Source organism: Eucalyptus grandis, chromosome 3, assembly GCF_016545825.1.
Source record: "Eucalyptus grandis isolate ANBG69807.140 chromosome 3, ASM1654582v1, whole genome shotgun sequence".
NCBI lineage: Eukaryota > Viridiplantae > Streptophyta > Magnoliopsida > Myrtales > Myrtaceae > Eucalyptus > Eucalyptus grandis.
Genome location: NC_052614.1, coordinates 48,737,716 through 48,809,804, shown reverse-complemented (window position 1 = coordinate 48,809,804; position 72,089 = coordinate 48,737,716). Strand labels below are relative to the sequence as shown.

General features: G+C 39.1%; 2 protein-coding genes, 1 long non-coding RNA gene and 2 pseudogenes across 4 annotated transcripts; 3 read left to right on the top strand and 2 right to left on the bottom strand.

Moving 5' to 3' along the window:
• Positions 1 to 2,413: 2,413 nt before the first annotated feature.
• On the top strand, positions 2,414 to 3,490 carry LOC120292200 (FCS-Like Zinc finger 15-like). The gene is given in 4 exon segments (XM_039310351.1): positions 2,414 to 2,721; positions 2,723 to 2,749; positions 3,201 to 3,300; positions 3,302 to 3,490. Coding segments are annotated over 4 exon segments (456 nt in total). The 5' UTR covers positions 2,414 to 2,482; the 3' UTR covers positions 3,392 to 3,490.
• Positions 3,491 to 18,402: 14,912 nt separating this feature from the next.
• Positions 18,403 to 24,234, top strand: LOC120292183 (annotated as a pseudogene).
• Positions 24,235 to 33,068: 8,834 nt separating this feature from the next.
• Positions 33,069 to 36,444, top strand: LOC104448108 (annotated as a pseudogene).
• A 171-nt stretch (positions 36,445 to 36,615) lies between these two features.
• Positions 36,616 to 39,616, bottom strand: LOC104446224. Of its 2 annotated transcripts, XR_005549491.1 has the most exons (7): positions 39,459 to 39,616; positions 39,342 to 39,386; positions 39,088 to 39,228; positions 38,287 to 39,002; positions 38,123 to 38,196; positions 37,678 to 38,038; positions 36,616 to 37,324 (listed from the first exon to the last, which is right to left on the bottom strand). It is a non-coding gene; the product is annotated as an uncharacterized LOC104446224 (long non-coding RNA). The 2 variants fall into 2 exon arrangements; XR_005549490.1 differs by having other exon boundaries at positions 38,123 to 39,002.
• Positions 39,617 to 50,458: 10,842 nt separating this feature from the next.
• Positions 50,459 to 50,965, bottom strand: LOC120291907 (toll/interleukin-1 receptor-like protein). Its single transcript, XM_039309711.1, has one exon. It carries the CDS (start codon positions 50,963 to 50,965, stop codon positions 50,459 to 50,461), a length of 507 nt encoding a protein of 168 aa, XP_039165645.1.
• Positions 50,966 to 72,089: the final 21,124 nt, after the last annotated feature.

Genomic DNA, 72,089 nt, shown 5'->3' with positions numbered 1-72,089 from the left:
AAAGAACCTGAAAAAGCTAACCACCAATTAAGGGGATAATATTAATCCTCATTTTTTTGTATCAAAGAAAAACAACGTGCATTTGATGTACCTAAGTTTTTTTAACATAAGATGTACCAGAAGCAAAGTATAGGTTCAATTTCTCTCTTAAAATTTGAGAAATACGAAAAAGATTTGGTGACAATTTAGGACCGACATTTCTTGTCTTTTCGTTCTCTTTTGTACCACGAGTATATGGTAGCTTTGTCGTTTGTTTTTTTCCCTTGGCCTGTTTTGTGTATGGCCTGAGGGGCCAAAGCTCTGGGCATCTTTCTACATTTCGACGTACACTTGGTTTGCAATAACCCTTCCTTTTTCACCAAATGGTATCAAGCCAGCGCGATTAGAGGTTTCAATGCAAGCGGTGTCCGTACACCTCGTCCTGAGATAGACCCGCAGGCTCGGTGCGAGCTAATGGATTAATTTATTACCACGCTCCATGGCCCCGCAAGTGCATCCAAACCAAACTTTCTTCGTTTCTCCTGTCCCTTTCAATTCGGACCAGTTCCAGATCCATGAAGTGTTTGGGGGCAAAAAGAGAAAATTGACCCAAGAAAATCCCAAGAAAGATCAAGCCAATGCATTTTGACACTTTATTCCTGCAGCTGGGGCTAACCTAGATTGGATAATCTACTGTTATTATGACTTCATTGAAGAGAGGAGTTTCAAAACAAAGTGGTGGATGGGGTAGAATCACAGCATGGAACGAATCCATGATGCACTATGAATCCATCTGTATTGTTGAAATACAATATAGTTATGAGTGAACTTAATAGATTCCGTCGAATGAAGCACGCCTTAAGTGTTAAACCTAAGACATGGAAGTAATCGATTTTAAAATCTTTTGAATTGATGCAATAGTGTACTAAACCTTTGTCAAAAAGTGAAGTTGAGTTCTAAATATTTTCAATGATTCACCTTAAGTATTGTCTTTAAAGAACAATACAATTAATGCTTGAAATTTATGTTGCCACGCGCAGCTTTAAGGATGCCACATGGGCAACTTTAATGTGATAATTAGGCCATTTTAAGTACCATTCATCAAGATGACTCATTATATATATATATATATATATAATTTAAAAAGAGGTTTTAGGATTTAAATTGCTTTCCGCAGACAAGGTTTAGTACTTTGTTGTAACTTTTCTCAAACTTTCTTAGTGGTCACTAAATCGCACCTCAGGTTTTAAAACCCTATGCATGGAAGCAATTGATTGCAAAACCTCTAGACTCATACAATAATGTCCTAAACCTTTGTAGAAAACCAAAGTTGAGTTATAAAAAATTTTTATTGATTCAATTAAATCTTTAGTCTTTATAGAAAAAAATTAATGCTTGAAATTTATGTTGATACATGTGCAATTTAAAGATGCCACATGGGCAACTTTAATGTGATAGTTAGGCAATTTTAAGTATCGTTTATTAAGATGGCTGACATACTTTTAAAAGGTTAGAATTTAGGATTTGATTGCTTTCCGTATACAAGGTTTAGTATATGTGGTGTATTTCTCTCGAACTTTCTTACTAGTCACTAAAATCGATTGCAAAACCCCAAGTTTGGTACAATAATGTCCTAAATGAAGTTGAGTTCTAAATATTTTCATTGATTAAATTAAATCTTTAGTTTTTATAGATAAACACACCAATGCTTGAAATTTATGTTGACATGTGGGATTTAAGGATATGTGATAGTTAAGAAAATTCAAGTACTCACCGAGATGGCTCGATATACTTTAGAAAAAAATAAAAATATTTAAGATTTAGACTTGATTGTTTTCCGCAAACAAGGTTTGGTACTTGTAGTGTATTTTTCTGAAACTTTCTTAGTGGTCACTAAATTTAAATTAATTTTTGCTGAAATTGACTTTTAATCAACTCTATGTAATGAATGATGCGCTTTGACTAGAATTCGATTCATTTTTTGAGAAAAATACTAATGTGAAAAGTCACATTGTAATGACATAACACAATATTGCCACGTCACCATTTCTTACAAAATTTGGTTTGGTTTCAATTAAAATATGCTATTTTGATGGGGAAAAAGGAAAGTTCAATATACTTAATGATTTGAGAGCACGATGTTTATAAAATTCCGCAACCGCGTACGAAAAATTTACCCCCACAATGACTTAACGACAAATGGACGAAGGATAAAGGCAAAAACAAAAGTCTTTGGAAAAAAATTTGAAAATTGAAATGGAAACTGAAAAGCAGAGCTACGTGGCAGTTGAGCAGCACTAGAAGTTAATCCGCCCTTGTCACTGCTCTCCCATTGCTCTTCAGACCCACCACTGCCTCTCGCTCTCTCTCGCTCTCTCTTCTTCCTCTTATTCTCTATTTATGTCTCTCGTTTCACATCAAAGTGAAGCCCCTCCCTCTCTCTCTCTCTCTCTCCCCGTCTCTCTCCATCTTCTTCTTCATTAGAGCATCTGGAGGATGAGAGATGGTGGGTTTGAGTGTTGTTTTAGAGGGTCAAAACAGTGGGAGCAGTAGTGTCCATAGCAAGAAAAGCCCACAAGTCATCAACAAAGCCACCATGTCCATGGTGATTAACGGCGCAGCCCCTCCTTCTCCAACACCCACATCTTCAACATCATCATTCTCTCGTAGAAGTTCTCTGCCTTCTAGTGCTTTCCCAGCACTTGCTTTCTTGGACCAGTGTTTTCTCTGCAAGAAAAAGCTCGCAAGGAAAAGACATCTACATGTATAAGTAAGTTAGAAAAAAAAATCAGCCTTTTTTCTGCTAACCTTTCACGCGAAGTTCTCTTGATATTAATTTCACACGCCTTTAAGTGACTGTTCTATTGGTTGTTATGCAAGGTTGACCTGACTGAGTTTCCTGGGGTTGAGAGACTTTCTAGTTTCTGGTTGACCGTCAGATCTTGCAAAAATGGTTCATATCCACCGAACTACCAAAGTGATAGGACTTGCATTCATTCCTCACTTACATAATCAAATGAACATGAGATGGTTTAAGATCATTTTTAACTTCTACATCTTGCTGTGTGTACACACACCATGACTTTGATAAAAGACAGTTCTTTTTTAGGGATTTTATTTCCTGTCCTGGCTATGATTTGCCTGAATCGTTTGAAATGTTGTTTTTGGCAACGAACCGGTTTTGACAATTTTATTTTTTCTTTTCTGTGGGTTCTTGCCAGAGGAGACAGGGCATTTTGTAGTGCGGAGTGTAGGTGCAGGCAAATCTTCATGGACGAGGAAGAGACGCTGAGGAAAGACAACTGCTCAATGGCTGCCATAAAAACCCACTTCCTCGACATCATCTTCCTCTCCATCATCCACTAGGCACAGCAAAGGAACCAGAAACAAACCAGGTGGTTTTGCTTATTGAGTCTCTGCGAGGGAGAGAGAGAAAGAGAGAGAGCACTTGTAAGATAAACAAGAAAGAACCCAAAAGAGAAATTTCTTTTGCTTTTTTCTTTTTTTTTTTTGGGGGTTTCTTAAGTGCACTAGTTTTTACTTTTTTTCTCCTTTTTTTTACCCTTTCGCCTTTAATCTGTAGTGAAGTTCACATCCTCCAGTTCCTTGTCATTTTGCTTCCTGGTATGAAGCCAAAAGTGCCTTCTAACTTTTTCTGCCCCCACATACCTGTAGTTCTTTGTGCGAGCCCATGGTTTGTAATTGGTCTGACTTGGTGCAATTGAGTGAATGTGCTCTGCTCTGGTATTTCTATGACAGCAATTTGAAAAAAAGAAGAAAATAAAAAGAGTAAGATTAGGGTTTTGACGGAGTAGTTTATAATATTCAGAAAATGGCATGCACGAGACCTATTAACTTCACTTCACTCCATGCAAACTTAAATGCTGCCAAGCCCTTAAATTTAAAAATTAATTGCCTTCATTAAACATGCATTAAAGTTGGGGAGGATTTTTTTAAAGTTGAACTTACATGAAAGTTTACGTTTCCTTGGGGACGACCCAATGGTGGGGGTGTGTACTTCACACAAGATGTCAAATTTAAATTATTGCAGCTTCAATCTGATTTGAAGCATCTTTAGTGGGGTTGGCGAATTCTTGGCAAGATTACCCACTTAGGACTTAGGAGCGATGCTTTTATAATTGAAGACCGGAAAGAGATTCCCTTAAATACCAAATAAATTAGAAAGAGAAAAGGAAAAAAAGTCATTTAAAATTATTCTCGGGGCTCGGTTGTTTGATAACAACAATTTTTTAGAAGGTGATTCCTTTTTACGATATGTGTAGTTACTAGTTTGAAGGAATATGATCTTTTGAAGGAATACGATCTTTTTAATTTAATATGATTAACAAGTTTCTCAACGAAGATGACTTTAATAAAAGATATAAATGTATAAATTTAGTATCTATATATAAAAGTGAATAAACAAATTAAGCAAGAGATTTAAGAAAGTAGGGAATTAGCACTTGGGAATCAATGTAATGTGTTGTGTTCTCCAATGAGAATAGTATCGCCACGAGGGATCCACTGAGATTCGAGTATTAAATTGCTGAAAACCCCTGAGCTGCTGTTTATCTGCATCTGTAAGGACTTCTTTGTCTGTATTTTACAATTCAGGCAGGAAATGATTTGATCTTTCTCCATTGTTTGTCGGTCACTCTTGAAGTGACAAAAGATCCTTACCTAATTTAAGTCTTGAGGAATTCCACAACTCGCATTTTGAAAATGGTCTTCTTGACAAGTATTTTAAAGACAATTTAAAAGGTATGCTTATAATAATAGAAAGAGTAAGCTTTGCATACTTTTGGAATGCATCTCTTAAGTGAAATTTAATAAATTTGATTAACTGCAGTGCTCTTTTTTATAAAGGTTGATACGAAAAGAATCGAAGGGTACTAGTGAAGATTTCACTGGCAATTAAAATCTATACTCATTTAGGAAGGGACACGTTAACATTTGGATATAGTAGAAGCAAACTATAGAAGCAAGTGTAGAAGCAACGAACAATGAATCACAACGATCCAAACTCTCTATTGGTAGATTTCGTGACCATTGGATTGTTAAATCAGAAGACCTAGTGCATCTACATAATATATATTCCAAACATATTGCAGCCAAAGTCTTGGAGTAACTCTTTTGGGGATTGATGGTCAGATGTGCTCAAATTTGCCATAGGTACCAATTTTGTCTCAATGGCCAGATTGATAGAAGGTTCTACCCATGATTTAGGTGGGATTCCAATCAAAGTTTTTCCTAGTAGATAGGATCATAGGAGCACATAATTGCTAGTGGATCCAGACTTAAAGTTCGAATTTAGAGACCTATAAGAAGACCAAAACGAACTGTCTTGAAACAAGAGAATTTGAAGCATGTTGGGTGTTTTTGAGGTCTATCTCTTCTTTGTTGGATTGTACTCACTTGAGTGTTGATCCTAAGAGTTAACAAGGGCAGCAAATCCATTTATAAACACACGACGGAAGTGGTTGTAGTTAGATGGATGGCATTTATCTAAGTGACTGACAAAGTGTGTGCAAGGATCTTTGTAAAAGCTTAAATGAGTGGTTTATCGTCTGGACAAAGTAAAATAAGTGGTTTATCGTCTGGATAGAGTAAGTCTATACATTATAACATTGTGTGCATAAAGTATGAGAACGACTATCGGAGGATTCAACAGCTACTTAGACTATAGTGGGGCAGCTGCAGAGGGAGTCGACTCCTCATGGTGGAAGAATCTGCACTTGTCACAAGGCAATATCTGCACTCTCGGCTAAACTATTGATTTTAGCCTGATTGGGATGCAAGAGTTGGAAGAGAGAAGTAGGCACACTCAAGTCGAACCTTTGTAAATCTCATTTCCAATTTCTCTTATTCTAAAATGATTTAATTTCCGCATCATACTCACTAGTCCATTTGTGTTGTTGAAGCAAACTCTTGAAAAAAAAAAAAACCAATTCAGCCCCTCCGGTTGCATATTTGGACCTAACACCTACTTTAATCTCTAATGACATGCAAAATCGCCATATTTTTATTCATTATGATATCTTCAGGACCTAATCTTTAAGACTTACTGATGCGTAAGAGGTGAGAAAACTTTTAAGAATAAACTTAAACTTATAGAGGCGAGTTTGAACTTAGGAAGTCAGCTATTCTTCCTCAGCCAAATACATGAAACCTAATATTTAACACTTCACCTTTCCATCAGCGCGGAGCTCACCATAAAAACCAGTCGGATGAGTTTTTGCCATGTAAGAACCGCAGAATCACTTCTATCTCTGGCATGTGCTCGATGCATGAGAACGCTCCTAGAGCGTTTCATCACAAGCCCTACCTTTCCTTACTTTTCTCAGCATTTTTTTTGTTTAACTTTCGCTTGCTCAGGTTCGAGTTTTGCATAGGTTGCAAGAGGCCAGTGCTTTCATAAGAGAGCTAGATCGATACGGACAAGCACCGACTGACAGCAACTCCCTAGCGTTCCGTGCAAAGCCCGACATTTCGCACTGTCACTTGCTGGGAGCCACATAAGAGTTCAGTTCGCATTTTCTTCCATCAAAACTGCAAAACCAGTCAAATCAGGCAACCAAAGAAATATTATATATTCAACATCCTCTCCATCCTCTATCTCCAATACCCACTATCGCCTTTCTAACTAGGTAAGTCAAAAGTAATTATGGACTTACCTAACTCGAATAGTCTTTGTGAAATGTGAGTTTCCTAAGTGGAAAACATGACCCATCATTAAAGTTAGCAAATAGCAAAGAACTGCCTAAATAAACTCTTTATTAGCTAAAGCAAAGATAATAACACGTCCACCCAAAATCTAAACTACATTTTGCATACTCTACCTATAGAACACAGCATCATGAGTCTCGAGTAATTTGTGATTGGCACTTTGATTTTTAAGGAACTATAAGGCAATGCACAAGTGTAAATCGTAAGTGCACTCCCCGTAAAGTGTCGAATTTGAAATTAGAAAGTTCGCTTTTGAGATTATTTATGAAATGGTAGAGCACCTCCTATGCCTCCCGCAACCTTGGTTTTCCTAAGACTTGAGATGCTTACTAACGGTTGTCCAACTACAAAGTTACTTGATCGTTTGTGAAAACTTTTGGATTTTGAAATTATGGAGTATGGCATCAAGGTTTTGTATTAGAGGATGCAAAGCAAACCGAAGAGAAAGTGGACGGTGTTTTTCTTCTTCATTTTTGTGGAATTTCGCATAACAAATTTACTTTACATAGGTTGATAATTGTGCATTAGGGGTCAAATATGGAGGTTGGTCGAGCTGGACTGTTGCAAGCAATATAAAAGGGAAACCAGGGAAACAGAAGATGAATGCCAAATGGTGAGTGGCTGTCAGTGCAAAAGGAAGAAAAATGAAGGAGTTAGAAAGTTGGAACGACATTTTCTGGTAGATATCACAAACTTCTTGTTAGAAAAGGTAGGCAATTAAAGTTACAGTTCAAAGGAACATTAAGAAAAAGAAAAGGAGGACCATGGAATCTAATGCTTTCCAAGTACGAGCCAATAAGGTTTTTTTCTCTCTTTTGTTGGCTTGAATTCCTTTTAGAGAGAGAGAGAGAGAGAGAGAGAGAGAGAGAGAAAGAGCACTAGGTGCTGAGATTTAAGGAGAAACTATGTTTTAGCAGGAATAAGAATAGGGGGTTGCCACTTAAACCGTCCTGATATGCTGCTACAGTCCATAAATTCTCCCTGGAAAGTGACTTCTTGTGTGCGTCCCTCTCTCTCTCATGCAGTGGAATGGAAGTTGGTGGTGGTGGTTTTCGAGGTGGGGATCTTATTTGAACTGAATATGTGCACCTCTCTGGCCACGGAAGAATTCATTCTCCTGGGATCAAAAGATGTCCTTTGATGAAGATTTCTCCATTTTGGCATAGGATTAATACTATGAAAAACTTCAAATTAATAAAATTGTGACAAATTTACCCTCCATTAATTTCCTTATAATTTATCATTAAATTGTTAAATTAGATGATATGTGGCAATTATTTAATATACCAGTTTGGAATTTTACCCTTTATTAATTTGTGATTTTTCGTTATATTAATTTAATTTAATAAAAACTAACAAAACATAAATTAATCATACATGTACCAGTTTTGAGTTATTAATTTACAATAAATTTATTATACATATACTAATTTGAGATTTTTCGATTTTAATCCTTTTATTTAAGGTGTCGAATATTCATCATGTTTCACACTTCTGGGATGATATGTATTTGTTGGGCACTTCTACCAAGTTTTTCGACACGCAATATCCATGAGAGAAGAACAAAGTGTAGCCGACATATTTCATTTTTCAGGTGTCGATAGCGGTGTTTTTGGGGGATTCAGCCTCCTAGCCTCATGGCTTCCTCGACCAAGAAAGGCGTCTTCACCTTTAGCTGGTTAAACCGTGGCTTCGACAGCACAAATGTACATCAAAGAATTTTCAGAAACATCAAACCTCAATAAGAAGTCCCTACACTTTCCTGAGATGCTTATTCCGCAATACCATGATTGCTTAATGCTGTTAAAAGTCTGGGTTTTCACTTTCTTCGGTACAATTTATAGTCTAAGTCAACCCAAAATGCACACATTTTCTTTTCCTGCGCTCAATTTCCATTACCAAGTGGATTTGGATTTGAAGTTATCTGCGATGTAGCAGCAAAAACTAGAAGTCATTCAGGAACCCTCTAGTCAGGGAAATGCTCAGACTGGACCAAGGACTAAGTGCGATCGCTGCCGTTAGAATTGCAGGACCCACTTGATCGACCGCTATGGGCGAACCGATCCAAGATGACCGAATCCAGGCAAGTTATTTGCGCGCCCTCATAAGTCACTAGCTAGTCGAAGAACCTATTATCCTGCTGAAAGGTTCATATAGACCACCTGACTCGCCAGTTAAAACTTACAAGGCAAATGAGATCCTTGGCAATAGACACGGATAATCTTTAAATTTTCTTCAACAGCTATGGAAAGCAAGAGACATAAATTTGGTAAAATTTGAGCAACAGCACGTGCAGAGGTGACAACACACTTTCACCTTGATGGCTCAACTAGATGATTCAAAGCCATGGATGCAGTTACTGGCCAAGCGCATTCAGCACTCAGCGCGGGGAGAGAGAGAGAGAGAGAGGACACCGTGATTACCTCCTTCATTAAAATGTTAAGACTTCGGAGGACATTAAGATGCCAGGCGAAGAGCAAAATAATAATATACAGCTTCTTGCACCAGAAGGTCCTTTCTTTTTTCTGGTCCAATGCAGCGTAATACACACGGATGCAAATTATAGCACCATAATTGCGTCGGATCATCATCGTCTGGTCAACATCTACCTCAGAAGGATAAAATCATCCAGATTTGAACAGCAAAATCGCCTTCTGATCCAAATAAAAGTAAACAAAGTGGGTTTGTTTCGGGGTCACATAGGAACCTACATCAAAACATAAACTGGTTGATTGAATTCAGTGAAGCATAAGAAATTGCATCTAGTAGAAGACAAGATAATTACCACAATCGCCTCGGTAAAAGAAATCATCACCATATGACCAAAAGTCACATATGGTGTAGATTGCCATAGATTAATAGATGTATTGATTGATAGATAACCAACTCATTTACGCAACTGAGTGTGGTCAGTTTAACATCACCCTCACACACCAACATGATGATGGTCTTAATTAACTGATTCAAGGTAGAACTTTAGGCAAATCAACCTAAGACTTGTATAATGCCCAGACAAAAGTCTATATTGCCTATCAATATCCTACGTACCTACCTACCTAATGGCAATGATTCCACCTAAGTAAAAGCGGAGTGAATAAATTTCACCTGTGTTTCTGGATGATCGGCTATGCATACGTGGCAATCGATTTGAGAATTCAAAAGCATAATCTATCACAACCATCATAATCCAGTTTACAATAAGTATATGCACTGTAAACAGAAATGGTCAACATGACAATTATTTGCTACATATAATGTTGTTCAAGTCATTCCATCAGAGATAACAGATGCACTTTTTCTTTATGTTCAATAGTACAGAGTACATGCACCTCCAAATACCTGGGACCATGACCTGTCTCACACAAATCGAAAGTAATGGCTCACCATTTGTAGTCAAAAGGTGAGCACTTATAGACATTTATGATAAAAAGTTTATAAAAATAAAAAATAAACATGTTGAAGAAGACAAGATTTGATATGTAGTTTGTACATGGAGGCTGCCAACCCATACATAGTCCATAAGATCAAGAAGTCTAAAAGAGAATATATGCCCATCACAAAGGTTCCTGACCCCAAATTCCAAATGAGTAGCACCTTACTACTGGCAAGAATACTTGTCATCCCAGTATTTAACACTTCTTCTAAGTTAGTTCAATGACAATAGCTAGAAAATGATAACTTTGTTACTTGCCCTATTGTGTCACTTGCTAGTCAAGTTGGCTTGCAATTGGCGCTTTCATATGAAACATTCAAATCGATGCCAAAATGTAAATCTCAAGAACTTTCTTGAGCAGCCAACTTAACATTGTTAGTATCCAGACAGAAGGAATATGACATTCGATGTACTTTTATCCTCTCAGACCAGAACGGCCACAAAGGGTCTAAAAGGCTAAAGGCATGAACTGCTGGTACTCTAAAAAAACTTAGTACTCGTGCTGCAAAGAAAGACCATATGGGCCATGCAGCAACAGAACCAGCAAGATCCTTCCACTAGTTGAAAGTTCTAAAAGTAACAATATCAGTGAGCATTCCAATAACACATATTTCAGATGTCAATCGTACAAGGATGACTATGATTAGTGATGGATACATAACCCAAAATGAAAAACAAAAATTACACGTGTGGAGATATAGGAAATGTGAAGGATTCAAATTCTGTACTCCACATGTTCCAACAGACATTTAATATGGGTCAACAATTTCTTCAAATTAGACAATGCCAAGACTGGAGACCTTACCTTCATTCACTATAGCAGCATGGTTTTCAAAAATTCAAGCCAATGATATCAGCTTTTGATAGACATTTGAAACAATGCGTGAAAGCAAGGTACATAAATGCCAAAGTGTTTGGGTTTCCCACCACTAACAATTTATCAGCCTACCATAAAATTTTCAAGAAACAAAGGCAAATAATCAGCCCTCAAGTTCAAGAATGACTGCACCTTAGCCATGCTGCCAACAGCTCCTTGACAGACCAAGGTGCTTGTGATCCAATCGATACAATGCAAAGGACAAACAAGTCAACCATGGATTCGATTCAAATCTAAGCCCCCCGCCTCGTATATAAAGACAAGGCGATTGAGAGTTTGATAAAGTCAAACAAGCTCCTAGACCAATTTTATCGAAGAATTAACCATGCAGAATTCAACTGAGAGAATTACATAGTCATTTCCTAACCTCACTGAATCCCTTCTTCAAAACACACTCTAAATACTTCTCACTCAGTGTCCCTTCCTTCTTCTAACAGAACTATGACATGTAATCCGTTCTAAGTAGATCACAGACTCTCAAGCTACCATTGATCTCCGAACCATCACCTACTGCTTAGTGGAATCCCGCTAGTACACAGAAAGGCAAGAATTTGTGCAGGCAATTTTACATTGAATCATCACTAGTCCGCTATCAGCAACAAAGCAAAAGCTTTTTCCCCGTGATTGATGAAGTATTGACGCACACAGATCAAAACAATTAAGTCAGTTAATTTAACCAAATTAAGAAATGTATCATTTGTTTACTGATGCTCCCAGTCATGGATGTCTCTTTCGTCCACTGAGAGTGAACCTTATATAAATCTTTTGACATCTATTCAATTTTTATTTCAAACTACCAGATATCAAAAGAACATCATTCACTATTATGACCGTCAACACCACCGTCGCTGATCATTAGAGAGCTTATATCAACAACCTGAGATCTGGGTTCTGTTTCGAAATACAAGGCGATTTATCCACCGGCAAAATAGAATGTCCCATCACTCCACTGTCACCAAAGAGGAATCGTTTCCACATATTCAAGACGTGGAGAAGGAGAAGAATAACCACACACCCATAAGAAACAAATTGCTTCCCAGTAAGTTATCAAGCAGCAGCGACCGCGAGAGGAAAGTCCGAGTCCCCCAAACTACGCGATGCGACGGTAGAGACCGCGCAAGAGACCAGATCTACCCCTACTCAGCGAATACCCCAGGACCATGCCTAACCCGCATCAAGAACTTGCTAGAATCACTCAAAACATCGCAAAGAAAGAAACCCAGGAGCAGCACAGGGATTTACTGAAGTTGCGACCGACGATGCAGTGCCAAGTGGGGCCGTGCTTCTTGTCGAACTCCTTCTTGATATGCTCGGCGACGTCCTTCTCCACACCGTGCTTCGAACGCCTATCAAAAGCACACCAATCAGCTTCAGAATCGCAGAACACAGGCACCCCGTGCCCAAATAACAGACACCCATTCAAGTGATCCGCCAAACGGACACGACGAATTAGAGAGAGAGAGAGAGAGAGAGAGAGGGGGGGAATACGGCGATGGCGATGTCGACGGCCTCCTTCTGCATGTCGTCCTTCATGTCGGCGCTCTTGACGACGATCTTGCGGGCCGGCGGCGGCGGAGGCCGAGGAGGGCTTCCGGTCGTCGGGGCCAGGGTCTGCCGCCGGGGCTCCGGCGACCGCTTCGGCTCGACGGCGCTCATCCTCCCGGAGCGCTCCGCGGGAGGGGGGGGACTTCTCGGGGTCGCGAATGAGCTCGGACTGATACTGCAAATGCCACAGAGAGAGAGAGAGAGATCCTTAATTTTCTGCGGCTTCTCTCCTTCGCTGGTTCAATTTCGAATTTCACAGGGTCGGAGACGGTCGCCGTAAAAAAACGATTTTGACTTGGGACGATTTTAAGCTTTTTACGGTACGAAATGGAGAGACGGCTTTTTCTACACTTTCAAATTCGTGTTGTGGGAGAGAGTCGTGTGTACTCCTCTCCGTGCTTTCGCTTTTCGCTTTTAGCGTGTGGGTTCATCAAGTCTCGTGTTAACGAGATGTATCATACAATTTTATTTGTGATAAATTTATCTTTGATTTCTGTTAAATTTTACTATCAAATTACCGGGTCAATACTCTAAGTGGATAACACGTAACATTCGGACCGACGCACCCGCCGATTTTACTCCGTTTATCACAAATAGACAATTTTGCGTATTCGTCGCAAACGTATCAATTTGTAGCTGACGATCAAAATATTAATTTACGTTAAATTTATTGTATACTAATTTGGGATTTTTAGTGATATTAATCATATTGTTTTTTTTTCGAAAGTGATGATCTAATGCACCCAAACAAAATATTCGAGAAGTATATAAATTAGTTAAACACATCGATTTTAATATAACTATCTTGAAAGATTTACGGCGTATTGAGAATGTGATCTACTCACGAGTATTTTATGAGCTCGATCACTCGATTTATAACACCTAGAAGAGTATAAATGCATCCACTTAGGAATTACGGATCACCAAATGTATGGCACCTAAGTTCCCAAATAAAGAGTTGTACGAAATGACAAAGATATCTTATCTAGAGTTTGCGGTAAGGCCGTTGCTCGCCACCACCAATAAGGCTTGCTCACCCCTCGAGTAATCATTGGTCAATGTCAATGTTGACTTTATGGATCCGTTTGATAATGTGGCAAATAGTTTCCGATTCTATTCTTTTATTTCTTATACCAAAAAAAGAACATAAATTTATTTAGTAACTTTTTTGTCCTCAAGAATAAATTTATTCACGAGAATATATTCGGAATAGAATCAAGAAAAAAAAAGAAGTTACTTTGGTCCGTTTGTTTTGATTTCTTTTTTTTCGTTTCTAAACAATTGTTTTTGTTTTTTTTGTTCCCGAAACAAAAAGAAACAGAAATGCGTTTGTTTGCGTTGCTCCAAAATTATTTTTTTTTCCCGTAAACACGGCTCCGGAATGTAAACAAGAAATTAAAAAAAAAAAAAAAAAAGTTTCTTCTTGTTTCTAGAACAAAATTTATGAACACTTTCTATTTTCTCTCTTTTTTTCTTCTTCTTTTTCTTTCTTTTTTCTTTGGCCGACTACCTCACCGGCGTCCGCCGGCCCCCTGCCGAGGCCAAGCAAGCTCGAGTCACCTAGCGGTGGCCCCGGCGACGCCGAGCCTTGGCCGTCCGCTGGGCGAGCTCGCCGCCTCGGGATCTAAGCGAGCCTCACAGGGTCGGGCGAGGCCGGGCCAAAAGAAGAAAAAAGAAAAAATGAAAATAAATAAGAAAGAAAATATTAAAAATATTAAAAAATAAAAGAAATAAAAAATTTATACAAATTTATCAAACGTGTTTCTGTTCATTTTTTATTCCCTAACAAGTTTACCAAATGCGTTTTTTTTTGTTCAAAAATTGTTCCCTGAACGTAAACACTTTTTCTATTTCGTTTTCTAGAACAATTAAAAATGTTACCAAACGTGCCCTTTGTTTTTTTTTTTTTTTTTTATACCCATGGAACCCCGTATGACTGGCAAATGGCGGTAAACCCCGAGAAACGCTAGCGAGACCCACCACACCGACGTCCGCGCTTAAGATCCCGTGCGCCCCGCGGGATTTGAACCCTCTATCCCTGCAGATGTCATAGTGCTCTTATCCAACTAGGCCACCGCAGATGCGGGTACCAAACGCGCCCTTTGTTATTCCTAGTGAACAACTCAAAAATCAAGTCAAATCATGTTATTTTTTCTTTTTCTTTTCTTCTTTTGATTTTCTTTTCTCTACTTCTTCCTTTAATAGGTTGCAAATATATAATAAAATAATTATTAAAAAATTAAAGAAATTTTGAAAAATGTAATAAAATTATAGCATAAAATTTTATTAAAAATATAATAAAATTAGATAATAAATATATATTACAAATATAATAATTTTATATAATAAATTTAAGTATATAAATAAATAATTTAAAATATAATGAAATTATTAAAATTTTAAAAATATAATAATATTAAACAAAGAAAATTATATTTAAAAATATAATAAAATTACATAATAAAATAATATTAAAAAATATGATAGAATTATATAAATAATAAGAATATATATAATAAAAATTAAAAATAAATTAAATTTATATAATAAATAAATTAAAATTATATATAATAAAAGTATTTAAAAAAAAATTAAGTCGTAAACAAATTTAAGAATCGTACCAAACGTATTTTTATTCATAAAATAGAAATTTTAGGTAGTTATTAAACGCTTTCAAATGCTCATAAACTTGTCTAGGGGACATAATAAAATTTTTTTATTATTGAGCAAAAATTGTTCTTAGAATGTAATAGTCGCTAAACACACTCTATAAACGATAATCACCGCATCTCTTTTGCTGATGATGAAAATGATTTTCATTCATACTTTCAATCTCGTGAATGATACATGTGATTACTTTTAGAGAAATACTTTCAACTTGTCAATTTTTTCACGAAATAAATGCATGATAGATATATTGCCAAAGCGAGGTTAAAAAGTGGCATGATTTTTGCAAATGGAGGGGAAAATGGGTTTATCCAAATTCTTGAAATTAACCAAGAAGAAATTCTCTTGCTACCGGCTCTTTCTCCTCGATCGGGGGAATATCATTACTTAAACCAAGTTCTATACTATATAACCTTGCGAGCTAAAGCAGCATATTCTATCACAGAAAGGGCTTAAACGATCGAAGTGATTTGCCATCATCAAGCAACGGTCACTGTTACTGTTAATTTTATAATATTTTCGCTAATTATGAAAATATTTTTTATTTATTCATTTAGTTCTTTCTATAAGCGATACAATTGATTACTTTTGAAAAAATATTTTTCAAATTGTTGATTTTTTTCTTTTTTTATGGAACAAATGCACCATAGATCTTTTATTGTGCTGGTAGGGTGTGCAAAACGGACCGTCCAAATTAGGAATGGTATTAACCAAACCGGGATTGGTCGGTTTGGTCTTCTTGGGATTGTCAATTTGGTTCCTAGTTCCTAAAAGTAGAATTGATGTCCAGGAAGTCCGCCCTCCCAATTCCAAAGGGGAATCGGACTCAGATCGAATCGACTATAAAATATATTTTTTAATTTCTTAAAAAAAAAAAGTGTTTCTCTTCCCTCCTCATTTCTCTCTCATTTCAAGTCGTTCATGTTCTTTCCTCAAAGGGAGTTAGTATGCTTCATTTCAAATAAAATTATGTTGTCGATTCTATTCACAATGGACGTTGATATGTTGGCTAACTTTGATGCGTGGCAACATTTGGGAAAGGATGATCAATATGAAGCTCAAGAACAATGGCCTGTGGTACTGCGCTGTGCATGCGTGGTTCTACTATGGACTTTGCGTAGGTTTGCCTCTTGTTTCTGTTGTTGATTGTAATACTAATATAAGCTCAAGCGTTTATTATTATTATTTTTTAATTTCTTCATAACATAAGATATTAAATAGTGAAAGAAAAAAAGTGACCGATTCCAATGGATCAAAAATAGGAACTAGACTGACCTAGACTGACCTATGGGACCAGCTTCCTGGTTCTAAGACTAATCGGTCCTGTCCACAGCTTCCCGATTCCACCTTAAAATCAGACTGATTAGGAGTTGATCACCCCTATGATCTTTGCATATGGGAGGAGGGAAACTGGGTTTGTCTAAATTCTTGGGCCTTGCAAGGCCCATCGCAAATTGGGTTAGGCCCATAAAGAACTGGTATTGCTCTATAATCTAGTCATCACCTGCTTGTGCTTAGAGTTTGATGTGTTAAGGCTTTTTCAGCCTTTTGTTTTCCTTTGCTGCCTTTTTTTTGGGTCGAAGTTCCTAATTTTTTTTTTTTTTTTGCAATTGAGTTGTTTTATTAGTAAATGGGCATGGAGGACGATCAGCATTACTGATCCCTTGCTCACCCAAATATTCAAATTGACTCATCTCGAGACCCAAAGTTATAAAATTGGCGAGCCCAATGAGGCTCACTAAAATTTTAATAGTCATGAAATCTCTTTGCATGAGGTAAACTGTTAGAAATTTACTCATAGCATGAATTGAAATTGTGATTTTATGAAGAATAGATGAACAATTAATTAATAGGTCTAAGAACCTTGATGGTAACTAACTTAATTGTAATACAGGTTAATAGTGGAGAACAAATAATAACACCAGTTGTGTCCAATAATAACAATCAAATCTAGTCTTAGCTTGCAATTGTCATGGAACTTGTTCAATGAGTATTGTCATAACAATGTAGGCATGTCGGCTTTCCACTTGCAACCGGCCTAATTCCACGATGATGAGACATAACAACTTGATAAAAATTTTGTAGTGGATGAGTGCCCAAGTGCAACGCATAATAACGATGACAATAAGTTGGCATAAAAACACATGTCGCATAAGTCGATCAATTCAATATGACGAGTTCCACACCACAAAACGAAGAGCACGCCCTCATCAAGTAATGCCTAGAAAACCTGTGAGGACTTAGTTTCATAAGAAGAAGAACACCGCACATCCTTTCGCTAGGTCTTTGTCTTCATCTACCGAAGAGTCTGGAGATGTTATCGGACTCGAAGTACATTTGATAGAGTCATGTAGACAACACTAATATTCTGAAATAATGAAGGAGGTGAGCCATCACTTTTTTGATCTCTTCATCATGGCTCTCTGACTTACACACCCACTGGCGTTTACGGCACCTTGAGAGCTCATCTTTTGTACAAGCAAACGTATCTCGAAATATAACAGGTCCCATTTGTTCGTTCAAAATTAAAAAAAAAAAAGACTATTTTATGGCATAATTAGCTTTTGTAGAAGTCAACTACACAAGAACGTGTTAACAAAGATAGTTATCATTTAAATAATGATGATGCAGTCATTTATGTTCATTTATGTTAATCATTTCTAAAACGGCGCTACTAAAAAGTGTATTGTTTTTCCAAATTACTTGAAATGCACTCGTATCGCAACTTGATTTGATTGAATAAGTATTTTCCAATAATTCTTTCTTTAAAAATTACCAGGCCGTCACCGTGGCCAAGTGCTAGGATGGGGGTATGGGCTTTATATAAACTCAAGAAAGGGCCCGTTCTGCGCCTCGTAGTGCGTGAACATTGGAAATGTCAAATCTCTTATCTTCCTATCAGAAAAAGCATTATCCATCTGATCTGAATACAATCATATATCTTTTTATTTATTAAAATATTAAATATTAAATTACATATTCACCCAACAATTTAAAATTGTCAAGAATGAATATCGTATCCAAATTAAAATCAAGGAGAGTTTTCATGAATTCAAATTATATTTAAAATCGACTTTTTCGTGTTATGAAAAAAGATCAATTTCCCAAATCCAAGGTTCATTAGACGTCGCAAGGATATTCGTCTTCTTTGATGCGTTTTTATCTCACCTGCGTCGATGATCCTGAGGAGTGCACGGCGGAATGGAGACCGTGCGGTGGGGTACCGACAAAAGCCAACGGACGAAGACTTTGTCAACGAAGGATAAAGATCTTATCTTTAAAGGAAAACGGGAATTGGTTTTAATTTAAATTGTACTTTCTCATGCTGAAATCAGATCCGGTGCAGCTTCTTGGAGTTTTTATCTTGCAAGCTGCGCAAAGCGTCGCTTTTCCCCAGGACGACACGACACCTCCATAAATACTGGGCACCACACCGATCCCGACCCAGGAAAGATCTGACGTTTTCTTTTACTCTCCAACTGTTTCCTTGAATTCTTGCATCGAAAGACCTCTCGCGGGGGAGAAGAAAAGGAAGAGAAAGGCCGTCTTTTTGGGGGAAGGGAGAAAAATGGGAAGCAGCCCGAAGGGAAGAACGACCCTCGATGTGGGAGCTGATGGGGTGGCTGTCATCACCATCATCAACCCTCCTGTCAACTCTCTCTCTCGATGGTAGCCTCACTCGTTTCTTGATCGCTTCTTGGGTTTTTCTTGCGAATGTTTGATTTAGCTGCTGGTCTTGCTTGAGCCCTCTTTGGGGATCCCTCTTTTTTTTTTTTGGGTTGCTTGACCCCGGATGGCATGATATGGTGTGGAGTGGGGATTCTGCAGCTGGGTTCTTTTCCTTTTTGAATTATGATCTGATGTTCGTTGCTGATATCACCATCAGCTTGATTGTTCGTGTTCTCTTTTATCCCCCCTCATTATTAGAGGCTTCTGTGGGTTTGATGAGTGAATTTGCTAGTGGCTTATTGCTTTCAGGAATTTGGTAGAATTTGAAAATTGTTCTTTTGAGTGTGTGCTCTGCTTCGCATAAACAGATATAGCAGATCACAGTGACCCATCTATGCCTTGAATATTTCATCTTCATGTTTAGATCAAAGTGTTGCCAGCCTGACGGTTACAGTTGTAGTGAGGATACCGGCAGGATTATGTGATAAGATGTCAACAAAAAATTTAGTGATTAAACTATTAGGCTTTGAGGATTGAAGCTTGGATGCCAGCATGGTTTAAATAGCAGATTTTGCAATAAGTGGCACTTTGGAGTCTGGATTCTCCCGTTTGTTCTTGCTTGTGTTATTGGAATAGGAGACACGTACCGAGAAAATTCTGCTGTGATCTCTGATTACTACTTGAAATGGGGTTGATTACTGACAGGAGGTTGTACCTTGGTCTGCAAGAGTGCTAGACTTTTTTTGTTTTCCGGAGTGGCTCTGGTTGATGACTATAATCTGACTGATCGTATTGCTTACGCATGGAAAGCCTTACTTTCTTTTGGTATTTTCCTCTGGTGCTTGCTTGTTGAGTGCTAAGCTCATGGAGGTGGATTCTTGGGTTCTATTGAACACAATAATGCTAGCCAAACTGGGTCACTTACTGACCTTGGACTTTAGCCATCACGCTTTCAAATATGTGCAGATATAATGACTCCAATGTTATTGAAGTAACCTTGAACTTATAGCTTTTGACACATATTTCTGTAACTTATGTTATATTCTGTTACCATCTGTAAGATTATAGCTTGAATCTCTTTATCCTCTCCAGTTTTGAACAGCTTAAAGCAGAGTTATGATGAGGCCTTGCGAAGAAATGATGTTAAAGCAATTGTCGTTACTGGTAAATGTTCAAGGAGGAATTTTTTCTGCCTAATAACTAATCAATGGGTAAAATGGAGACGGACCTAATAATTTTGTGCTCGACCAGGTGCAAATGGCAAGTTCTCTGGTGGCTTTGACATTACAGCCTTTGGTGGAATTCAAACTGGCAAGGGTATATATATGATCTGATGCTCTTAAATATGGTAAAAATTGTTGTCGATTTCAAATTCACGTGGGTTCTGTGTTGCTAGAGGAGCAACCAAAGCCTGGTTTCATAGCAGTCGAAATACTCACCAAGACTGTTGAAGGTATGCAGAAGATACTTCTCAAGATATTTGAGTTGAGCTGAGCTGTTTTTGGTATTTTGATTGGTCATGTTTCTTGTCAGCTGCTAGAAAGCCTTCAGTTGCTGCCATTGATGGCCTGGCCTTGGGTGGAGGTTTAGAAGTTGCTATGGTATGTATTCCCTTTCTTGGGGCACCTTTCATTTTCATGTAAAGAGCTTTCTTGTGTTATGTTCTGTCATTACCAATTATTTTTTCCCTCCATTTTGCTTTGTTAGGCATGCCATGCAAGAATTTGCACTTCTGTTGCACAATTAGGCCTTCCTGAACTGCAGCTTGGGGTTCTTCCTGGATTTGGAGGTATTTGATTGCTCAAGCAGAAGTGCTATTGCCTATGTGACTTTTCTCCTAATCTATTCAGTAAGCTTTACTGTTGGAAGTTTACGTATGCATCTTGATTCTAGATCGTATAGCAGTAGCATTGAAATTGCAAAAAAAAAAAGGGGTTTTCAAGAAAAGATGCTGGCATACATTGAGGTCAGAAACCCTGTGAGGTGTTGACATAGAAGCAGCATGGAAATTGTATATAAACTTTCAAATGCATAGTGGATGTAAGCGTTGAATGGTGTTCTCTGGCTGGTTTTTATTTTCCATCATATATGCGCATGACAACGTATCTTTGATTGTTAAGCGATGGACGGAAAAGGATAACCAATACTTTAAGGTAAAAATGTTCCTGCTTATACCTTCATCTCGATGGCCTGAGTTCAATCAGAAGTTTCTATTTTAGTGCAAGGACATTATGGCATCACCTATGTGTTCTTTGTAATTCTGTAGCTTCCTTTTCTTATGCATGTACACTGGTTCAGGAACACAGCGGCTTCCGCGTCTTGTTGGTCTATCCAAATCTCTTCAAATGATGCTGGTAGATCACCTACTTTAATCTTCAACTTATATTTTACCACATTTTGTGGGCCTGTAAAGTTTACTTGCATACTCATTCATCCTGACCTATTATCTGCTCTTTTGCAGACCTCAAAGCCAGTAAAGGAGGAAGCATTGGGCTTGGGTCTCGTGGATGCCGTTGTTTCACCAAATGAGTTGGCCAAGCCACCGCGCGGCGGTGGGCACTGGATATCTTGGAAGGTAGAAGACCATGGGTTGCCAGTCTTTACAAGACCGACAGTTAGAGCCTCTTGGAGAGGCCAGAGAGATTTTAAGTTTGCAAGAGCTCAAACAAAAACAAGCTCCTAATCTTACTCATCCGTTGGTTTGCATCGACGTTGTTGAAGAGGGTGTAGTCTCTGGTCCGCTTGCTGGACTTTGGAAGGTCACACCTTTATCATTTTGTTCTACGTTTATATTAGAGGATATGGATCTGTAAAACTGTGTATTCGGTGCTGCAGGAAGCTGAAGCTTTTCAAGAACTTCTACATGCTGACACGTGCAAGAGCTTGGTTCATATTTTTTTTGCTCAACGTGGAACTTCAAAGGTTTGAGTGGAGTCTATGTTCTTCCACATGATGTTGTTTGTTGTGAAATTATGGAGATTTAAATTGCAAGTCTTATGCCTGTAGAGTATGAAGCATCTGTTGTTCGTCTTTTATGGAAGTATTTGTAAGAGCAGGTTTAAAGCTGGTAAGGTAGAAAATAATCACCTAAAAAAGAGATTTTCTTATTATGAGTATTCAGGAATGGGAAACTGCTTTCTGATCCATTTCAAAAGCATTTTGTGTCTTCAACCTCTTAACAATTATATGCAAGTTTCTTTATACTGAACTACTTTTTTCACCTTAGTCTTTAATCCCACTTAAACAAAGGGAAGGTGAACCAAGTCATCCATGAAGTCATACTGAGGTGTAACCTGTGTAAATCCACTGACACAACCTTAAATATGGTCATTTTGAATGTAACAATGGGAATCCTGTCTGTCCAATTGCTTGGAGATAGTGAGTATTTGTATTTATTTTCAGTCCCTTTTGCAATGTAGGAGCCTCAAGTGCATATCTCAGTCGACTGATTTCTTTTAACTTTTTTTTTTTCCCTGATAATTCTCCATTTCCTATCTTTTGTCATGTAATCTGGCAACACTTCTTGTCTGAATTATGAACAGGTTCCAGGCATTACTGACAGAGGCTTGATGCCTAGGCAAGTGAGGAATGTTGCTGTTGTTGGTGGAGGATTGATGGGCTCAGGAATAGCGACAGCATTGGTACTCAGCAATTATTCCGTGATACTTAAAGAAGTGAATGATAAATTTTGCAGGCTGGCATAGGCAGAGTGAAAGGTCAGAGCTGTCGTCACTTTGTGTTTGCAGGCTTGATACGTTTTCCAGATTGCTTTAATTGTGTTTTGGAAAATGTTTAAGCTGAAAGTACTTGGCATCAGCTAATCTGCAGAGCCGTGTGAAGAAAGGCAACATGACGCAAGAGAAGTTTGAAAAAACAATGTCTCTTCTTAAGGGTGTGCTAGACTATGAGAGCTTCAAAGATGTGGACATGGTTATCGAGGTAGTATTGGTATGGGGCTGTAGACATATTTAAATGTGGAAAGGGTTAAGTATTTACTGTTACATGGTTGTGCTTTAAACAGGCTGTGATAGAGAATGTTTCGCTAAAGCAACAAATTTTTTGCGGATCTTGAGCGAAGTTGCCCACCTCATTGCATTCTTGCGACTAATACTTCCACAATTGACTTGAACCTCAAGGTGAGAAGACCAGGTCGCGGGACAGGATTATTGGTGCTCATTTCTTTAGGTAACATGATATGCACGGTTGTATTCATTGTTTTTTAGGTCATTGTCAATTTCTTCTTCTGCTCACCTCTGCTTTGGCTCAGTTGCTGACTAATATTTCCATTGCAGTCCTGCCCATATCATGCCCTTACTAGAAATTGTACGTACTCAGCATACATCTCCCCAGGCTATCGTTGACCTTTTAGATGTTGGGAAGAAGATAAAGAAGACCCCAGTTGTGGTTGGGAATTGCACGGGCTTTGCTGTAAACAGGATGTTCTTCCTTATACAATGGCAGCTATGCTGCTTGTCGAGCACGGGGCTGATCTCTATCAGATTGACAAAGTAATTACCAAATTTGGGATGCCAATGGGTCCATTCAGGTGGTTAACACATTTGGGTGTATCTTAAGCTGTTATTTTGAAAAAGAAACTCCCTATCATTCTGCCGAATGGTCTCATTTGTCTCACATTTTGGTTGTCTGCAGATTGGCTGACCTTGTCGGGTTTGGCGTGGCTATTGCAACTGGCACACAATTCGTCCCAGAATTTTCCTGAACGAACTTATAAGTCGATGCTCACTCCACTTCTACAGGAAGATAAGAGACTAGGTAAACAGAGTTAAAGCTTCAGGAGCTCAGGGACCTGTGATGCGCTGGCTGGCATCTTTTTCATCCTTTGACGTTTGACAACTTTGTTAATTTCTTATGGCACTCTGTGGCAGGTGAAGCAACCCGTAAAGGCTTCTACTTATATGATGATAGGCGAAAAGCTAGCCCTGATCCTGAGTTGAAAAAGTATGTTGAGAAAGCTAGGAGTATATCTGGTGTCTCTATTGACCCTAAGGTCTCTCTCTCTCTCTCTCTCTCTCTCTCCCTCACATGTTATGATAGACATCCTTAAATATAAGTTAGTGAAGAAGTTTTACATAAGTGAATGTGGAAACAGTTTGTGAAGTTGCCGGAGAAGGACATTGTGGAAATGACATTCTTACCTGTGGTGAATGAGGCATGCCGGGTTCTTGATGAAGGCATCGCTGTTAAGGCAGCCGACCTTGACATAGCTTCCGTAATGGGCATGGGTTTCCCACCTTACAGGTATGCATATTGGATTTATTTGTACATACCTTTATTTGTTTTACCAAAACTTCTGAGTATCTGTTGAATATTGTTTCTGACAGGGAGGCATAATGTTCTGGGCTGATTCTCTTGGATCCAAGTACATATATTCGAGATTGGAAGAATGGTCGAAGCTGTATGGAGGCTTCTTCAAGCCTTGCGCTTACTTGGCCAACAGGGCAGCCAGGGAATTCCCTGGTGAGAAATCTTATACTCTATACAACAGGGTTATGTACACATATTTTACTAATTTGAAGAGTTGCAAATTTGTAGCATATCAAATGTCATGCTTGGCATCTGAGATCCGCTAGTTTCTTGACTTGATGTGCTTCTTCTGGTTTACAATTTGAGCATCAATTTCCAATGGAGAGCTTGAATCCATGAATCAGTTTAATTAGGCATATATTTAGTGCCCATCCTGATATTAGTCATGCCAAAATAAGAGCATAACAATTTTGCTTACCTGTGACTAGTAATCTTCTGTTCTAACACGGGCTCTACTGTACTGCTGCAGGGTGCTCCATCTGGGCAAGCAAAATCTCGGATGTGAGATTCGAACTCGCTTGTTTGCATCAGGAGAAGCTTTTCTCTTTCAGGTCTGTTGTTTCAATATGCGATTCTCAGGAATTCTTAATAATGTAATTGTGGGGAAAGTTTGGGATAGTGAGGAAGTATCAGAGCTTTTAGTCCTATGAAGGCACTGGTGTCTAATAATTATGCATAGCTTCATCTCGAATACGTTGTGTTCTTGACTGTTCCATCCATCCAAATTTCGAGATTGACCTTCTAGTTGGGTTTGTTGCATTTTGCTTTTGCTTATTTATGTTAGCCATAGAACTCGTTACAATAATTACAGCCGCTGAGGCGCGATGAATAGGAGCGGGGTCGAGTTGTTCTCAGTTTTGCGGTGGAATGATACTCTTGAGTCTAGGATTGTTGTTCTAAATTTTGCGATGGAATGATCCACATAGATTCTCAAGATGAGCCACAGCCACCACGAACAGTTGGCTTCTTGAAACTAGAAGTGGATGCATGAGTTCGAGCGTGGTGTGAGATTGGTCTATCATGTTTTGATGTGAGTTCGGCTCTAGTCGATATGGTAAATACGAACTTTAACAAGTCAGAGAACAAGAAACGAATTCTCTGCCCAGTCCCGTCAAATTTACTTTCATGCTTAGTTCGAAAAAAGTGAAGTTAGTATGCGAAAGAAGTGAAGTTAGTATGGTTGAATTGTCCGTCTACGCATCACCATTCTCGGTTAAGTTTTGTGTGGTGAATGTCTGGTGTTTGGAACAATACAAAAGGATCAGACCACGCGATGGATGACATTCTCTCTTCTGACAAACTTGTGGAGATCTGGGGTTATGCGGTTCTCATTCCGTAGTTCAGGTCGCGAGTCTCTTCCTAGCAAGACGGTATGCGGAATGGTTTCGTCCGGTGCCGATCCATGGTCTTAGCGGGTAATGGGTGCTGCAAACTTCAAGTCGTTCTTGATCATAATTTGGCAGTTGCGATCTTGGAACGTCATCTTGCTCATCTTTAAGGTAGTACACATATAGGACGCGCTCGGCCGAAGTCATTATCACAAGATAGATATAGCTCCCAACGCACGGCATAGCCAATAGTCATACCAGACGGTCTTGGCGCATAGCCAATGTCACCCGACAGATAACCCCGTCTTACGAGCCTCTTCCTTTGATACAGGCTTAAATTGATGACCTCAGGTCGACCCATATACGATGAAACATGATGATCTTTTAACTGTCTAAGGCGTGATTGTTATAAATATGCACGTTGGAGCATCGGTGTCCATGCAATTTTCGTCACGTCCACTTTCAAATTGATGGCCGATGGGGTCGCGTCGAGACGAGTGGAAGCTTTATGGACCCAAAAAGGCAAAAAAGGGTAAAGGGAAAGAGGAGGACAATGAGGAGCTTCGCTCAATCAATACCTTCTTCGCTCGAGGGAGGATCGCCACTTTCAGATCATGTCGTATTATGTGTCTTTGTTTGGAGAATGTGGGACTCGTTTTTTCCGTTTTGAGTATGGGACAAGGGCATGAGAGTTACTTACTTCCCCCTAGAATTTCACAAGTACTCTTTTCTGCTTATTCGTTATGATCTTGCAATTCAATATCACATGCGAGGGAAAAAAATTATCAGAAAAATTAATGAGGAATGATAAGGTCATTTTGTGTCTACATTGTTTCCTTTGAATATTGGTATATTCTCCATGGAAAGAGCTAACCGTCAAGAAATTCATTATGAATTCGGAAAAATATAGAGTTTGCAAACACTCAATAGCTCAAGTATTCCGGCCCTAGATAACACTACAGAGATTCTCAATTGTGTTTACTCACAATCTTTCATAGTATTTTCACCAATTCACATAAAGAAATTAAGGGCCTGCGTGTTTTTATTCATTGTTTCGTTCAAGAACGAAAATTGTGTTTTTTGTTCCGAGAACAAAAAGAGAACAGAAACGCGTTTGGTTGCGTTTCTGTTTCTTTTTTGTTTTTTTTGTTCCCGAACAAAATTGGAACAAAAAAAAAAAAAAAAAAAAAAACTTGTTTCTTGTTCCGAAACAATTTTGAAGAAACGCTTCTTCTTCTCTCTTTCTCTTTTCTTCTTCTTTTTTTTTCTTTGGCCGGTCGCCGGCCTCAACCATGGTCGGCGACACCGTCGAGGGTCGGCGACCACCGGAGCGTCGCCGCCCCCCGAGGCCGAGCCTCGCCTTGGCTCAAGGGAGCTCGGCCTCGCCGCATCCTGCGAGGCTCGAGGCAGCCTCGTCGTGGTGGGTGAGGCTACCGGCCGAAAGAAGAAAAAATAAAAAAGAAAGGAAAAATGAAAAATAAAATAAAAATATTAAAAATTTAAAAGAAACAAAACCAAACGTGTTTCTATTCATTTTATTCCTGCACAAGTTTACTAAACGCAACTTTTTGGTCAAAAACTTTCTTTGTAAAACACTTTTTTCTATTTACTCTCCTGAACAAAAAAGAACATAAGTGTTTCCATGTAGCCCTAAACAATCCAATGGAAACTTATGTCTAAAAATGAGTGGAAGCCCTCTTTACTTTGGTCGAACCATGTTAATATCCGATTTCTTCAAAGTGTCCATTGTTGATTTCTTTGGTAATTTCATTCTCTCATGTTTGATAATGAATTGCAAGAGATGTTCACTTTTGCGCCCACAACAAATGGTATCAAAACTTGGGAAAAGTGCGAAAAAGTCCTAAACCTTTTGCCTTTTTGCCAATTTAGTCTAAACCTTTTTTTCGGTGCCAATTCTAAACCTTTTTAAGTCGTTAATTCAGTCATTTCCGGCATTTTGACCGAATTTTGCTGATCGGACGCCGGCTAGTTGACGTGGCTGACGGCACCCGACGTGGACAACTTTTAATAATATTTTTTTATTTTTTTATTTTTTATTTTTTATTTTTTTTTAGTTTTGTCTTTTTTCCTCCAGTCGGTCGCCGGGTCCGGCGACCGCCGAGGCGATCGCCGGCGAGGCGAGGGCGGCGAGGCTCGACCTCGCCGATCCGGCGAGGGCGAGCCTCGCCCATGGCCGCCGGATCCGGCCATGGGCGATGGGCGAGGCTCGCCTCGCCGGATCTCGGCGAGGTCGAGCCTCGCCGCCCTCGCCCGACCTCGCCGGATCGGAGCCATGGACGAGGCCGGCGAGGCCGAGCCTTGCCCATGGCCGCCTCGCCGGATCAGGCCATGGGCGAGGCTCACCCTCGCCGGATCGGCGAGGCGAGCCTCGCCCATGGCCGACGAGGCTTGACCTCGCCGATTCGGCGAGGGCGAGCCTCACCCATGGCCGCCTCGCCGAGATCGAGCCATGGGCGAGGCTCACCCCACCTCGCCGGATCCGGCGAGGCGCCATGGGCGAAGCCCTCGCCGCCCTCGCCCATGGCGGCGAGACTCGACCTCGCCGATCCGGCGAGGTCGGCCTCGCCTCGCCGGCGGCCGCTTCGGCTGGTCGCCGGACCTGACCGGCCGGAGGAAAAAAAGAAAAATATTGAAAGTATTTAAAAAATTACAAAATTATTTAAAAATTATTAAAAGTTGTCCACTTCGCCGATCATGCCACGTCAGCCGACCGGCGTCTAGTCAGCAAAATCCGGTGAAAATTGATCGGAAATGACTGAATTGGCACAACTTAAAAAGGTTTAGGACTGAATCGGCACCAAAAAAAGGTTTAGGACTAAATTGGCACAAAAGCAAAAGGTTTAGGACTTTTTTGGCACTTTTCCCTCAAAACTTTTATTGCATCGGCCCAACACAACAATTGTTACCACCACCAATATTAGAGTTTCTAGAATTCATGTAAGGCTTTTTCTTATTTGATCATTTTGTGGAATATTGTGTTTGCAATTATATCTAGAGCGAGAGTTAAGATTGAGAAGTTCAACAAGGAGAACAATTTTAGTTGTGGAGCAATAAGATGTATGCCATATCAATAACCCAAAGTTAGCAAAGATTTTGGTTGGTCAAAATTATATTACTTGAAATGATTAACGAGGCTAATGAGGTTGATTTAATGGAAAAGATAAAATGAATATCTTATTGAATCTGTTGGATGAAGTGTTGATGCAAGTGGTATTAGAGTTAACATATCATAAAGAAAATCTTAGATATGACAGCTTAATTAACGAGATAAATGGTGGCCCTTAGCTTTTCTCCAAGCTATGCTCGGACAATGTAATTGAGGTGGATTCTGAAGGGTAAATGTTGTCCTCACCAACATCTACCAAACTTGTTCGGGACAAGATGGTCATTCCCGAGTTGAGAAAATATTGGTATGCAATGATACCTAAATTAAAAAGGAGTGGCCCTAACGCAAGTGGCTCAAACGTGGGGGAGAGATTTGTTAAGAGACACTTGTAAGGGTCTTAGGCAAAAGAGGTCCTCCAATCAAGGATGTGGTTTAATGTGAAGCAGCCAATATATTTTAGTTCGTCCATAATTCATTAACCTAAGTTTTTGAACAAAGATGAGTTCAAATGGATATATTCAAAGGTTCGGACAACAATTTCTCTAGATGATGTATGGGATTTCTACCGCATTGACTCAACACAACACACTATTCATCCGAATTTGCCATAAGTTTATAACATATTTTCCATTTAAAGGAAATAACATAGCTATAAAGTCGAAGAAATATCTACATCGAAGGGGTTAATTTGGGAGAAAAAATGACTTGGAGAAGGATCCATTGATTTCGAGAAGCACGTATGGATCTAAAGGCTGCCAGCCCCATGAAGAAAGATACTAAAACTAGCTCATTAGTTTACAAAGCTTTGGCTACACAATTTTTTTACATAAAGTAATATATCATTTTTTCAAGTGAGAGAATCCATTCAAGCAATCAACACTAATATGTTTGTAACAACCCTTTATAATTTAATCCATGATATTTCTTCTAATATCTCTAATTTTATTAAAAGACTTTCATATTAACAAAGAGAGTTGTTCTTAACAAAAAGTTTTTTCCTATGCTCCCCAACTTAGGTATATCCCGTTATCTATACCGAGCAAGAATGTTGTCTCCAAACAAATTCGATCCTTCACATAAGTAGTAACATGATTTTAGCTGATATATCTTATTCGATTCATGAAATTAACAACCTATTTGAGGCATATTTATTCAAATTGAATTCCTCCTAACAAACGAAAAATGAAAATAATAATCGAGTTATTAACTTATTACAACAATCATCTAACTTGACGGGAGAGGAATCTTTTTTGCAGCAAACTTTTCCTTCTGGAAGACCTGCAAATTCAATTCAGAATATTAGCAGCAAATTCAATTCAGAATATTAGCAGCAGAAAAAATATTTATTATGAAGAAGTAAATAATAAATGAAGGAGATTTCTGTTTATGGGGCCTGTTAGATTTCAAAAGACTAGTAGATCTTCTGAACGCTATGGAAAAGGTAGGCCTGACCCCAAAATTTAGGGGCGTCATCGGCTTGTCTCGTTAGCCAAAATTTTTCTTCTTTTATTTTTTAAAGGCTGAAAGGACATGACCTTTTCACGTGCTTATGGACTAAAGTATGTATATTTTAAGATTGACCTTAGAGCTTACATAGCGAAGAATTGTGGAGGAGCGAGATTTGTAATTTTAGGTGTCTCTTTCATAATCGAACTTCCATTTTATTTCACTAGCAAGGTAATCTTTTTGTAAATAATCATGATTAGTTTAACGAAGATAAAGTTTGACATAATTTGAGTTAGCTTGTGTATCGATCCGATTAACAAAATTCTTTGGTCTTATATTAAAAAAATTTCGTAATTCGAAGTTTTTGTTTATCCATTACAATTTTGTTTTGTTAGAGGGTAGTCATAACCTTTATAGATAGCCATAACATTTATACAGATTAAGGAGTAATTTGACATTCTAATCTTATAGTTATGCAAAAATAATGAACAATTTCAAAATTTCCTTACAAATTGAGTTATTTTTGTTTTGTTTACGGTATGATGTGAGGGGTTTTCTTTATTTAAAAAAATGGTTAATATCCTAAAAATCCCAAACCTGGGTACGCTTGTGACAAATTTACCAAAAACTATTTTTTTACCATAAAAAACACCCAAACCGGTACACTTGTGACAAATTTACCCAAAATAATTTCAAAATTTCCTTACAAATTGAGTTATTTTTGTTTTGTTTACGGTATGATGTGAGGGGTTTTCTTTATTTAAAAAAAAAAAGCAATGAAAATCAGAGAGATAATACATTAAATGTCTTGGCTTATTTTCAGTTAATGATCAACATTAAATAGGTATATGGGTCTAAGTAACCAAGTCTAATATTTCAATAATTAGATATAACATTATAAAAAATTATTCTCACACACATACGGCCAATTTGCATTTTATTGAGTGTTTTTTTATTTTATTTTTAAATTGGAATTTTATGGTATTATGAAATATAAAGTCAATAAAGATAAACGTTTCCAATTGATTATAGCATTAGAAGACAAATTTTAACGTCGATGCGTAAAAGTCTCTATATGATAAAAATTTTCCAACTGATTCGGATTGGGGTATCCCGAATGATTTTCTAATCAATTTTTCGCAACTTAAAAAAAAAAAAAATCAATTTTTCGCAACTTTAATATTCACTCGTTTTGGAGACTTCCTCTTCCAAAGGTGGTCTCCGCCGTATTCCAAACTGAAAAAAAAAAAATAATAATCGAATTTTTTAATAATTTTATATTTTTATCATATTCTTTCTTTTCTTCTTTCTTTTTATTTTTTTATTTTTTTTCTCATCTCTAAAGTAATCATTACCAAACGCGTTAATACCGGGCCTCGCGCCAATAATTAGCCATTGAAGAGGACCAGCGCAGCAAGATCCTATATTTTGGGATTACGATCCTTTTTTCCTCCTAAAGATATCCTTTATTAGTAATTTGAATAGGATTCTGTTATCCGTGAAGTTATATTTCTTTATCTCCTAGAAACTAAAACCAGCGGTAGCGCCGCCGTGGTCACGCCGCCGCCGGGTTACAAGCCGTACCGCCACCTGAAGACCCTGACCGGCCACACCGGCGGCGTCTCCTGCGTCAAGTTCTCCAACGAAGGCACCCTCCTGGCGTCCGCCTCCCTCGACAAAACCCTAATCATCTGGTCCTCCGCCGCCACCCTCTCCTTTTCCATGGCAGATCCTTCGCGTTCCACTCTTTCCACGGCAGATCCTTCGCCCTCGTCGGCGTCGGCCGTCGGTAGCCCCCGTCCTCAAGCTGGGGCGGTCAGACGCTCCCACCCGCCTCAGCGTGATGCCGGCCTTTCCGAATGGGAGGTGTTCTGCTACATTATGGCTGCCGTGGCGGCCAGTGGGGTAGTCTTGGTGGTCCTCCCACCGAGAAAATATTAGGTGCGCCGGGCGCTCCACGTCACCGTGCGCCCCGCCCTATCAGGATGCGACACGTGTGGCCACGTGGAGCCGGGTCCCGCTTTTTCTTTTAGCCAAATTTTTGCCGCGTCCTTCTCTCTTCATTAATGACTGCGTCCTTCTCCCGCCCTTCGCATTTGAAGTCCATTTGAAGTGCCCTTTCTCTTCTGTCTTCTCCCGCACGAAGTCTCTCTCACAAAATCTTTCTCCGCCTCCTTCGACACCGACGATCAGCACCGGCCGAGCGCCCTCCTCGTCCGGCGGTACTCGATCTCCGCCGCCGCCACCGCCGCCTCCTCGCCGCCCTCGCAGCTCCCGCTGGCCTCCAAGATCCAGAGCGGCTTCGAGCCGCGGAAGTCGTTGTCGACCTTCGCCTCCTTCGACGCCAACGACCAGCACCGGCCGAGCGCCCCCTCATCCGGCGGTACTCGATCTCCGCCGCCTCCTCGCCGCCCTTGCAGCTCTCGCTGGCCTCCAAGGTCCAGAGCGGCTTCGAGCCACGGAAGTCGTCGTCGACCTCCGCCTCCTTCGACGCCGACGACCAGCACCGGCCGAGGGCCCCTCGTCCGGCGGTACATCGATCATCCGCCGCCGCCGCCGCCTCCTCGCCGCCCTCGCAGCTCCCGCTGGCCTCCAAGGTCCAGAGCAGCTTCGAGCCGCGGAAGTCGTCGTCGACTTCCGCCTCCTTCGACGCCGACGACCAGCACCGGCCGAGCGCCCCCTCATCTGGCGGTACTCGATCTCCGCCGCCGCCGCCTCCTCGCCGCCCTCGCAGCTCCCGCTGGCCTCCAAGGTCCAGAGCGGCTTCGAGCCGCGAAAGTCGTCGTCGACCTCCGCCTTCTTCGACGCCGACGACCAGCACCAGCCGAGCGCCCCCTCGTCCGGCGGTACTCGATCTCCGCCGCCGTCGCCGCCTCGCCGCCCTCGCAGCTCCCGCTGGCGTCCAAGGTCCAGCGTCTCGCGGACAATGTCCAGGTTTTTCGAAACGCTCCGATCGTCTCGCGCTCTATTTTGGCTCCCGATTGAGTTGGGGATTTGACTATTTCGAATTTTTGCTTCTTGCTTCGGTTGATTCCTTCTCTGTTGCCGAGCTCTGAGAAGAGCGATTTCCGGATGCAGCTTGCGAGGCAGGATTACTTGGAGCTGAGACAAGAGGCGATTGAACTGCAGGAGTATTCCAACACGAAGCTCAATCGAGTCACGCAGTCACGCGCTACCTCGGCGTTCTCGCCGACAAGAAGCCGAAACTAGGTGAGGCGGTGCGGCGTCTGTTGTGCCTCGACGCACGTTTGCTTTCTCATTTTGGTTTTTGACAGGTTCTGTGCTTTGTGTCAGATCAAGTCGCCCTTGAAGGTGAGGCTAGGATAGCACCGCTCGTCTGTGAGAAGAGGAAGTTGTTCAATGAGTTGTTGACATCCAAAGGTCAGTCTTTGGTTTCTTAATTGAGTTCTCCCACTTTCCACACCATTATTTGAAGATGAAGGTCCCTCTGCTGTAGAATTCCCGGATGATCTTACTATCCGTGTCGACACTGGTGATGGGACCAGTACCAATCCTAAGAAAGATTATGAATTTGATAGGGTGTATGGACCTCATGTTGGACAGGGTGAGCTAGAAAATGATTAATTTTGTTACATAACAGGCATCATTTGAAAAAAAATTTGGTATATACTAGCTACATGGCTGGTTTGCGTGGAGGTTTGTTATCTTATAGTAGGACTGGTGCATGTGCAGCTAATATATTTAATGATGTTCAACCATTGGTTCAATCAGCTTTGGATGGATTTAATGTGTCAATATTTGCTTATGGACAAAGTAACTCAGGAAAGACGCACACTATGGTCTCTCTCTCTCTATCTCTCTCTCTCAAACATGCTCCCACTGAATATTATCTCCCTATGAGCTAAATATCCAAATATTTGGGTATGGCTTTTTAGATAAAGTATTTTGTTTTTTATTCTTATTGCATTAAAAAGGGTACTGATCTGGAATGAGGATGTGTTTTGTGAATTATGCATGTATGGCTGCCATTATGGGCACGGTCCATTAATGCAGATACTTCTGTCAGATATTGGTCTTATGTCATGTCTGAATTTAAGGAGCTAAAAGTTCTGCTGCTTGCATTTCTTAGATCTGATTGTCATTGGTTTGATCTTTGGCAATCATAGTTATCTGAACGGGGCCTTTGTAACATTATGATGAACCACGTTCACCCACCATATCATTCCACAAAATTCTGATATGGAAGTTGACATGATGGTGTTTTTTGATGCTTTTCAGGAAGGATCTAGCCATGATCGTGGTCTGTATGCTCGTTGTTTCGAGGAGTTCTTCGATTTAGTGAATTCAGATGCAACTGCTACATCTAGATATGACTTTTTTGTCACAGTTTTGAACTCCACAATGAACAGGTTTCTTTTCTTTTTTACTCACCGTAAATAGCTTCAAGTTAGGTGTTCTGAATGTGTACGTTTTGTCTTGATATAATCGTGCTTCCACATGCTATGTAGGTATGAAATTTGGTGCATGAATCAGGAAAGCTCTAGTGCTTAATGGAGAGTGAATATGATGTCCCTTCTCATAGTTGTGGTCTCCAAAGCCTGTCATGTGCCTCCTACTAGCATGTCAAATAAAATATAGCAGATCAGAAAATTTTTCCACTTTAATCGGATGTTTGCAATCTGCACGGTGCAAAAACCTTTTCCTTGAAAAATAGCATGTACTTTCCAGCTTGACACATATTGAATAGCTGACTTGCCATGTCTCATATAGATGTAGTACCCAACAAAGTGGTCAGGGGTCAAATTTATGAGAAAGGTCGTTCCTCAGTCGAGTTTGTGAAGGTCAAATGGGAATACTTCCGAATGTGCTTTCAGAACTCCAATTGAGTTTCACAAGGATTTAATCACATGCAACACCTCTAAGTGAACATTTTAGCTACATTATAAAGACGAAAATCTGATTGTTTGCTTCTATCTTGTAGTCTCATAAGCTTGCTTCTTTGACTTTGTTCTGACCAACTTACTATGAGGTCATTGGATCGAGCTCCCGTGTTAAAATTTGGTATCTTTAAGGGTTTTCTCTTACTGGGGCTTTTACTCAAGGATGGGTTTGGGGGTCTAGATCGATTTGTGCTGCGAGTCTCATGCTTGTTGAGATTCTTGTGTCGGTGGTGTTTGGAAGGATGTTTCCTGGATTGTCCTTGTATCTGTTTGATTTCTTGTTATATTTAGAAAGGTTGTTGATCAATCTATGGAGTGGATGCTCGTTCATGCGTCATCGTAGGGAGATACCCGTGTCACGATGCTTCAATTTCATCTGATTGAAGCAAATTTTGATCGGTCGTTACATGAACTAGGGTTAGAGATCTTCTGGGAAAGAACACTAAGTTAGGACAATGTGATGGCTTGCCTTGAAGTCCTGTGTCCGGAGGTAGCATTATGATGTTGCTTCATAACCTGTTGAATGTCTTTCAAATTCCACTTATCATGGGATTATCAGATTTGGTTGCTCTTTTCCTCATAAAGGTTGGAGTTGGAGTTCATTGATGGTTAGATTTGTTAGGTTAGAGCTGAGATAAGCGACTGCTTTTGCATACTTGATGTCAAAATGATTGCTTTACCTGAAAAAAAAAAAATTTCGACTTGAGTTGATTTTCTCAAACACGGGAAAAAGTTTGAGTTGAAATGGTCCTTTACTATCCGTGAAGATATACCGTCCTTTATGTGCCATTGATTATGGTTGCTTTTGAATATTTGCAGGAGGGGCATATCGAAGTTCTATGATGGCAAGTGAAAATCTTTCACGAGCTTAGCAAATGCTTCTATTTCTTCATCTGTTAAAGAGATAGTAAAATTGAAAAATGCTTACAGCAGAAGGCGTAGAAATATCTTCGCATCCAGTCACATGTTGGACAGAAGCTGCAATTTTTCCTTGGGAAGCAACGTGGTGGGGATATCTAAGAGAAGACCGCTCACCTTGAGCAACGGTGCATTGTTTTGAAGGTTGCTGCTATGTGCAACTCAGAGAGTTTTAGTTCCGCAAGTGAAGACTTGATGACTGAAAAAGCTGACCCCGAGGTTTTAGCTTGAGATCTATAGATTGTGCTCGGCCTAGTTCGGTTTCATACCCACGAGGTTCATTTGCGTTTGGGGGTGTATGGTTTTTATTCAGGTTTTGGATACATCTTCCACTTGTACTAAGTAATTTATTTCTCCACGAGGATATTAGGTTGTTGCAAAACTACGAAGGGCAAAGCCACATCTGAAGTGCGAAGCCATTGCCCATGTATTTTGCGGGACGATGGACTGGTAGTATGTATATATGTTCACTTGCATCAAATAAAAGTTAGTAGTCCATTTCAGATGTTCGTGTATTTTCTGCTGAATCAGAACCCAAGACTTTTACTAGAAAATTCGGAAAGGAAGATTCTTGAGGTGGTAAAACCTGAGTTATTTTAAGTCGGTACTTCTAGCCAGATTTAGATGCTGTGTATTCCACTATGTACCAAAATCACTTGGCAAACGATCTTTGATCTATTTTGCACTGCATCCATTCATTGGTACTTTGTACCATCAGAGCTAAGAGTACTCGACAACTGATTACATCTATGTGAAAAAATTAGTATCATGTACTTCAACACAGCGCAACGCTTATGGTAAGAATCGGGGCACAACCCCATTTGACCTATCAGTATCAGTGAGTTTGTTCGACCTTTTCACTTCAACTAGAAAGCTGATACTAACTAGATAAGTACAAAAACTAGCTTGCTAACAAGAGAGAGTCGAGTTCCACATATATACATTTTCCCTCTTTGCCTCCATCCCACCTAAAAGCCTACCCATCCTTACTTAGGCCGACTTTTCAAGGTCCTGGTTGCTGTTATGAGAGATCACCTCACCAAATTCACGGAAGAGTTGGGCATCCGAGGTGCTCATGGCTGAGCAATTTACCAAGTGCAGAGTCTTCAAATTTGCATACTCGTCCATGTAACTAGCGATCTTTGTGCTTGGAAGCAAAGCGGACCCTACCGCAGATAACTGCTTCAGTGGGGTTGTGGACAGCAATAGGCTTCCGAGGACTCTAGCCACTTCATGCATGGTAGGACGTTCCGATGGTTGCCTCTTAGTGCACAAGAGAGCAAGTTGGAAAACCTTCTTCAATGCTCTGAGATCTTTACATGGGGCAGTGACATCGGGATCAACCGTTTCCATTACCGAATCGCTTGCAGTTTTGGATAAGATCTAATGAGAATCCAAAGCAATTTATATAAGAGAAATCTCGAGATGTACTTATTTTGCATTATGCAAGTAGTCATTATTGTGAACAATGAAACTGCAAAGATTGACCAAACATGCAGAGCCCTAGAATTCTAAGTAGGGAATGACAACCTTGCCTTTCCTCACAAAGCGTGCAAAGAACATGTTTAATACCATGACCAGATCTAAAAAAATTTTTAGTTGGGCAACTAAACTGCCGATATTATGCAATTGCCCAAGATTCGGCTATCCGCTACTCGCAACAGTCTCGTTCATGTAAGAGTTATGACCTAAAAGAAAAACAGGAGGTAGTCAAGGATTTCGGACAAAAGACAAACCAGGTGATGGGAGATTGGATTCATTGTCCATTGCTTTCCTGCCAGTCAGCAACTCCAGTAAAACAATTCCATAGCTGTAGACATCCGACTTCTCTGTGAGGCGAGAAGTGCGGGCATATTCTGGGTCTATGTAGCCAATGGTCCCCATTATGTATGTAGAAGTATGGGACAAATGAATAAGCTCAAACAACGAAGAATTTGTGAATAACAATCTCAAGCACCAAATATATCCCAGTTTAGGAATATTATGAAAACCATCAAAGGCCTATCAAAGGGAGTGAATGCGTATAATGAGAATATGCTTTGAAGTTGACTAAGTTCTTCAGGGATCAAGCCTGATAGATGATTATTTGAAAGATCTCTGCAACATAGAGGCTTAAATTAGAGACTCCGAATTTCTCAGTCTTCAAAAGGAAATTATGGCAACTAAGATAATAGGTTTTACACATATCCATGATGCTTCTCAGATTGCCAAACTCAGCAGGAATAAATCCTGTCAAGTGATTTCTGCTAAGATTCCTCCAAAGAGAAAAACACTGAAGTCAGCACAAGATCAGATGATACCTCCCATCTCCATGTGATCGTTGTTTTCTAGTTTATGACGCTCACAGCTTTAGCAGATGTTCCAAGTCACCAAGAGAAAATGGGATAGAACCACTGAGCTTATTATTGGAAAAATTCCTGCGTAGAAGTACAAATAAGCAACAATCCAAGCATGTTGACCATGGGTAATAAATAAAACTAAAGAACTCTAAACTTACAGGGTATCTAAATACCCAAATTCGGGAAAGCTCAATTGGAATGGAACCCTTAAGATTGTTTGACAAAATATTCCTACACAGAGGAGCAATCAAAATGGCGGAAAAGGATTACGTGACCAAAGGATTCCCATAGACTCTTCTAGCAATGAAAGAAGCATCATCACGTGACAAACCATGGTCGAAAGGAGTTCTAGTAATGTTACAGTTTTGCCATTATATGGTCCAGCCTCCTGTAAAGTTAAGTATTACATTATCTTCATTTAATTACACCCGCCCAATCAATAATCACACCCGCCCAATCAGGATGCGACACATATTAATTCCAGAAACAAAAAATGGATTGATTCCCACGTCACCCTACAGCATCTGATGAAATAAATCACTGACTGGAGAAGTGCAATTAGAAGAAAATCAGGAAAGAACACTAACTGGAACGTCTAGATAAGAATATGGAACAACCCTTTATCTTCTGATGCAGATTGCCTTAGCAAGACAACGAATATGATAACACTGGAAATTGCGAGCACTCTTCACTCAGTCTTCATGTATTGAGCAACTTGAGTCCTAGGACAGCAAGTGACAATCAGACATAGCGGGAGAAATAATAGAAGCAAGCATCAAAGCAATGACATTTACTTGCATGACTCACAATTGTCAAGGATGTATTTCTGAAAACCTTGTTTACTTATCCTTCACCTCCCAATGCATTATGGTGCAACTATGCTTTGTTTATGCCTTAAGAATTGTTCAATTCATTAATCTCAGGATGATGAAATGAATTTGATGACACCTGTACAAAGGTTAAAATAATACATTCACAAAAGGCATGGTTTGCTAAACAATGTGACTACATAAATAGTATCTCAAATAATCTCATATCAAAAGAAGTGAGCCAACTTATACCTGACTCAAATTGATTCCAGGAGATCTATTATGGTATTCCAACATCTATCGCCAAGAAACCATTATCAATAAGCATTAGAATATTTTAGGATCTAAAATGATTTTCACAATAGGTACCTGATTAGTGAATGGAGAAAATTTATTTATAATCCCCTGTGGCATGATGTATGGTGTTTGCATCTATATGAAAAAACAATCTCATTAGTAAAATGTACTAAAATGCTTCCATGGGATCTATTATGCTAAACCAACATTTATAAACTATAAACCACTAAAAATAAACATTAGAATTTCAGCCAACAATAAAATAGTAATGCAGACTTTTAAATACCCGACTTGCGAATGGGGAAAATCCATCCATATTCGCAGCCGCATGATATATGGTGGTTGCACCTATATAAGAAAATATCATTAGTAAAATATAACAAAATCCTTCCAAGAAATTTATTTTGCTACTCCAATCTCTATAAATTATAAACCACTAAATATAAACATTACAATTTGCAACGTATTTCAGCCAATTATAATAGTAACCCAAACTTTTAAATACCTGATTAGGGAATGATGAAAAACCATTTATAATTCCTGGTGGCATGGAATATTGTGGTTGCATCTATATATAAAAAAAAAAAAATTGAACCAATTAGTAGAATATAAATATAAAATGTTGAACTCAAAATGACACACCTGATTATGGAAATTTACACTAACTATAGGACCGCCAATGTTGCTAGGACAAAGACATTTCAAATCTGAGTTGAATTTATTGAAAAGTTTGGCACATGAGTCTCATCAGGCATTGCTTGGACTGCTAGCTCTACATTACAAAATAAAAAACATATTAATTCAAATCATATAGCGTGAGTATAAAAATAAACTAATTTTATGTCACTCAACTAACCTTGATTTTTTATTGGTATCGGGGGTGTTTGTTTCTTAGATTTTTTCTTCTTTTTCTCACTTGAGCTTTTGAGCCTTCCATAAATTGGTTCCTTTCCTTTCCTTCGAAGGGGGTCCAATATCGGCATCTCACTCAAAGAAGCCTCATTGTTATCATCATCACTAGCATCATTTGTCACAGCCACACTTGAGTTGTATGATGCAATTTCAGCCACTGCCGCCTTCAAGTTCTTCTTTACTATCCTCATAGTATTTTCGTCTTGGGCTCCCAAACTCATCACTTCAAAAGCACTTTGCATTAAAGCGGAAAACTGATTAAATGTGGATGGACCGGGTGATATTTCATGAGATTCATCATTCACATACCCTTGCTTCGCACCTTTAGTCCATCTTTTCAATATATATGAAGATGGAATGGCTGAAACCAATATGTTTCCATTCAAAATGTGCAAAGCATGACGACATAATCACCCTTTCGATTCAAATAATTTGCATTCACAGGAGACTGAAAAGTCAGTGGGATTAAATCTAACAACATGTTCACTTTGAATCCCATCACATTTGAGAGTATATTCATAAATGAACCCATCAAAAGTGGTACCTGAAATTTTTTCGGAGAGACTTTCAAGAAATTCTTCATAAAACCTCCCAAAAATAGCACGAGTATACACCGAAGCAGCATGTGTCAATATTCCATTATATGAAATCTGCAATGGGTGTCCCACGAGAACTATAATCATCTTGATTTTCAATTTCTCTCATATGTTTCAACTGTTCTTCGTAATAGTGAACAAATTGTATGAGGGTCGATGTCTTCTTAGAAAATTGTTTGAAGACATTGTTTGTGCTCTCGCTCCTTTGACTTGATTTTATACCACAAGAAAAAATATCACGACCAAAAGCAGAACTCCACTTATGTCTCAAGTCATATAACCTTTGAAGCCAACTGTTATTCTCAGTATCCCACTCCTCTTGCATTTTTCTCCAAGTAGTTTCAAATTCATCCTTTGATTTACATTTATACATAAGTCTTGAGAAATATTTATCCTTAAATCTCGACTTCTGGTAAAGATGTGGAATATTTTTATTAACATTTTTCTCGATATGCCAAGTGCATAAGCGATGTTGAGTATTCGGAAACACTATTTGAATAGCTTTTGCCATGACATGATCTTAATCAGTGAAAATAGTTTTTGGAGCCTTATTTCCCATAGACTTCAGAAATACCTCAAATAACCAAATAAATGAATCTGCAGTCTCATCCAATAAAAATGCACAACCAAATAAAGTGTTCTTCCAATGATGATTAACTCCAACAAAAGGTGCACATATCAAGCTATACATATTAGTACGATATGTGGTATCAAAAACCATCACATCACCAAAACAATCATAATCAAATTTGGATAAACTGTCTCTCCAAAATAGATTGGTCAATCTACCATCTTGATCTACTTGTTGTGCATAGAAAAACATTGGATTTTGCATTTGCATGCAATGGAAATGATTTAGAAGACTTTGACAGTCTCCCCCCTCTATATAATTTAATCTTTCACCTTGCAAAAAATTTTGACAATCACGTAAGATGAAACCCAAATTTTGGCTTCCTCCCGCTTCGTTTGCCAAAAACTTATATGCCGTCGTCCCCCCAATGCCAGCTTTCGCCATGTCAACTAAAACACCATTGCAAGTGTCAGAAATCATTCTTCCACATCTTATCAAATGCCTTTGATGTTCCGGTATAAATTCATGATTATGCTTGGGAACATAATCTATGACTTCATAACTGCCGTTCTCAACTTTAAATCTGATAAATGCAGGGCAACCACATCTAACTTCAAGTTTTTCATATTTTCTTTCTTGATCGAATGAGTTGATAGCATATCCTTCACAATTACACACAAAAGTGCGTCGAGTTATTTCTCCTTTATCATTTTTTCTAATCTTAGACTTCCTCACTCCAAATCCTTTACCTATAGCATAAGCCACATATTTATGATACGCTTCAAGTTCGCTTGCAAAAACCATTCCTATTGTAAACTCAAAATCTTTTTCCAAATCACGAATAACATGTGATAAATTAGTAGTTTCATGCTGCAAACAAAAAACGAAAATTGATTAAGGCAATACTTTTACAAGTTAAATAACATCCCATCCATTTTTTTAAAAAGTAAATATCTTTTACATAGTATGACTTCAAAATTACCTTCGATTCAGCCATCGAATAACCTTACACGTGCGGATTAATTGACTAACGCGAGCAAACCTTTGTTCGTTGGAGTTCTTGCTAAATTGAAGAGAGATTGAATTTTGAAATTCAATGTCGTCCTAAACAAACCAAACCTCCAAATAATCACAACACCGGACACTCAAGGGTAAAACTATCAACTCAATAGCCAAACTCAAGCAATTACCCATCAATAATTAAAAAAATAATAGAAACAGCAAAAAAAATAAACAGAAAAAGTTTAAAATTTAGGGAGCTTTTTTGAGATCTTCATGATCCATCATAACATCTTAAACATGGTAAACTAAGTTTTGAGAAACAATGACCTAACGCCTAGAAGGAGCTTCACAAAAGGATAATCTGAAAGTTTCCAGGACAAAGAAAGACCAAATATTTAGACTAAATGCACTAGACATGGAATAAAACAAAATCCTCAACCAATTATCATTCTTGAGGATACATTCTATGGAAGTATTCCCTATTTTCACCTCTCCTTACATATGCAAAAATATGAAATTTCAATTACCTTATTGACTTTTAAAATGAAAACACCTCGGTTCACTTGTGGCAGGCTTGTTAATTATAATTATTTTCCTAGAGCAGGATCTTCAAACACCAACGAAGTTAATCACTCACAAGACATGATGTCCCAACTTTATCACTTATGCATATGATATCATGGAACCTAGCAGACTGGAATTCTTTCAACCAGGATGAACTTCCATGAAGAGAAGGGAATAAAAGTGAAGAAAAAAACACGAAGAAAACCTTGTCTTTGGTGTCTTGTGTATCAACAAGTAACAGCAACCTACCTGATTTCTCCAGTGAAAGCTCCACCTTTCCCAGTCCAAGAGTTTTGAGAAGCTATCTCAATTCGTGGCGTTAATGAATTCTTAACCTGGTCAATGTATACAAAGGGAGGTGCCACAACGACATCTGCACAGGCCACAAAAGGAATATCAGGCAAAATGAACAGCGCATAATTAAGGCGAACATATGTTAGTTTCAGTTTAGCAGAGTGCGTGTGCGCGAGCGCGGCAATGCCCTTGATTATCAGCTTCTTACCCATCCACTTGCTACAAGTTACTACCAGGCAATAAGCCGCCAACTACAGCATTTAAAGAGAAGCAAAAGATGCTTCCCAATAACTCCATCTAATGCATTTAACATTATACTAGTGATAGTCAATCTCGAAAAGGATGGACACATAAGCATCATTTATCAACTCCATGGGAGAGATAGTCAAATTTTGCTGTATAGGTAGATATAATTACCGAGACTTTGGATTTAAGAATTACTGAGACAACAGTCTCGAACTCCAATTTTTAGACAATAAATTTTGCTGTATAGGTAGATATATATGCATATATATTTCCTGATAAAAGAAAAGGCCAACAACAACAGTTACTCGCACTAGCCTCAGTACCTTATGGGTAGCGGCAACTGGCGAACTCTATGATCTGCACAGATCATTTGTTTTTTAACAAATCGAACTAAACAATGAAAGACAAGAAGCTCTACCGCATTCCTGCCTTCTTTCTGATAACTAATCTACTATTCCCAACATGCGACCTCAACACGCGCTCAAGGGTATCCAAGGACAAGCACTGCACACGTCCGACAACACAGCCCGACCCCACAAGACGACAAAAATTAGATTGCGACCAAACTGTTCACGCTCCATCATCTTCCTCGGATCAAACAACCCCCCCCACCCCACGGGAACGCCTGGAATCATTGCGATCGAGACGCATCCACTCAAACGATCGAAATTTCCACGGCTCGCGAAGCTCCAAAGCAAAAGACATCAAACACGAGAGGAGACGGGGAAGGCGAGGAACCTGAGGAGGAGCCAAGAGGCCTGGGTGGTAGAGCGACTGCTGCTGGAGAAGGGCTCGCTGCATCAACGCCGGCTGCTGCTGCTGCTTTTTCTTATAGAACTGTTGGTTCCACCTCCCCAATGCTTTGAAAACCAATCCTCAATCCTTGCTGGACGGGCCCGGTGAGCTTTTGGGTGTCGGCGATCACCGAGGAGGCACACGCGGCGAAGGTTAGAGCTTGGGACGCAGCCACGACCGGCGGGGCTCTTCGACCGAGTAGCACCTGGTGGTGACAGCGGAGGCGATCGAGCTTGGAGGCAAGCAGCGGGCTTTTTGGGTGTCCACGCTCGCCGAAGAGGCCAAGGCAGAGATGGTCGGGACCCAACCACGATCGGCGGGGTTCTTGGGAGTGAATGGCTCTTGACGGCAACGGCAGAGGTGGCCAAGCTCGAAGGCGACCGGCAGAGGTGGCCAAGCTCGAAGGCGACCGGCTGGATTTTGAGCGTACGCGATCGTCGAAGAGGCCGAGGCAGAAATGGTCAAAGCTTGGGACCCAAACACGACCGGCGAGGCTCTTCGGAGCGAGTGGCTCCTGGCGACGATGGCGGAGGAGGCCGAGCTCGGAGGCGACCAGCGGGCTTTTTGGGTGTCCGCGCTCACCTTAGAGGCCGAGGCGAAGATGGTTAGAGTTCGGGACCCAGCCACGACCGGAAGAGTTCTTCGGAGCGAGTGGTTCCCGACGGCGACGGTAGAGGCGGCCAACCTTGGAGGCAACTGGCGAGCTTTTGGTCGAGAGAGATGAGGTTGCAGGTTTCATGGAGAAAATGCAGAACAAAAATTTTTGAAAGAGAACGCGAGGGGAAGGGGTAGGACGGCTTGCGTGCAAAGAGGAGAAAGGACGCAGTCATTAATGAAGAGAGAGAAGGACGCGGCAAAAATTTGGCTAAAAGAAAAAGCGGGACCCGGCTCCACGTGGCCACACGTGTCGCATCCTGATTGGGCGGGCGCACGGTGACGTGGAGCGCCGGGCGCACCTAATATTTTCTCGTTGTGTCTACATACTATCGCGCTATTTGCAGCGAACTTTACGGAGTCAAGGTCGAACTCACGAAGCAAGTTCCTCTTTTTTCTCCTCATTTGACCATTCTTGGGATTCGCTAAATGGTAATTGGGCTCCACTAATTTTTTTCTTTTTCTTTTTCTTTTATTGGAAATGAGTTTTATCTTCCAAAAAAGCAAAAGTTTTAATCAATTAAAATAAACCATTTTCAAGTTTAACTGAGAATTCTCCTGAGCTAAGCAGGGCTTAATAAATCACCAATCGTGCAACTAATTATGTGATTAGCGATGTAATGAGCTATTAACACAAGATTTAGAGAGAGGAAAAAAAAGACAATTATGTTTTGAGTTCCTAGCAGACATGTATGAAGGAATAAATGCACGAGTTAAGTTAGATTTCTCTCATTATCAAATTTAGCATGCGATGTCTTGACAACTCCAATATGAAAAAGTTTAATAAAGTTTAGAGAAGCCTCTCAAATCAAGTATTTCATTTTTCAGCTTGTCTTAATCAAAAGTTGACTTGAGTTGAGTTGACTTGGCTTTTCACGGTCCTTCATTGTCGGTTGGGTCTACGTACTAACACGCTATTTTCGGTGAACTTTATGGAGTCAAGGTCAAACTCATGAAGCAAGTTCCTCTTTCTTCTCCTCATTTGACCATTCTTGGGATATGCTAAATGGTAATTGGGCTCCACTAATTTTTTTTCTTTTCCTTTTTCTTTTATTGGAAATGAGTTTTATTTTCCAAAAAAGCAAAGGTTTTGATCAATTAAAATAAATCATTTTCAAGTTTAATTGAGAATTCTCCTAAGCTAAGCAGGGCTTAATAAATCACCAATTGTGCAACTAATCATGTGATTAGCGATGTAATGAGCTATTAACACAAGATTTAGAGATAGGAAAAAAAATAATTATGTTTTGAGTCCCTAGCAGACATGTACGAAGGAATTAATGCACGGGTTAGGTTAGATTTCTCACATTATCAAGTTTCACATGCAATGTGCTCCAATATGAAAAAAATTAATAAAGTTTAGAGAAGCCTCTCAAATCAAGTATTTTATTCCTCGGCTTGTCTTAATCAAAAGTTGACTTGAGTATACTTGACTTGGCTTTTCACGATCCTTCATCATCGGTCGTCTACATACTGACGCGCTATTTTCGGCGAACTTTATGGAGTCAAGATCGAACTCACGAAGCAAGTTCCTCTTTTTTCTCCTCATTTGACAATTCTTGGGATCTGCTAAATGGTAAGTGGGCTCCACTAATTTTTTTCTATTCCTTTTTTCTTTTATTGTAAATGAGTTTTATTTTCCAAAAAAGCAAATATTTTGAACAATTAAAATAAACCGTTTTCATGTTTAATTGAGAATTCTCCAGAGCTAAGCAGGGCTTAATAAATCACCAATCTTGCAACTAATTGTGTGATTAGCGATGTAATGAGCTATTAACACAAGATTTAGAGAGAGGAAAAAAGACAATTATGTTTTGAGTCCCTAGCAAACATGTATGAAGGAATTAATGCACGGTTAAGTTGGATATCTCGCATTATCAAGTTTAACATGCGATGTCTTGACAACTCCAGTATGAAAAAGTTTAATAAAGTTTAGAGAAGCCTCTCAAATCAAGTATTACTATGTTCGAGTTTAGTCCATTCCATACTTAAGCAGCCTAAAGTTTGAGCCTCTCAAATCGAATTTCTGGTCCATTCTTTAGTATAGATGTTCCGATCTATCCTATTTGAATTGGAAGTTCTATGTTTTTGCGTCTTCTCAAGATTTTCTATCTCGGGCCGCATTCAGCCCAAAACCGAAAGTGCTATTTACGCATGGTCCTCCTTTTTCTAAACAATGTCCAGAGGGAACTGCAGGTATTTTTTTTATTACGTCATCGATCGTGCTTTTTGTCCCAAAAATTGAAAATTAAAAAGGGAACAGAAAAGATTTTTATTTTTATTTTTTATAGATGTCTGAGAACTGTTTGAAATTCTCTTAGCCTTGTTGGTGCGCAAAATGTTTTCTTTCTTAGCAAATGACTAATTTTTACCCTTCCAATTTAACATGGCTCGTCCGATTGGTAAATTGGATGTTTAAAAGATCTCCAAATTGAGATAAACAATGTTGTAGTCGTAAAACATATGATACAAAATGGACAATTATGGTGAGGGTCTTGTTAAGGAGTTCCCCAAGAACATATAATGTGAACACGTTGGAATAAATCAATTTGAGGTAATGCCAAAACAGATGTTGACGAAAATCGACATGCGCTAAGGTGAATAGAACTTTCAACTATTGGAAAATCATCAAGATCACTCTGCGGTTCCAAAATTGGGACAAAATTTCAATGCCTTTTGCTTTATATATAAGTTTGGTTTAGCCCATTGACCTTGTCTTAGCCTCAATTTGTTTTTTAACTTTCACTCATTTGCTTGGTTAGATCTTTCTTTATTATTTGTTTAACCAAAGTGATCTCCATCTAGGACTGAAAAGAAATAAGTTTCCCCATCATTCATCAACCCACCTCATTCGTTAATTTTATGAAAGCCTTGCATTTGTTTATCTTTGATGGAAGTTTTATTTTCCAAAAAAGCTAATCTTGTGATAAGATCCCTCCTTTGGCTAAGATATAACATGGAAGTGTCAGGCCTTTAGTGACGTACACATATGCGACCTGTGAATGTGAACTTTTCAGCTATTGCTCGCAAGTTCATATATAACAAGAGCGTATGAATAATATACACATATATATTATGCTATGTTATATGATTGTTGGTTATTTTCTTGTTGGGTGCATTTTTTTTAGTAAGACGAAAAGGAGAGTGGCTTGAAAATTTCATAGAGGAACCAAACTTGGAGCTTAATCATGCTAGTCTAAGACTAAATCAAGTCAACTGGTTTTTGAGGATGCTAGCCTTGGGTGAGAGCCAACGGAGGGAAAAGGTGAAAAAGAAAGAAGAAAAAGAAAAGAAATCATAAAATTAAAAAAAAAAATTGTAAAAGTTATCCATGTTGGCGCTTGTCATGCAATGTAGGATGGCCGGTGATGACTCAACCGCCACTTTAGCAATTTCCAGCCAATTAGTAGATTGTTAAAATATTTATGATTAAATTAATAAATCATCGAAATGTATATGACTAAATTGGTAAATTGTCAAAAATTTTAATACTAAATTGGCACGATTGCAAGGTTTAAGAATGAATTGACTGTCGTACAATAAGTTTAAGACATTTTGGACAATTTTCGATCGTTAAGCTCATCAAAAGCTTCTCAAGATCTCACATTGCAATCTTCGTATTTGTGCATACTCACTCACCCCCAACTCTGTTCTTTATAATGTCTTGGTAAAGTCAATTTGAAACTTCCTCTAAAAGTTGGTCTTTAACCTCTCAAAGAAGTTGAATGAATGAGTCCTCCTTCTTGTAGCATATGTCAGCTGTCTCAAAACCTCTTCAGTAGCCCGCAGCAATGCATGATGAAGAAAAAGTTTGTTTTATTGGGTGTAGGATAAAACGATATCAAATGACAACCAATTAGTCTACAGCCAACCAAAATTTGGTCGGACATTGTTAAATTTGAGGAAATTTAGGATGCTCTAAAAGATTCATGAACCAATGTCAAATAGATATTGTTGATGGAATTGGTGAAATTGGATCCAACTACCAAACTTGAATAGAGCATCTTATGTTACTTCGTTGATGGACCATCATTTGAAATTTAGGGATCGATTTGAAATGAGATGTCAGTTTCTAAGGGATTTGAATTATGAGATAAGCAAATTATACCAAGTAAAATCTTGAGAAATCATGGCACATTCTTACGAATTATTCTTAGTGAGATTCTAAAAAAAAAAAGGATTTTAGTTTGTAGTATTATGCTAACTCCTTTATCTATATTATGTGCAACGAGAGGAGATTCTCCTATTTCTTCGAGCATTTTCTTCCTCTTTATATTGAAATGGTCAATTTGGAACTTAGTCGATAATTTATTGTTAAATTCTGCCCTTTACCTTTTACTACTAATTTATGACCAAAACGTTGATAACTTTGTGTCAATCTTTTTTATGGCTGCAGAATCTTGGAATTGTTCCTCTATGTATTGCAGAGGACCTGAAGACACCTCGAACATTCATTTAAAAAGTTCTACGAAAACTCACACACCTTTGTAACGAATATATTTAACTGTGTTTCGTCAACAGTGGACTCAAATCGGAATGATCTTTATCTTGTTCTAATCTCCGATAAGCTTTTCTCTGTTTTGCAACAAATTAAGCCTATTTTTCAAAATAACTTAAATCAAACTTTCTCTCGTCAGTTAAATCTTTTCCGTTCCTTTTCTGTACCAGTTTTTCTATTCTTGAGTTATTCCATGGGATACGAATTTGCTCGAGTGTACAACTATTTGTATGCAAAAGGGTTGCATTGGGCATTGGAACTCTCTATTTTTGTAAAGTTCAGTTGAATGGCTTATGTATCTCACATTTAGTGGTGAAATAGCAGAGCATTACCTGTTAGCTTTCAAGACTAACCCCCCTCATAGCTACGACGTCAATTAGGGCCTCTTTCCATGTCCTCAATTAGATGCAATTCTAATTTTTTTTTAACTGATTACTGAAGCTCCGTTTATTTTATTTCTTTTGCATAGCACCAATCAAGCACAAGTAGTTAATATCAGGGTAACCTCAGACAAGCTAAATCTTCTTGTGCGAAGCCGTGACCACCGAACAAAAGGCTTAGCGCTTCAACATCATCTCTGAGAAACTATTGCCCATTTTCTGTTTCTACTTTCCAGGAAATATAACTTTATTATTAAAAAAAAATTGGGGTTGAAATTAAAATTCTTTGTAAGGTTAGGAAGATTCAAACTCAAGACTTCCTAATTTTGATATTATGTGAAGTTTTGTTGGACCACCACTGAATGTTCTAAAAGTTTAAACTGTTAGATAAAGATTTATTTTATTATTTAATTATTATTAAAATATTATAACACTCTCTGTTAAGTGTAGGCTAACCTTTGACCTTAGCCTAAAGCATATAAATATGTGATTGGAGAGGCAAATATGGGCTTGGAAAATTCCAACTCAGGACCTACTAACTCAATACCATGTGAGGAAATTTACCGTTTGCCCAAAAGTTCCAATCCAATTCTACCTCCAATCTCGACAAGGGCACTTTCCCATCGCTCCAATTCATCAGAGCCAACCTTCTCCTTGTGCTTGAGTATGGCTTTCTTGTACAAATTGGTTTTGAGCTTCACATCATTAGCCTTCACATCATAGAAAATGGGGATGATCTCTTTCTTTGGATCTGATTTCGAGATGCATTCTACCATGCAGGCTACCTCATAGAGACACCATGAACTAGAGGCGAAGTTTTGAGAGAAGATGGGTATGCAGATCCGAGACTCATTCACTGCCTTCAAAACTTCACTGATTTGTTCACCATCTTCGAGTTCTTCACTGTCGAGGAAAACGCGGATCCCCACATGTACCATGCTGCGGTAAAGGAAATCAGTGAAGTTTAGGCGCATGTCGCTTCCCCTGAAAATCAAAAACACGTCGTACTCGGATTCTGGCTTAGTTTCCATGCTCAGGCTTGCCTCTGAGCTCCTCGTCCTCTTCATTTTGGTCAATCGTCTCAGAACCTGCCAACAATTATGGGCTTCAACCTAACGAGACTTGGAAATAGTAATACTATCAAACAAGCACAACCAATCGCATCAAACATTTATGCGTGCGAGTTTCTTCCTCACCCCTCGACCTCTACCAAGATAATGTATATATCTCAGCAATTATTTAACTTTCGAGTCAAGTAGATTACGTGCTTACGGTCTGGCTAGTGGACGGAGTTTGGACGGTGATGCCTCGATGGAGTTGAATTTGCAGCCGATCCACTACCCTGCATTCACTAATGAATCCCAAAACAATCGGCATGATTTTTGGCTCGCGCTCTCCATACGAGGCAATTATCAAGAACGCCGAGACGATGGAGGTGAACTTTCCGTGAATGTCGCCTCCTCCACCTACTCCACCTCTCTCTCTTGGCCGTGTCGGCGTGCTCTTCGTGGGTGCGTGCCCCTCTCTGTCTTCCTCATGAAAGTAACCTAGAAAGACTCGAGGCTCGGCAGGCATTTTCCATATCTTCTTTTGGGCTGAAGAACCTAATGGTCTTTGGTCGTGCGAGATGAGCCTGATGGGTCTAGGTTTTATTATAGCTTCATTTTTTTGTTGCTCATTATATATTAATATATATGCATGTTTTATTTTCTTAGGAAAAACATGTACTCAGTTTATTAACAAAAATTTAGGTGTCAACATCAATTGGTCTACATCTATACCAAAATTTGTTCCAACATCCCTCAATTTGGAGAAATTGAAGACACTTTTGAAAGTATATGTTTTCTTTTTTCTATGATTGTAAGAATTGCCTGTAAATTAGATATAGGCTGTGTATGCGCGGACATATTTTATGAATCAGTACAGTTCATGTAAGTGACGAGTGTGATGTCTAATAATGCATGCTCTATGATGTTGTTCATGGTTGTTATTTTGTGATGTACAATTTTATTTTATTTTTGACAAAATGGGAATCAACACCATCCAAACAAGAATTTAAGCAGGAGCAAAGCGGATTCCAGCTTTTCCTAATTTTGAAATTGATTAGTAAATATGATATGAGTAATACGCCCATGCTTATTAGAGAATAGGAAAAGGAACAAATTTTGCATGTACGAAATTGGTTATTGAGTTTGGCACGTGAGGCTTCTCCGCCTTTGTTTTCGTGCTGAATTTCCGTGTGGGTCGGACCATTCTCTTTTTCTCGGCCCGACCCAGCTTCCTTCCTCTCCTCTTTTTCTTTCTCCCTCCGGCCCGGCCTGTGCACTGCTCATCTCTTCCCACTCTTTTTCCCTCTGCAGCGTGACGAGGACACTGGTACGATGGGGAACATTACAACTGCAGGGAGTGTCGCGCGAAGACATCCGGTAGAAGGTCAGGCCAGCAGGGGTAGCTGGCATCGCAGGAGGCCATGGGCGCTGGGCAACTTAAAAGGGAGAGAGGAGAGCGAGCCAAGGGGGATTGGTGGAGAAGAGAGGAAGGAGGGGGGGGAGGAGGGCGAGAGAGCGAGAAGTAGGGAGCAAAGAGTGAGGCTGTGAGTGAAGGGCCTTCTCTGGTAGCTGCCGAGCCTCGCCAACGCGTGCTCTCCCCACGGTAGGTTTCTGTTAGTTTCTTTTTCGTTTGTTACAAGTTGCGTTGATTTCCCGAGGATCCCAGTTCGGGGAGCGTGCGGGGCGAGTGGACGTAGTCCGATCTATCGAGCTGGCCCCCATTCACGGCGTCGAGCCGGGTAGGGAGCATGCCGACCGCCCTGTGCTTTTCCCCTTTTTTGTGCCCTGTTTTGCCTCGCTTTGTTGTCAGGTTCGTGAGTCTTGTCCCTGTCTGTTTGTGCCCTGCTGTTTTAGATTGTTGCTTGTTGATGGTCGCAAATTTGGGCGTGAAGGTTTTTATTAGAGATGGGCTTAAGGCCTGTCCGCCCAAGTTGGGCCCAAAAAGCCCGGTCCACGGGAATAAGGCCCGTGGATAGGGGAAGGTATAAAAGGAAGGAGAGAGAGAGAGATGACACCTGTTGGAAACAAACGTACGTACGTCTTCTCCCGCGCGCTCTCTCTCTCCAAAAAGAAAAGGAAAAACAGTAAGGCTCCGGCAATTTTTCTTCCTTCGAGGCGTCATCGAATCGAACAGGGCCAAATCTCTTCCTCCTATCGACGTCGGTGTCTAATTTGTGGCTTAAAAGGTACGCTCGAATCCGTGATGTGCTTTAGGATCGGTGATACATGTTGTTTTCCGCTCGTCTTCCGCATTGATTTAGGGGTTTGATTCAGTGTCGAATCCGGTTTTCGGGATCCATTATTCCCAACATTGGTATCAGAGCTCTAGTTCACATTTTTCCCGACCTGTTTGATGTTTTTGATTGATTTTTCACGAAAGTAATTCGGCCGTACGGATAGGGGCGAGAAATCCCGACACCCGAGCGTTGTTCGTCCTTTTTCTGAGTTTTCGTAAGTCGAAATCAATTTTTGAAGGCACTTTGGGCGAAAGAGGTCGTCGAGACGAGTCCGACGACATGTCGTGTGCTGCCGGGTGATGCCGCACGCACCCACACGAGTGGCCAGAAGGCGCTGCGCGTGGGCACGACGCGCCCGGAAACGCTGGCTCGTCTAGCACGTGCGGCACACGCGCTGGTTAGTGAACCGGCACGTGCGCGCTGCTGGCCGGCGGACCGGCACATGTCGGTCAATGGACCGACGCGTGCTGACGTTAGCATGACGTCACCCAACGGTCGGTAACCGTTGGGATGACGTCATCAATGACGTTAGCGCTGCGGCGACGATTGGCGAGACTCAACCCGACCCGTGGACGCCAAGCACGCGCGTAGCACATGCCGGATGATGTCCGCGTGACGTCAGCCCGCACACGTGCACGGCACATGCGATCGGTCTGTGCGACCCGGCCCGATCGGTCTGACCGGTCCGTCCGGTCCGATCGGTCCGACGACCAGCGACTCGACCGACGACCGTTGACCGTTGACCACCGTTGACCGTGACCGACGGCCGTTGACCATTGACTATTGACCGTTGACCGTTGACCGTTGACCGAAAAAAAAGAAAAAGAAAATGTGTTTCTTTTTCAATTAAGTCTATGTGGATTATATGTGATCCCTTATTTGTTCTACATTTGTTGCAGGAACAATGCCTCCCTTGAGGTTGCGCACACCGATTTGCACAATTACCGATGAACAAAAGGAAAGGCTGTCTAAGTTGATAGCCGAAATGATGATCATCGATGGGAGAGTGGTGACTTAATTGATCACGTCCTTGAAGTCAACGGGAAAATTCAAAAGGTCATATGGAATGGTTGTCCCATGCCACAGTCAGAGATGGTGCGATTGTTCATAAACACTCTTCCACCTGAATGGCAAGATGTGTTGAATCACATATGGGATGTCAACGGAGCTGCTTCATATAAGAAAATTGTGATGGATTTTGTAAATGAATATTACTGTATTATTACAAGGGAAAAGATCAATAAATTGAACAAAAGAGGATCTTTCCCAGTTCGTGTGCTGACTTGGTGTTAGTTGCATTGGCTGAACTTAATTAAGTGTGCTTTGTGGACATCTTTATGTAATATTAACTACCTGATTGTTGTTGATGTAGCAACCTATATGTTAATTGTATTAGTTGAAAGCATTATAGTTTTATTGGATATAATTTATCATTTTTTTTTATTCTTTATTGTTCTTTGTGGGTAATTAGGCTGTGGGTAGTTTTAGAAGTTTTTGTAGCTTCATAGAATTGATTTTGCATGAGACAATCATATTAATGATAGTTTTAAGTTAGGATTTTTGGAGGATGATTGGAAACGTAATGACCTTTTGATTCTGAAGCCTTACTTGAAATTTTTCATTAATATGATGGGTCTATGTAATAAAAGGGATGCATAAATGATAGGCATTAATAATTCGTGCATATTTGTCTGATGTGTTCAAATCAATGGCTTCAGCCACAAAAAGCATAGTTGCCAAGCTAAACAAAGGTGAAAAACTCAATGATGACAACTATGAAATTTGGCAAATGAAAATCTAGTATGTGCTGAAGGAGTAAGAAGCACTTGAGGCTCTTAACCTGACCATGGTAGAACCTAAAGAAGGAAACATTGCACAGCACATAAGAGATAAGGAAGCTTTTGCTGCATGGAAAAGAAAGAACTCTCTTGCTCGCATTACGTTGCTAAGCAGCATGGACAATGATGTCATGCGAGAGTTTAGGCGTTTTAACAATGCTAAAGAAATGTGGGAAGCATTGGTGGCAAGATTTGGTCATACTTCGGTGACCAGACTGAGGCAGCTCACTATCAGGTTTGACTCTTATAAGAAGCCTCATGGTCAAACCATGAAGCAACATCTTAGAAAGATGTCTAATATGATAAATGAGCTGAAAGATGCTGGCTATGTCCTGACAGATGAGTAGCAAGTGCAAGCAGTGATTCGTTTTTTGCCTCAGAGTTAGGAGCATATGAAGGTGCACCTAACCCATAATGATAATATCAAAATTTTCGGGGATGCAATGCGTCATCTTGAGCTGGAAGAGAACTGCCTCTTAGTGGCTAAGTTGGATGCTGAACTCTATCATGCTAGTTCTAGCTCAAATGGAGCTTCGAGCTCCAAGCACAAGCGCCTTAATTGGTTTGATAAAGGAAAAGGCAAGGAAGAAGTAGGTCCTTCAGGGAAGAAACCCAAGTTTAACCAACATGAAAGAGGAAAGCGTCCTCACATGAAGAAGCTTGCAAGGGTGAAATGCTACAACTGTGACAAGAAGGGTCACTATGCTTGCGACTGTCGTGAGCTAAAGAAGGAGCGACGGACCATGTAGCGAAGGATAGAGAATCCTTCGTGGAATTCTGACGAGTACCTACTGGAACTAAGTGGATCTATGTGGGAAACAACTCTAGAGCTAAAATGAAAGGAATTGGCACATATCAACTGAATATGCGTGGTGGACGTACCTTGTTCCTACATGATGTGTTGTATCCTCCGGAGATTCGTCGGAATTTAGTGTCTGTTTTAGTGTTGGTTAAATTAGGTTTTAATATGAACTTCCATAATAGAGGTGTGGATTTGTATTTGGATACAAACTACTATGGTTGTGGTTATTTTCTGGATGGTTTCATTGTATTAGATATTGACTATGTTAATGCAAATGTTTGTTATTCCCTTATCTCGTCTCCTAATTCATATGATAATGATGTGAATGTGTGGCATGCTAAACTTGGTCACATTGGCCAACAACGTATGAATAGACTAGCCAAAGAAGGCTTGTTGGGCAACATTGAAAAAGTCAATTTGCCCATATGTAAGCATTGCCTAGAAGGGAAAACAACACGAAAACCATTTGGAAAAGGTAAAAGAGCTTAATTTCCTCTGCATTTAATCCATTCTGATGTCTGTGGTCCAATGAATGTGAAATGAAGGCATGGGACTGTTTATTTCATTACTTTTATAGATGATTATACTCGATTCGGATATGTCTATTTGATTTCTCATAAATCTGAAGCAATAAGTTGTTTCAAAAGGTTTATGAACCTGGTAGAGAATCAATTAGACAAGAAAATAAAAGCATTGAGATCCGATCGAGGTCGAGAATACTTATCTGATGAGTTCAGAAAATTATGTGATGAAAAAGAATAGAAAGACAGTTGTCTATTCCCATATACTCCTCAACAAAATGGTGTTGCGGAGAGAAGAAACAGAACCCTACTGGAAATGGTTAGGTCCATGATGGCGCATGCTAACTTACCTATCACTTTTTGGAGTGATGTGTTGTTAACTGCTGCCTATATACTTAACCGGGTGCCTTCCAAATCAGTTACTTCCACTCCATATGAGTTATGGATAGGTAGAAAACTGGACTTAAGTTTTCTTAATCCATAGGGTTGAGCTGCCTATACACATGAGTCATTTCACAAGTTTGAGAATTTAGGTCCCAGAGGAAAGAAGAGTATTTTCATAAGATACTCAGAACACTCAAAGGGGTATGTGTTTATTGGTGAGCAGGAAAGTGGGAGTATAACTGAATTTGAATCACGGGATGTCACATTCTTAGAGGATGAATTTTCTAAGAATGGTGAAATAGGGGAAGATAACTCCCTATTTGAAACCTTGGATCAGGATAATGATGTTAGTGGAGTTCATCCGAGTGGAAGTAATATGAGAAGTGATGAATTGAATTCAACTCATTCTCAATTATAACCACATGATGAGACGACATCATTATTACCTAATCCAAGTGGGAGCATGACGGGGACTGATGTGCAAAGTATACAATCTCCCATACGGCGAACAAGTCGCCAAAGTATTCCCCGTCGACGTTTTGACATTGAAGGGGAAATTTTTATGATTGCTCCACAAGATGAGGATGAGCTAAGAAATATTGATGAGGCTCTGAATTGCCCTAATAAGAAAAAATGGATTCATGCAATGGAAGAGGAAATGGAGTCAATGAAATCAAACCAAGTCTGGGAACTAGTTGATCTTCCAAAAGGACGCAGAGCTATTGGGAACAAGTGGGTTCTCAAAATAAAACGAAAGGCTGATGGCTCGATAGAAAGGCATAAGGCTCGCCTTGTGGTGAATGGGTATAATCAACAGGAAGGAATTGATTATGAAGATACGTTTTCTTCTGTAGTGAGATTTACCTCGATTCGCATTATTTTGGCAATAGTGGCTAGTTTGGATCTTGAATTACATCAAATGGATATAAAGACTGCTTTCATCAATGGAGAATTAGAGGAAGAAATATATATGGAACAACTTGCTGGTTTCATAGTGAAAGGCCAAGAAGAAAAGGTATGTCGACTTTTGAGATCAATATACGACCTTAAGTAGTCATCGAGACAATGGTATATACGTTTTCATAATGTCATAATGGCATATGATTTTACAATGATAGATGAGGATCATTGTGTATATATCAAAAGATCCAAAGATCAATTTGTGATCATATCATTATATGTTGATGATATAATTGCCAGAAGCAATATGGAGTTTGTTAATATTGTCAAGAGTTGGTTGTCTTCCAACTTCGAGATGAAGGATATGGGTAAGGTTGCATACATTTTTAGAGTTAAGATTTTAAGATTGTAAACCCATAGACACTCCTATTGCAAAAGGTGAATGATTGAGCCATAAATTGTGTCCAAGGACTCCACAAGAGAAGGAACAAATGAAGCATGTTCCTTATGCTAATGCTGTTAGAAGCTTTATGTACGCTATGATGTGTACAAGACCTGATATATGTTTTGCAGTTGGGATGGTAAAATAGATACCAATCCAATCTAGGTCAAGCACATTGGAAAGCCGTTAAGAGAATACTCAGGTATCTAAAGGGAACTGCTGATTATACGCTGAGTTATCAAGGAAAGGATCTACGACTCTAAGGCTATCCTGATGTTGATTGGGGAGGAGATTTAAATGAAAGGAAATCTACCTCTGGGTTTGTTTTTCTTACCGAATAATGGCACAATATGTTGGAGCAGTAAGAAACAAACGTGTATAGCCTTGTCCACGATGGAAGTTGAGTTCGTGGCATTATCGGCAGCAGTATGAGAAGGTGTTTGGCTTAAGAGATTTTTTGGGATCATTTAGGTGTTATTGGAAGTGTTGCAGATTCATTATTGGTTAACTGTGATAGCCAAGCAGCAAAAGCGTACACCAAAGATCCAAAATATCATGGCAAGACCAAACACATAGATACCAAGTATAATTTTGTAAATGATATGGTTGCACGAAAAGACGTGAACTTAGAGTACATACTACGCATAGAATGGTAGCAGATCCTATGACAAAGCCAATACCTGGAGATGTGTTTTGTGGCCATATGAAATCTCTAGGATTGCGTAGAGGCTAATGTACTGAATATTGTAATTTCCCTAAGTGTTCACATTTGATGAATTTGTGTTTTCATCATTAATGCCTATGAATCTTTGTTTGATCTTTATGCATCTTCATGCTCAGTGCATTATTTTAAGTTGAGAAGTATGTCGGACAGATATAAGATTAGCTCATTCACACGGGTAATCGCCTCTATTTACTATGTGATAAATAGAGATGAGACTGTTTTTAAGCTTATTATCTAGGTGATAATCGAGAGCTCAAGCTTAAAATACGCATGTCGCCTTAACTAAGTGTTAAGATGAGGACATAATACTTACGATGTCCGAAAGTAAAATACCCCACATATTTTACCAAATCTGTCTATGATGCTAGATGTGAGTTCTGATAAATTTTGTGAATGAGTAGATATGTGAACTCAAGTTAGACATTGGGTATGTCTGAACTATCATCTGTATAGTATTGAAAGGTGTAGACATACGCTCCATGGAAAATGAGTTAATACCGTAATACGTATTTCATACTACGTATGCATGAGATGACCAATAAGAGTGGCAAAAAGTTTGATCTCAACTTTTATGCCATGTGAGACTCTTGAGAAAAAGAGTTCCTCAATTTTAGTGCTCTCAAGACTCTTACTTATTCTCAAGATTTCTATTTAGTGTTTGCTATCTTAGGATGTTACCAATGGTCATGAGATGATTCGATCTAATGGGGCATTTCTAGAAAAGCAAGCTGAACTGAAATTGAGAGTTTGAAGGAAAGAGGAAGATCAATTTTGGAGAGTCACATTGTAATTTTTGTATTCACTGGTCGACCAATTATGACTGTCTTTGTGATAATTATAATTGTGAATACAATATATCATGTTTAAAAGAGATCAAGAGAGATATAAATGTGATCGATCGATCTAGGTACCGCATACTAAATCTACTCGTGAGTGTGACACCCATTATGCGCTGCTATATATTCTTAACGATGTATAGCAACGAGTACTCAAAATATCTTGGTCGCACGGATTATTCACCTGGTATGAATGTTGAAGAGAGATAAAGAGAATCATGTTCGGCCCACCATGTGCGAGTGGGAGATGAAGGTTTTTATTAGCGATGGGCTTAAGGCCTGTCCACCCAAGTTGGGCCCAAAAAGCCCGGTCCACGAGAATAAGGCCCGTGGATGGGGGAAGGTATAAAAGGGAGGAGAGAGAGAGAGATGACACCTGTTGGAAACAAACGTACGTACGTCTTCTCCCGCGTGCTCTCTCTCTCTCTCCAAAAAGAAAAGGAAAAACAGTAAGGCTCCGGCAATTTTTTCTTCCCTTCGAGGCGTCATCGAATCGAACAGGGCCAAATCTCTTCCTCCTATCAGCATCGATGTCTAATCTGTGGCTTAAAAGGTACGCTCGAATCCATGGTGTGCTTTAGGATCGGTGATACATGTTGTTTTCTCGGGCTCGTCTTCCGCATTGATTTAGGGATTCGATTCAATGTCGAATCCGGTTTTCGGGGATCCGTTATTCCCAACAGGGCGCTAGTTTGAGCCTTGTCAGTTTGTTTTTTCTTTCTCTTTCAGCGAGTGTGCTTTAAATGCTCGATAGTCGATATAATGCCTCAGTGTTGTTGTGAAAATGAGACCGAGGTTTGGTTTGTTTCTGTGAAAGCATGTCAAGGATCTGTTTAAAATATTTCCATCGACTTAAGATGTCCTTTGATTGATGTATGATGAACTCGACACCGAAGTGTTAGGTCATCGACATGCCATATCGGTTTTAGTCAAACGCCTGAGACTTGCTCGACGAAATGTTTCTGAGAAGTGTTTAAGAAATGACTTTTGTTTTGGTTCGAATCTGTAGGTGCGATGTGGCTTGTTCGTTCACTAGTTGTTAAAGTTGATTTTCAATGACAATGAAGCCAGTGCGTTGCACTTTGTTTGATACATGCTGCGTCTCCTCCATTGAACGGGATGAGTGGCCAATGTGATGGTAGATGTTGGAAGCGAATTTGGTTTTTTCAGTGGTAAGCCACAGTGGTGGTTAGTGATGGCCCGGTGGTGTTAGATCGACATATGGTAAGCGATAGACGATGGTGGTCGGAGATGTAGATCTAGCGCTGCTAGAGTTAAAGTTCAACCATTAGTTTCCGGGCTGTCGTGGCTACGGGGTGGTGGATAACAGTGAGCCTTGGCTTAGTGCCTTGAGAGCTTTGTCAACAAGTGAGCTTTCCCTTTGGTGTGCGTTTTTACTTCTTTTTTTTCCAAAAACCTTAATATTGAAATAAAAGAGAAGAAGGAGTTTTGATGTTGGGGAACGATGTGGTGAAGAGGTTGGAGTTCTGGGAATGTGAGCAGGCGTAGACGACAGAGAACAAAAGAAAGACGTGTTTGAGTACCTTGGGCGGGCTTGGTCAGATTCCGGTTTATTTCAACCGTGGTGGGCTCGAGGCTACGTGTGATAACTCTTTGGGCTGAATCTGTTCCTTAGCAGATTGGCCTTGTTGGAAGGAAGGGCCTAGTGTAATAGCCCGATTTGCGTCCGAGGCCCAAGCCGGAAAGACTATAACAACTCTTGTTCGGGCTAGGTTAAGGGAATATTTTATTTGATTTTAAAAAAGAATTAAATTAAAAACCGAAATTTTTTAATTAAAAAATATTTTAAAAATTAGAAAATTCCGAAAATTTTAATTTCTTCTGAAAATTAAGAAAAATTAAAAATTAACTTTGGAGTATTTTTCTTTTAAAATGTATGAAAATTCTTGATAAAAAATTGCGCTCGAAATTGAACAAGCTCTTAGAGTTTAGAAATAGAGCTTTGAATATTCTTAAAGACAAATGCTAGGTTATTGTTTGCACATTTCTATTTCGATTATCATTGGATTACATGTTCTCAATGTGTTGATTATTGTTTCCCTTTAGTCTAGTTAGGAATGTGATTTTTCTTATCTATTAGTGTTAGATTCTTTTTCTTTCTTGCAATTTATTTAATACTTCCTTTGTTATTGATTGCTATTTTAATTATTGCACACCTACATGTTCACATTACATGTTAATGGATATGCTTAAAATCAATCCAACTTGATAAACATATTAAGATTAGGTGATGAAAGTACACTAGTTGCTTAATTAGTTTAATTAAGTCTCTTACTGTAAATTCTTTAGTTGCATAGGAAGGGAGGTATACTCTTGTATTTTACTTGGTTTTTAGCCAATTCTAATAGGCTAATGGTGACAAATTTGAGAATACTTATAGTGTCAATTTCATTTAACATTAAATACTCCATGTTGAACAAAGTAAGAGCTGGGAGGGTCCATGTCTAATCATGTGCCTTAAGCTCATCATTTGGGCAATGGCCTTAAACCTATGTGCCCTTTTCCCTCCAAATGGAAACAATAGGTCGCGACACTAATTACTTTTACTTTCTTTAAATTGCTAATTGAATTGAATCAGATTGATTGGCCATCTTTAATATTTTTAAGTCCAACTCACTCACAATTTGAATTTCGCATGAGTATGGAAGCTCAAAATCAACATAAATGTGTAAGCTTTAACTAGTCCTTCACTAGAATTCGGAAGTTCCTCTATCTCCCAACACCCCCTTAATGACAAACGTGCAAGCTTCTCTAACCGCCCAATAGAGAGTGGAAGTTCAATAAATTTTTAGATCCTATACATGAACAAGTTAGTCTAATTTTATTTTAATTTTTCAAACAATGTACCGAACATTAAATTCATAATCCATTTTCATTTCAAAATGAGATTTTTACATCGTCCATAATCAGCAAATGAATGCAGCTCTGCAGAATTTTATGACATGGAATAAATCAATGGAAATCCATTTCTTTTTTCTTTGACAGTGAGCCAACCAAATGCTTGAGTAACATTAAAACGGACGGTCAATGATTTCCTAGATCTTACACATGAACAAGCTAGTCGAATTTCATTCTAAATCTATCACACAATGTACCAATCACTAAAATCATAGTCCACTGGAGTGATTCCATCCAACACAAAGAATATCTTTTCTGCACCTTCTTTTTCTTTGCACCCACCTAGAAAACTTTTCCTAACACAACGGGAGAAACGACTTGAGTGTACTTGGTTGCTTTTGTGAACAAGTTTGCGTTGCAGTGACTAGGAAATTCTATTGTGGTAAAGTTAAAAGTTTTCATTGCATTTACCTCCTCTCTCTCGGATTTTGAGGGTTTCCCACAAATCAACACCCAACTAAATTCACGAATTCTTTAACAATAGTGTACCTTCCAAATTCCTGAACCTAGTTATGGATCCAAAACCTATCATCATCTCCTCTTGCAGTTTGAGGTTAACAATTATTCATTCCACATCATAACCACATGTTTTGTCGTCATTGATGAAAAAAGCATTCTATATTCAGAAATACTTGCAAATATCGTCCACTCTCCGATCGATTCTTTTATTTTCTTTTTCTGTTTTTGAAACCCCCGCAATTCTTTCCCTTCACCAAGATTTGACCACATTCCCAAAATTTTATGATTTCTCTTGAAAGATTTCCAGTCTTGTGTTTTTTTTTTTTTTTTCAATTCACACCACAACCCTCTTCTAGTCCATTATTGTGATGATCATGTTTCAGATGTCTCAAGAACTTCTTCCTTAGCCGATTCAAGAACTCTTTTTAGGGCTTCAGCAATGCACAACGAAACAAATAGTCTGTTTTCATCAGGCATGTATGACAAGGATATCACAATGACAAATTTTGGTTACAGCTACACCAAAATTTGGTCCAACATTGCTCATTTTGAAAAAAGTTTTAAGATGCTCCAGAAATTTCATGAACCATTTGAAGCAGCTATTCTTGATGGAATGGGTGGAGCCAAATCCAACTGCCAAATTTGAATCTCATTGTCATTATCTTACTTCATTGATAGACCAACATTTGAAGCCCATAGATATATCTGAAACGACGTTTAGATCAATACTGAATTTAAATTGTCAGATGAGCAAATCAGATAACAGTTGAGCTAAATCTTAGAGTCCATCCTAGTTTCCCTTCGATTTCGTTAAATTTTTCAGCTAAATCAGGTAGATTGACGATTTTTAACCATTTCAAGTCCGACCCAATCAACTATTCTAATTTATCTGTCAAGCTCGTGGAAATAAGTATAAGCATCATCATCAGATATTGATACGAAGTAAGTGTTCTCAATGGAATGGATGAAATTGGATCCACCTACCACACTTGACAATATCACTTAACGATCAATTGTTTCATTGACCACTATTCCAAACCCAGGTGTCTAATCCATACTTCAAATTAAGATCTTGAAAAATTAGTGCATATTCTTACAAGCTGTTTAAGTGATGTGCTGATAGAAATGACATTAACCATTTTTATTTTAAAAACACAATCACTATGGAAAGATATATGAACTTCTTTATCTTTCCTACGTATAACAAACATGCTTCTCGTACTCTTCGGCCATTTTCAGTGTTTCCTTGAAGATTTTAAAAGATTTGAACTTTTGTTAACACAATGTTTCCCTTTGCTCCATTGTTCTTGAATTCTTTTTTGGTTAACATTGTTGACTTACAGAATGTTATCTATTTTCACAATATATTACATGCTTAGATTATATTGTTCTTCTTACATTTCAGTCATTTCTCAGTAAATCAACAATAATAATAATAAAAAAAAAATCTTACTTTCTGTTGTTTGTATTGCTTAAGAAAATGAGCCAACCAAAAAAAAGTTTCTATCATCAACAAAAGTATGTAAATGCAGGAATTAGTCAATATGAAAATATTTAATATCGACTAATTTTCATAAATGATACAAAAAGTAAAAAATTGAGAAAATTTCTTTTCAATTGTTGATTTTCGACGAAACAATCAAATGTTATAGACACTCCATCTAGACGTTGTTTTTTTACTTTTTATTTTTTTATTTCTTTTTTTGCAAAAAGTAGAAGAATTGGTTGAATAAAAAACGCAAAGGAGGTTCATGGCCAAGGGTAAAGATGTCTGAGTAACGGTTATTTTAGAATGTACCAACTGTGTTAGAAACAGTCTTAATAAGGAATCAAGGGGTGTTTCCAGATATATTACTAAAAAGAATCGACACAATACGCCTAATCGATTGGAATTGAGAAAATTATGTCCCTATTGTTACAAAGATACGATTCACGGGGAGATAAAGAAATAACTTGAATCAAGTGCCTGTGTGTCACTCTTACAAGTAAACAAGAAAAGGACATATTCTGCTCTAGTTCCAAATTCCCTGAGTTAAAATGAAAGTAATACCTCATTCATTCCATACTCATCACTTTTTTGGGTATCTTTTCAGTCATGTTATGGATACAATGGAAAAAAAAAAAATCGATCGGATACCTCCTTTAATGCTATTGTCTCTCTATTATAGAGTGGACTCAAAGACATTTAACAAAAATTTCATTAAAAAATTTCACCAAAGCCCACACACTCTATACAAAAGAATAATAGTTGTGTATCTCCAACAATGGAGAAATTGGAATTTTTACAGTAGTCGACAAAGCTAACACTTTATTCCCTAAGTCTTCAATAGATTCCAGAGAAAATTTTATGAAGAACTTGAAAAAGTATACAATGTGAAATCAATAATTTTTTTTTTCACAAAAAAAAAATTTTTGTCACAAAAAACCCCTACCTTGTATTAGTGGTGTTGGAAATGGATTCCTAAAAGATGAATCGATACTTGAACAATCAAATATCGAAAACAAACTCGAAAACATGCCCAAAAACATGTAACACCGATCAAAAAACATAAACGTATCACAAAAATGGTGATACCTTGTTTACCACATATTAAGTATCATTACATTCTTAGAGGAATTAATCAAAGTTTTAGAGTTTCATTCTTAGAGAATGAGTACACTCTTATCTCAAGGGAAGAAAAAGAATGTATTATTTTTATTTTATTCTAAATGTTCCTCCTTTTCATATTTATACAACAATTATTTTCACTTAAAAAATAATTACTCATTTCTCTCATGAGTCCTTTTATAGGCCGAGTTTGGCCCAACATGGGCAAACAAGCTTGATTTAGCCCATCAAATAGAAAACCCATCACATCTCACTTGCACATGATGCACTGAATAAAACTCTTTATTCACCTCTCTTCAACATTTATACTAGTAAAAAATTTGTGCAACTAGTATATTTTGAGAGCTCGTTGCCATACATTTGTTAGGATTATATAGCAGTTCAAAATGGGCATTATGTTTTCAAGTAAATATAATATGCAATATCTTAAATTGATTGATTACATTTTATTTCTTTTGATCTCCTTTTAATAATGATATATTATATTCACAATTATAATTATTCCAAAACAATCATAATTGGTCGACCAATGAATACAAAATTAGAATGTGATATCTCAAACTCGATCTCTCTCTTTCCTTAAAACTCTTAATTTTAGTTGAACTCGCTTTTTTAGAAAAGTCCCATTAAATCAAATTAATTCATAATCATTGACAACATTCTAAAATAGCAAATATTGAATAGAAATCTTGAGAATAAGTAAGAGTCATGAGGGCACTTAATTAAGGAATTCTTTTCCTAAAGAGTCTCATACGGCATAAAAGTTGAGATCAAAACTTTTGCCACTCTTATTAGTTGTCTCATGCATATATAGTATGAAATACGTATTACGGTATTAACTCATTTTTCATGGAAGGTATGTCTTCAATTTTAATACCATACAAATGATAATTTAAACATATTTAATGTCTAATTTGAGTTCATGTATCTACTACTTAAATATTATGTTTACATCTTAATACTTAGTTACATCCATATTTTCAGATTGAGTTCTGGATTATCATCTAAATTATAAGTTTAAAAACTATCTCATCTCTATTTATTACATAGTAGATACAAGCGATTGCCCGTGTGAGTAGGTTAACCTCTTATCTATCCAACATACTTTCTTAATTTTATATAACGCACTAAGCATTAAAATGCAAAAGTGTCAAACATAAATCATAGGCATTAATGATGAAAGATAACTTCATTACATGTGAACATTTAGGAAAATTATAATATTAAGTACATTAGCCTCTACACGGTCCTAGTGATTTAAGATGACTATAGAATATATCTTTTGGTATTAGCTTCGTCATAGGATTTGCTATGATTATATGCATAGATATGTATTTCACATCTTTTCGTACAACTATATATTTGACAAAATTATATTTGACATTTATATTTGTCATGATATTTTGGATCCTTGGTGTACGTTATTGCTACTTGGCTATCACCGTTAATTAATAATGAATTTGTAGCATTTTTAACAATACATAAATGAGTCAAAAATCTCTTAAATCAAATATCTTCTTGTATTACTGTTGATAATGCCACGAACTCAGCTTTCATCATGGACAAGGCTATACATATTTGTTTCTTATTGCTCCACGATATGGTGCCATGCCCCGATCCTCGAACACGTGCCCATCCCTCACCTAGTCGATTAATCGTAACATCCTAAGACACATTGCCGACCCCTTTCATTTTAATACATATGTGGAAGCAGACAATAATCCCCAGACAATAAAAAATTATGATAGAAAAGTATGCCATAATTTTCACAACATGAAAACACATAATCACACTTTTATACAAGGCAAACTATAGTATAATACAATACTATTCACAAGTCTGATTTACTATATATCCGATCAAAACCCAAAGTTTGCAAAACAGGATAGGATCTCAGTCCTCATCCGGGTCGTACTTAGGATCCTCCTTGAGGTCATCCTCCTCAGAATCCTCTCCACTAAGCTCATTTTCTTCTAGCTCCTCTTCTTCTTCCGATTTGTCCTCGAGCTCTTCTTCTTCATAATTCACCTTTGGCTTGTCCTCAGCTTTCTCTGCTATAGGCTCCACCTCTAGCTATTCCCATTCCCGATTCTCCTCCTGTCCCTCCTCTTGCTCGACTATCTCTCCTTCTTTCTGGCATGCTCCAATTGGATCCTACTACTGAGTATACAAGTGACTCAATATTGCTCTCGAGCTTCGGGTCCTTTGCATCCACTACCGACCCATCATTGTGATTGGCTGTCCCCTTCCCAAATGCCTCCTCTAAGACGAAAATAGGCACATCAGTCTCTAGCATGAGACCTACTCTTCATCTATCATAGTACTCACGATACCATGATCGATACTTGTGGGGCCTTGGGCATCTTTTCCCATGTCCACCAGATGGTCGATTGAAATAGGACATACTCCAATCCTTTAGGACGAGGATGAATCGAGAAGTGGGTCTCCATCTTTGTGACTTCCATTGGAACACCAAAATGCCTAGGAGAATGAGGAGGTGGAGGTGCTGCCATCCGGGGCCTAAAATGGTTATATAATAACCATTGAGACCATGTCTCAACAAGTTCTACCCCTTAAGATTCGATTAGTAAACCAATACGCTAACCGGGCTGCCTATGCACGCATAGGTCAGATGACTTACCTTGGCCTCAGATTCCACCTGCATATTAGCACAGTTCAATAGGCACCCAAGCAATCACATCATAAATCGATATCTTGATCAATCGACCTAGTCAATTACATGTCAGTTGAACTATTCCCTGGTCATTTCACTCAATACCATACATTCCCCACGATGGAATATCTAGTCGTCAAGCCCACATGCATTCTCCAAGACGATGTACCAAGTCTCTAAGCCCACGTGCCTTTTTCAAGATGACATACCTACTCAATGAACCCACGTACATTTTCTAAGATAGGATATCTAGTCATCGAGCATACGTGCATTCTCTAAGGCAACCTATTCGTCAAAATGACATACTTAATCATTGGGCCCACGTGCATTCTCTAAGTGATGCATCAAATCACCGAGCTCACGTGCCCTTTCGAGATGGCATACTTAATCACCAAGCCCACGTGCATTCTTCAAAGTGATAGATCAACTCACCGAGCCCACGTGCCTTTTCTAAGGTGCCTTTTTTCGCCGATGTGATATAAACAATTTATGTGCATGCTCTTGGGTGTCATTTTCACCAGGGTGATATACTTCATCATAGAGCCACGCACTAACTATTTCTTTCCTATCTTTACCATACACGATATTAATGTACCCGATTGGTCTTAGCCAAGAGTATATTCAGTTCACTTTCACAATCTTCTTCCTTTAATAGCCCATCAAAGCATTATTGGCGCTAAATAATCATACTTGGCCATTTACCAATCAATTACTCAATTTCAATCAATTTAGGAATAATTCCACAAATTGTACAATCAATTCAATTCAACACAATGTAGAGCTCAAATAAATAAATAGGACTGCACCACGACAATCAGCATAAAATTTCGGTCGTCGGCTATCCCAGCCTAATTTCTAAAAAATAAATGATTAATTAATTAATTTCGAAAATTAATAAATAAATACTAAAAATCCAATTTAAGCCTGTAATGCGTAATTGGAGCCCGAGACGGGTTGGGAAAAATCATGCATTTCATAAATAATATAGGCTATCCTCTAGCTAATTACACTAGTCAAATGCCTAACATGCATCATAATTAATTAATAATCACTAATCTACTCTAATCTAACCACCTAATCCTATTTAATTAACAATAATCAACCCTTAAGCATAATTAGCAAACTAAGTAAAGATTAGTGAGCTAAACTCACCCATTTAACAATCCGATCGGATCGAAATGTTGGGAACGTCGCAAGGAATGATAAACTCCAAAGCGGGCCTAAGCTCCGAGGTTTGGAACCACTTCAAAACAGCCTCCAAAGGTGGTTGGAAACCCACAATTTTCTGGACTGAACTTGCTGAAAATAGAAGCCAAACAACTTGATTTAAGTAGAGATTGACCAGGAAAGAGGAAATAGGCCAAACCGGGCCTTGGCGGGGCTTTATCGGTGAAGAAATAGTGAAAGGCAGCTCCGGTTGAGTTTCCATAGACCGGAAACAGTAGCTGGGTCGTGTGAGGAGAGGGAGGGATGATGGGGTTGGGCGGTCGAGTGCGCAGGCATGGCAGGTGGAAGAATGGCGATGGTGCGGGCGGTGTGAGGCGGCGTCCGGTGTGCGATGAGCTGTAGCTTCTTCCTCTTGCTGCTGGTCGAGAATGGAGAGGGGAGAGGAGGGCTTGGATGGTCAAGAGGAAGAGAGAGAGAGAGAGTAAGAGGGGATGGAGGGGCCCTTTGGCCTTGCTTTTCCACCAAGTTGTCTCCCACAACTTGTCTAAGAACCAACTTTCCTTGGCTGTGAAATGGCCACCAAGGCACTCCCCCACAACATCTCAAATGGCCAAAATGCTAGGAGGAAGGGGGAGCTATGAATTTGGGAGATGATGGCTTCAATTGGATACTTAAATCATCTCAATTCAATCTCAATTGATCCTCGAAAATTCAATCGACACCCCCAATGCCTCCATTGATAATTTTCCTTGCCCAAGAATCCATCATGCTTTCAAATTTTCCAATAAAAAACAATCCCCGGCCTTATTTGCAAAAACGGTCCTAAACTGACTTTTTTCAAAAAGTCTTGGTTGTTAGAAAAATCTTTTAAGACTAAGTTGATACTCCTATAATTATTTGTAACATGACAGAATCTTCAATTTATGAAATTAGACTTGAATTGACGATTAATTTTCATTTGGTGTGTCCTAGACTACTGGGTGGTTTTTAGAACTTTTTAGGACAAATGACCCATGGTCGATTTTCTTCGAGCTAATAATGAACCCACTCGACTCAATGGCGACTATCGATTGTTGTGAAAATCTCAATGATTCAATTATGGTTACAAAGTACCAAAATGACAGAAAAATCAAATTAGGGCCGGTTGACGAGAATTTTCCAATTTAGTGGAGTCATTCACGATCGGCCACATGTCTCAGTCGAACAGACCTATCTTTGATCTAAATCAATTTTTAACTGTGCCATAATGGCCTCTAAAGATAAGCACGGTCAATAAGCCAATTCTTGGTCGAATTTTCAAGTCTATTTGCTTTAAAGTCCTTAATAGCTTCCCCAGATAGTTTAGTTATCTCGAGAGTGATTAGCTCTAAGAACAGCCCTATAAGCATGTCAATGAAATGCCCGATTAATTTAATAGAAAATAAGGTTGGAAATCTGAGATGTCATAACTCTTCCACTCTTATAAAAATTTCATCATTGAAATTTGAACCATTACAAAATTTGATAAAAAAGGTAGGGGTACAATTCTCTCATCAACTCTTCAGTCTCCCATATCACTTCTTTAGTACCGTGATGTTGCCAGACCACTTTGACCAACGGGATGGTTTTTGTACGTAGAATTTGCTTTTACGATTCACAATCTGAACCGGGCTTTTAACATATGACACACAGTCATCCACGTCCAATTCCTCGAAATTGAGCACGTGAGTCGGGTCAGGCTCGTATTTTCTTAACATTGACACGTGAAAGACGTTATGCACATGCGCCAGTCTCGGCGACAACGCAAACGATACGTTGGGCTCCCGATTCTCTCAAGAATGTCAAACGGACATACGTACCTCGGACTCAGTTTTTCTTTCTTACCAAAACGCGAAATTCCCCTCATTGGTGACACTTTCAGAAAAACATGATCACAAACTTGGAATTCCAAAGACCTTCAACGTTTTTCTGTGTAACTTTTCTGCTTGCTCTGAGTGGTCTTTGATTTGCCTCCGATTACTGCCACGACTTCTACTGACTGCTGTGATCAACTCTGGGCCTAAAATCTTTCTTTCCCCAACTTCATCCTAACACACTAGTGTTCTATACACTGCCATACAATGCTTTAAAAGGAGTCATCTTGATACTTTGCTGATAATTGTTGTTGTAGGCGAATTCCACCAGATGAAGCTAATCTTCCCAACTTCCTTTGAAGTCTATTACACAAGTTCTTAGCATGTCCTCGAGGATCTGAATCGTCCTCTAAGACTGGCCATCCGTTTGAGAATGATATGCCATATTGTACTGAACCTTGATACCTAAGGCACTCCACAAGCTCTTCCAAAAAGTTGCAATAAACCTCGGGTCTCTATCTGAGGTTATCGTAATCGACACTCCATGCATACGAACCACCTGACGAAGATACAGGTCTGCATGTCTATCCGGACTCAGGTCTTTTCGTATTGCAATGAAGTGAGCCGACTTTGTCAATCTGTCGACTACTACCCAAATTGAATCGTTCCCTCTTTGACTCCTCGGTAGTCCGGTCACGAAATCCAATGTGATATGCTCCCATTTCCATTCTAGGATCGCGAGAGGTTACAAGAGTCCTCTCGGCTTGCAATGCTAGGCCTTTTAATTCAGATAAAGCCA

Coding starts and splice junctions, on each gene's coding strand:
- LOC120291907 (XM_039309711.1), bottom strand. CDS start 50,965: ATGAAGAGGACGAGGAGCTCAGAGGCAAGCCTGAGCATGGAAACTAAG.